Here is a 72,089-nt window from a genome sequence, read left to right as displayed (position 1 = left end):
TTTTGACCCATGTTTGTATGGGATAAGGTAAGAAAACTCTTTCCCCCTATTTTTTCCTAGTTTATGTGAAAACCTAGTGTAAAAATTGTGTAATTTGGATGTAATTAGATTGAATAGAGTTGTTTGAAAACGTGGCTTGGTTGGTGTTGAGTGAAGCTTGGACATTGGGGATTGAATTGGTCGGAGAGGGACTCAAGAGATTGGAACTGCCATCAATGAAGATATGGGTTTTAGTTTCGGATAATCACTATATAATGTTATGTAAAACCCTTGGTTAGTTGACTTTAAGATATTGATGAATTGGTGTTGTTGATAACAATGGCTTAGTATGAATATATGACATTGGATGATTGTTAAATGTTAAATGAAAATGGCTGAAGGTCTTGATTTAGTGAGTTTCTAATGCTTGATATGTGTGTGTGTGTGTGAGTGTGTGTGTCGAATGTGAATATTGGGATGGTATAATTGTTGATGGTATGTTTGCCAATTATTAAGAATGACACTTGTGATGGTCATTGGTTTAATTTGTTGAAAATAATATTGGTGAAGGCTAATTGCCTAAGTTGTTGGAAATGTACTTTGGTAATGGATGTGTGAACATGTATGTGAGTAATTATTGTTGATTATTGGAAAAATTGTGAGTTTGGTTGAAAAAAAGTTACAATTTAAGTGAAAAATTTAGTGTTTGATGAGTTATTGGGTGTAAAAGATGAATGTGTTTTAGGCTTTGGACTTGGTTGAGGCTATTGGGTAATGTTTTCAACAAGAAAAGGGTTTTTGAGTAGTGTGAATTTTGAGTATTACAGAAAATGTGTAATTTGAAAATTTTGGTCAACTTTGGAAGGTCATAAATTGGCGCTTAAAACTTGAAAATAAATGAAATTGATCTTGAATTAAAATTAGGAATGTCTACTTTAAGTCCATCAAAGAACGGAGGAAAAAACTATTTTTTGATAAAAAATTATGAAAGTTTGAAAATTGATTTTTAGAACTGAATTATACAGGTTTTGTAGCAAGGAGACCCGAACCTGGTTCCCTGTGTAGCACAAGCCATGCGTACACATCGTGTTGGGACCAAACCAGATTCCCTGCGTATGCACGATACCCAATTCTTGTGAGACCCGTTTCAAGTTTCGTGCGTAGGCGCAAGCCATGCATATGCATCATTCCCTATTTTTGCTGAAAATGCTGATTTGAATTGTTAATCCTTTTTCGGCGAGCTTGTAACCACCTGTAACCTTTGTATGGAGTCTGAGAACAATTTTTTTAAGCTTTGAATATATTGGGGTGAGTATAATGGATTGAACTAGGTAATTATTGGATGAAAAATTGTTAAATGTGTTATACATGTTGTGGGGATAGTCATTCGTCCCATCCACAGTGAGGACGGTGGCTTGGTCTTGCTCACGGATTGATAAATTATAATTTACTAAGTCGATTAAGATTTTGAATCATGATTGAATATGGTTATAACTATGATATGATAACTGAATTGGCAAGGACGTGCGTTTCATTCTGCTTGCATTATTGATGAGGCACCTATGCCTGACAAAGATGGTAGTTCATCCCGCTTGTTCAGTGTTGTGCTATGGATGTGGGGATGGTGGTTTTGTCCAATCCACATTCTCTCTGATTGCAAGGTAAGAAGGTACTTTCTTTTGAGAAAGATGGCACTCTCCGTTGTTTTATGTGGCATGTCCTATACCTCCAAGAGAAGGCAAGACGGGATTTTCCTTTGATTTATATGGTACCTTGATTATATTTCTCATGCGGATGCGGAACAGAGAAACAAAGTTCAAGTTAGCCACTGGATGTGTTGGGTTTAGCAACATAACCAACAAGTGAGCTTACGGCCAATAGGACATGCATGCATCATGTGCATTTGTTTGTAATATCTTGGGTGTGCATAATTGTTCTGGTTTGATTTTTGATATCCTATTAATTACTATTTATGCTATTTATGGTAATTACTCTCTAAGTGTGATTGCTTTGTATTGATCATTGTTTATGTTTAATTTCATTAATGAGACTTGGGACTAGAATTGATTATGACGACGGTTGAAAATGGATGAGACTTATGGTAGTTTAAATTACCCTTATTTTAGCAGGTTGACCTTGTATGGATTAATTAAGACCCTAGGCTTGAATTATTGTGAAGTTGGAGATCAAGATTGTTTAAAGGGTTCATATTTCCTTATGTAGTTTTTATTTGGAACTGTTACTCTATTGAGAACCTTCGGATTCTCACCCGTTATTGCTATTCTATTTTTCAGATATAGGATGCAACGCACCTCGCTGAGTGTGTGGAAGTTTCAGGTGACGAAGCGAAGAGATTTTCTTTTGGGGAGTTTTATTTTTATGTATAAATATTTTCTCTCCCTTTTGGAAGTATATTGGGTATGACTTTAATTTGTACTTAGATGCTTTTTATTGGAGAGATAGATGTATATTTTGTACTTTCTCTAATGATGTATATTTCTAACCGGCCTTTTCTTCGTGGGTCGAGACTAGTAACTATTATGTATATATATTATTATGTATGGTCACGTTGAATTCATGATATATTCTACTTTTGTATATAACGCTTGTCGCTTTAACGTGTTCGTGTATGATTAACGATTTTTTGTTGTTTATTTTCTTCACAGGCTCCTAGTTATGATATTATTCTTCTATAATTATGTATGTATATCTCTTCTAACTGTCATAGTACCTCACCACCATTGATTTACGACTTGAGCATAAAGCTCTATGTGGTAGGGTGTTACACTTTGAGTTTTTAGGTCTTTTCGTGTGTCGTGGTGTGAAGTAGGAAAGGAATCAACAAGACAATATTTCCTCATATCCAAGACGTTGCATTTTGTACCTAACAAAATGACATCCTTCACTTTGTTAGCACAGGGATTGATCTGTCCACATCTCTTTTCGTGGCACTTAATGGTCACGTGTGAGACTTAACGATATACATCAGTAGTAGACGTTAGGGGCAAGCGGACAAGGACTGTATTGGCTAACGACATCTAACGTTGGGGAGATTTGTGTATTTTAAATTTTTAGGGACTAAAGTATTCGTTCCAAAATTTTCCAAGGACTGAGTTGGGGTATTCCTCATAAATTTATAAAACTTTATTTTTAAAAATTAAATTTAACAAATATTATATTATGTTTATATCAAATAAATTATTTTTAAATAAATAACACCATGTAATATAAAAACATTAATTGAAGTAAAAATATAATTTTCATTTATAATTTAACCCGAAAATGTAAATTTAAAATTTAAAATACAATTTTGGGTTTAGTCGGGTTGACTCGAAGTATGATTCAAACCCAATTCAAAAACCACATCAGGTTAAAATGACAAATTTAAACTCGATAAAATATGTTTTGAGTTTAGATCCAATTTTAAACACCCTTAGTTTATATATTCCACCCAAACTTGAGCATTATTTAGGTTGTGGTTCAAAAAGGTGAGGTTTTATCGAGTTTAAGATTGAGTTAAAGTCTTAAAAATAGATCTAGTAAATATTTAGAATTGAGACTGAAAATTCTCGACTCATATATTTATAGGGGAGTACGTGATCCGGTCTGTCCCAAAGAATAACTTAGGTCCAAATAATTTTGGTAAATTTTGGCCTGATTTAAGAGTGATCTGATCATCTGAAAAAAAAATCCTATCCAGTCAAACTATTTAACTGCATTTTGGCTAGAGTTCGGTCATCTGTTCCTCTCCAATTGAGGGAGTAGAGACTAGAGAGTAATTAACCAGGATTTAAAAAATTCAAACGATCATCAAACCAATGAAATTAAAAATTTAAAGATTTAAAGGTTCAATCGAGATTCAATCAAAGATAAATAAAATATAATATAATATGAAGGTTGTAGTAGGCTTAGAGATGGGGGTTGAATCTATGCCTTTCTTTTAAGTTATTAAAATAACCCTTTAAAGCAAACTTTTAATTCTGATTCTATTTGAACTCAGCAGCGGAAGATTTATGAGACAATTTATTTTTGTCTCATGAATATCAGAAAACAGAATAGAGCAGGGAAGAGAGAAGTTGACATCATCATGTATCCTGGTTCAATTGCCTTGTGCAATGCAACCTATATTCAGTCTCCACCACAACAGTGGTGGAATTTCCACTGTAGTTAAAGTATTACATACACCAATTCCACAGGATTGACACAATCCTTTCACACTCAAGTTCTAACTTAACTTGACTTTGGCTATGCTAATACCTAACTCTTCCTCTTAGTGCTAACCCAACTAAGAAAGGGATACCTCATTGGTACAAGATACAAGACACTTAACCTAAAGAAATATGAAATAACTCGAGGCTTTTCTCTCAAGTGTATCACTCAGCCTTTTTCCACTCATTGGCTTTTACTTGAGATCTCTCATTATGCCTTTTCACTCAAGAAATTACAGAAAGATAAACATTAAAAAGTAAATTATAATCTGTAAAACATGAAGGAGATTGACTCATCAACAACTTCTTTGCTACGTGATAAACCAGATTTGCATGTCTCTAATTCAGTTCTTCATTTTTTACGGAATGCTTCTTTGAAAGAGAGTACTGTCCAATTAGATGAACTTCTTCAGAGAGTTTCTTCACAGAACAAAACCTCAATACGTTGGGTTATCTCTCCTTGCTTCTAAATGATAAAAAATCTTCTTTTATCTCCTTGCATGTTGTTGGGTTCCTCTTCCTAGGTTGACTTCTTGAGCTTTATGCTTCACCAACCTACTGACTCACTTTTTCTCATTAATCCTCATAATAGAAACTTTGGTTCTGACCTTCTCTTGTTAACCAAAAAACCACAGGAAAGTAGAAAATAGATATCCTCAATGGTAAGCTCAGATCTTGGCCATTGAGAAGCTACTTGGTCCCCAAGACATGCTTGTGGCCATAGATGCACATCAGTGGGAGCAGAGATCATCTTTCCCATGTATCTTAGAATGGATAGGCAGAACGTTAAAGATGAAGAGAAGAAGATATAATGCATGTATAAGGAAATGGGTTACCTTTTAGCTCTGTTTTAGCTTGATGTGGTTTGAAATGGTTGATTAGACTTCTGCCTTTCAAGCTTAATCTTTCTCTTTCTTTCTTCTTTAGTGAACATCTTAGGGAAGAAGCTCTCTCTTACTTCTCTGCTCTCTGACTGAGACAGAAAAAAGTGAACGTTGCTATGAAAGAAGCAACTTGGATGGATTTGCTTGCTAACGGGTTTGGATCAGATACCCATTAAGCAACCCGTTTAATTTCTTTGGCTTTGTTTCCTTTTGGGCTTTGTTTGTATTATCAGCCCACTAGTATGATTTCATTTGTTTTATATTGGGCTGCTATAACAATAATATTTGGCCTGCAACACTCAACCAAAAACAATTAAAATTAGTTAGATGATTTCCCAAAAATAATGTTTGTCATCATTAATTAATTTAGTTAATTTCTTAACTCAACAATCTCCCCCTTGATGACAAACATAATTAAAACAATGATCAAAGAAAAAAAAATTATTTAAGTTAAGAAACTTCCCTTTGAATGATGTTACTTGCTTTTATGTTGCTCCCCCTTTCTTTTTCAAATTTAGCTCCCCCTGGATTTATGCTCTTCTCTTCTTTCCTGTTTGTATTTACTTATAGAGAGCACTATAAAGAGCTACACAAAATTATTTTTACTAAGGGAGTTTATATAACCAACACTAAAAATCTAGCCCAATACTGAACATGTTATGTCAGCAATAAAATTAAAGCATCAAGATTAATCAAGGGCAAACCAACAACCTATAAAAGCAAGTTCCAATTGTCAAGTCAATACATTTCCTGCAGTAGCACAGTTGCAAATCAAAATTTATATGCTCAAAACTATCAGCAGCAATTAACCAAAATTCACAAAAAATTAGTAGCAGCAATAAATTCAGCATTCTGCAGTTATTACTCCCCCTTTTGTCATCAAAGGTAGAGCATAAGCAAGATCAAATAACAAACAGCACCATAAGTCCTGCAAGAAGGTGTTAGAGCACAGTCCAAAATATCAAATAAATTAAAAGTAAGTGCAGGAGTAGTTAGAGTATTACAGTCATCCAAGACAACAAAAACTAGTTCAAAAGTAACAAGAGAAATAGTTTTCATGAGACAAAAAGAGAGCAAGCAGCAGCAGTTTCATGAGACAAATCTAGGCATCTGAACCATTCCCCTCCGAATCAGCTTCCTCATCAGCATCAGTGGCAGGATCTTCATCTTGTTGAAGATTATCAATGAACTTCATAAAAACAGTCACTCTGTCCCTTGATTTCCAGAGAAAATTCTCATGCTTGCTTGCTAGCTTCCTTTGTTCCTTACTCATGGCAAGCATATGGTTAGATTGATAGACAAACTCCTGGACTACATCTTTGACAAAATTTATCAGAGCAGATTTTTGTCCAGTGGAGATGGAAGTGCCCTCGGGGGAAGGAGGAGGAGATTTCTCAGGAATGAACTCATCATCATCATCATCTAGAACCACTCTCTCAGATCGAGTAGGTCCTTTTTACTGTTTCACTGCACCACCTCCCTTTAGATATGAATGTCTATTTTTATAATCCTCATTGGACAAATCAACACCAAAATGCTCAAAAATACAAGTTAGAAACATGCCATAAGGAAGTGCTTTGTCTTTCTCATTTCTAACAGAGTCAAACATGTATCTAACCATCAAATAAGTAAATGAAATTTATGTTTTGGTGAGCATGGCATATAAAATAAGAGTGTCGGTGTAAGAAACCCTTTGATATGAACCACTTTGAAGAAGTATGATGTGGTTGACAATTTGGTGCAACTGAGCACGTTCATATCCTAGGACTTTGTGAGTGAGTGTAATACCATCAATCAAGAAAATATGTTCACAAATGTGAGCCAATGCATTATTGTAAGAAATACCAACTCCTTCATCCCACTTAACAGAAGTATAAACACAAGGCCCAACATCAGTATACTTCAATGAATCACTGATTGTTTCATTATTCAACACAATGTCTTGGCCTTTAACATAATAGTGAACAGTGCCCTCATGATATGTCATATTTGCATAAAACTCTTGGACAAACAGAGGATAAACAGGTTTTTGATGTTAAAGAGATTATTTCAGTCTAAAAATTCTAAATTTTCAATAAAAGGAAAACTTTTCTTTTTCAGGTTTGGCAAATCAGCAAGAAAAGAGGGACACAGGATACGATACCTAATAACACATTCATAAAAGTCATTATTCATGGTAGATCTAAATCTATGAGGGTTATAGTTGGAGTGGGATGTCATGAAATGAGATTTATGGGCAAAAGGATCAATGTCTGGTTCTCTAACAGATTTGAAAGGGAAACGATGTTTACCTCTTTGAGAACACAATGGAATAGACCTTGGCATAGGCTGAGTTAACTCAGGAACATGTTCTTCAGTAGCAGGGTGTTTGCCCTTAGATGAGCTAGGTTTCGAAGAACTGGGTTTTGAAGATGGTTCCTTTGGTGGTGGCGTCGGCTTGGCAGAGGCTGGAAATCTTGGTGTATTCTTAGTCCGTGCCATAGGATCATTTCGTAGAGGAGAGGTAGGAGGAGAAGGTGAAAGAGTGAAGGTTTGGTCTCTTGACCGAGTAAAGGGCCTAGGTTTTGCAGGAAGCTTTTGTATCTTTTCTCTAGAAGGCTTTTGTACAACAGTTTTCTTCCTCATTTGGGTGGTTTTTGGCTAAGAAGAGAGAGAAGTGATAAAGGTAGTGGAGGAAACCGAATAGTTTGAGGAGGAGTTATAGAGGGAGAGAAGGGATTATTGGTAACCGTACCAAAAAATTTTTCTAAAACCATGCAACTGCATCACCTTCTAATTTGACTTGAAATGACTTGACATCATAAAAGAAAGGAAGATTTGATTTTGTTCAACAAATTAAAAAAAAGAAATCAATTTGAAAATTTAAAACCCTTTTGGACTTAAACGAAAACAAAAAAGAAATCAAATAAAGTAAACAGGCCAACAAAGAAAATGAAACAAAACAAATGTAACATTTATATTGGGTCCAGAGGTGGTTTGGATTAAGGAAACAGATTGGACCTCTCATGTTCATATTTTTTAGGTTGGCCCATATATATCTGCAAGTGCATCAAGCTCAGAACACGCTGATTGAAGAGAACGTTCTTCACTTGTCCAGAATTGTCTCATACCTGTTTATGAGACAAAAGCTCCAACAAACACATCAGCAACTTTCAAATAATGAATCATAGCTTAAAATTCCTAGATTAGTCCTAAGCATGCAAAATTTGTCCTCAGCTAGTGGTTTAGTGAAAATATCAGCTAATTGTTCCTCTAATTTAACAAATTGAATGCTAATATCCCCATTTTGAACATGTTCTCTTATTGAGTGAAATTTCACTTCAATATGTTTAGTCCTAAAGTGCAAAACTGGATTTTTAGAAATATTAATGGCACTCATATTATCACACAACAAGGGAATATTTTTAGCATTTAATTTGTAATTGGCAAGCTGTATTTTTAACCATAAAAGATGAGAACAACAAGAAGAAGCAGCTATATACTCAGCCTCTGCAGTGGATAAAGCCCATGTTGGCTGCTTCTTACTTGACCATACATTCAAGGACTTTCCAAGGAAGCAACATAAGTCTAAAGTGCTCCTTCTATCAACTTTATCACCGGCAAAATCTGCATCACAATAACCAACTGCAGAAAAACCATCAATCTTAGAATACCAAAGACCAAAATTAGATGTGCCATGAACATATCTAATGATCCTCTTAACTGCAGAAAGATGAGACTCTTTTGGTTTAGATTGGAATCTTGAACACATTCCAACACTTTGCACAATATTGGGTCTAGAGGAAGTTAAGTACATGAGAGAACCAATCATTCCTCTATACCTAGTCTCATCTACATCTTTCTTAGTTTCTCCCTTATCTAATTTTGAATTAAGGTGCATAGGATTTCCCATGGGTTTGGCATTTTCCATACCAAATTTCTCAACTAGTTCCTTGGCATACTTCTCTTGATGAATGAAAATACCTTTTTCAGTTTGTTTAATCTGTAGCCCAAGGAAAAAATTAAGTTCACCCATCATACTCATGTCAAATTCACTTATCATGAGTTTTCCAAATTCAATACAAAGGGATTCATTGGCTGATCCAAAAATAATGTCATCAACATATATTTGGACTAGAATGAAAGAATCATTAGAGTTCTTGATAAATAGAGTAGTGTCTATGGTGCCTCTTTGAAAATCATTTTTCAAAAGAAAAGAGCTAAGTCTCTCATACCAAGCTCTAGGAGCTTGCCTCAAACCATAGAGAGCTTTTGATAATTTGAAAACATGGTTAGGAAGCTCTTTATTTTCAAAACCAGGTGGCTGTTCCACAAACACTTCTTTATCTATCACACCATTCAAAAATGCACATTTCATATTCATTTGATATAATTTAAAACCACAAAATGCAGCATAAGCTAAGAGAAGTCTTATGGCTTCCATTCGAGAAACAGGGGCAAAGGATTCATCAAATTCTATTCCTTCTTCTTGGTCATATCCTTGTGCCATTAGCCTTGCCTTGTTTCTTGCAATGCTACCATCCTCTCCTAGCTTATTCCGAAAAATCCTCTTAGTGTTTGTCACTTTCTTCCCATTCAGCCTTGGAACCAATGTCCACAGTTGATTCTTCTCAAATTCAATAAGTTCATCTTCCATTGCCTTTACCCAAGAAGGGTCACTAAGGGCTTCTTTGACATGCTGAGGCTCCATTTGAGAGAGAAGGGCAATGTTTGTTTCTTCATTGGCCTTTCTAGTTGACGACTGAGTTCTAACTCCATGAGAGACGTCTCCAATGACAAATTCCTTAGGATAATTCTTCAGGAATCTCCATTCATGAGGTCTAGTGGACTTGGAGGCAGATCCAGTTACCAAGGGGTTCTGGGTACCTATTAAGCAACCCGTTTGATTTCTTTGGCTTTATTTCCTTTTGGGCTTTGTTTGTATTATCAGCCCACCAGTATGATTTTATTTGTTTTATATTGGGCTGCTATAACAATAATATTTGGCCTGCAACACTCAACCAAAAACAATTAAAATTAGTTAGATAATTGCCCAAAAATAATGTTTATCATCATTAATTAATTTAGTTAATTTCTTAACTCAACATAATAATATATTTATATATAAAATATATAATTTTTATAAAAAAAATTATGATTTATTATTTTAAATTAAATAATTAACTAGTATTAAATCCGTGCACGCGATGCACGGGCTTATATTTTAATTTGACATGTTAAATCAAAAATAATATTTTATAATCATAAATTTTTTGAATTTAGTATAATACTATTATCGTTATTATATAATAAACATACTGAATATATTGTTTTATCTTTATTCAAAGTAAAGTGCAAATAGAACCGTTTGAAGTCTATAATATTCTTGAACCATAAGGAAAGAGACTTGAAAAAATAAGAACATATATAACTGTAACAATAGCATGTTAGTTTTACACTAAACTTTATATCAAAAGGCTAATGAAAATTTATCGACAACTTAGTATTTTACTAACCTCACATATGATGTTGTGTTCCTTGTTACACATTTTATTTCAAGTTTGAAGGTATAGTTATAAATAAATTAGTTATATCTACAGTAAATATTTGTACAAAAGTGTAATCATAACATGTTATTAAAATGAAAATACTATTTTTCTTACCTAAATATTATTAAAAACTTCTTTGAACACGAATTTGTTGTTGATGACTTTGGATTGCCGTCTTTATCCAGAATTAGAACCTTGAGGCCACTACGATTCTTGCTTGACAAAGAACGTAAAGTTGTCCATGGATGAATACTAATTTTGGCAAGCAAAGCCCTACATGTGATAATGATTGACCCTGACTCTTGTTGATGGTCATTGCAAAGCACACTGTTAATGAAAATTATCTCTGTTAGAACTTAAATGGCAATCATAAATCTGAAGGGATCAAGTTCATTCTTGAAATATACACTTTGTCATTAATATTTCTGCCAATCACTACCGTCATTCCAATTACGTTGTTATCAAGTCGTTAACTATTAACCTTGTCCCGTTGCATAAACTTAAAGTCTTGTATATGTTTCACAGTAGCACTACACCGACTCCTGGCTTCAAAGTAAACTTGTGGTTGGGTAGTCCCAAACATTTGATATCATTTAGAACTCTAATGTGAACTACTCTTATTGTACATCTTTATTCTCATCAGCTTGACATGTTGTGTCAGAACTTAAATACTCATTTTTTATTTCCGGAAAGATTGTCAAGATGAAATAGTTTACCTTCTCGACACTCTCAAGCATGGGTGTAAAAATTGTCCTACTCTGAAAATACCTATAATCTGTATATTTTGCAACAAATTTAGATATGCAAAGTCTACCAAATGAGAGAGAAAGTCACAGTAGTTATAATCAGTAGATTATTTGGTAACTTCTGACTCATCACTAACAGCAAAACCAATATTTTCATTTCCAACATCAAGTATCTAATTAGTAAATCTCTTCGTTTCACCATCATGTTGACCCGAATAAGATATTAGAAGCCTCATGTTCGTATGCATCTTAAGAACCTTACAGAACAATCACAGATGGGATGAGTTAATAGCTAATGACAATATATCGTGTCTACTTTCTTTCGGAATCACCGGAAGTGTCTGTCTGAAATCACCTCCTAAAACCACAACCTTACCACCAAATGGTTGACGTATCTTATATTAATCAGTAACTGACATAAGATCCCTAAACGTCCGATCAAGTGCTTCAAAGCACATTTTATTGAACATTGGAACTTCATCTCAAATTATTAAGCTATTTTGGATGAGCAGCTCAGCCTTCAAACTGCCATGCTTGATGTTGCAAGTATATTCATCAGTATTTATAATGGGTATTGGAAATCTAGAATGAGCCGTTCTACCACCAGGTAGGAGTAAAGATGCAATTCTACTGGATGCGACATTTAAAACAATCTTTCCTGTAGGCCAAAAAGCAGAAGAAAGTTCATTCCAAATAAATGTCTTACTACACCCACCATGCGCATAAACGAAGTAAAAACCACCAGAGTCTATAATGACGCATTGAGTATCTCATCAAATACTAACCTTTGTTCATGAGTTATCTTTTGTTCTGTATATAAGTTTGTATAAGTAAACTCATTTGTGTCATATGCTAACTCCTCCTCTATTAGCTTATTTTGAAAAAAGTGAACATCAGATAGCTCAGGATATGGCATTGATTGATAGTCTCTTAAAGATCTCGCATTGTTGTTGAGTATCTTCCCAATCTCAATAAGGCAGAAGTTTTTTAATTCGTCATCAGTCATGTCCTAGCAAAAGCACACGATGGTTTTATGAATATTTAATAAGTAATTCCAAAATAAAATTTATTAATATTATTAATAAAAATAAAAGTAATAAGAGAATACAATCTTGATATAAAAAAAAGACATAGTGAAATACCTTGATTTTTCAATACTTTCCTCCTCTCATATAGTATCCCTTCAGAAGATAATGTCCAAGTTGCATTTCAAACATGATATGGTTTGCTAATGCTATTAGATATCAGCAACATCACAAATAGTTTTCTCAATTGATGACCAAATGCAAGTTTAGCTATCTTATTAATAGGTGTAATGAATTTTCTATCGTCACACAATAGTTCCATGGAATAGCAAGCATCTTGGAAGTTAGAATATGTAATCCCATTAACTGTTCTAATTGACTCACATATTGTGTAATCTCTCTGAACAATTAACAAAATTCTCATATAGTAGATTTCACATGTACCATTAACTGTCCTAATACATGATATATCTGGTCGGTCTTCAATCTTTAACTTTCTTGAATTATTAATACTTCCAATCTCTTGCCAACTTGAGTTATATGTCATTGTGATGAAGAGGTCTAGATATCCATATTTCTTACAAATTACCATAGCATCTTGACAATTATTAAACATGTATCTCAAGCCACTAATGAAGGATTCGGGTAGCATCTTGAATTCCTTTGTATATATCACTCCTCAACTTATCTTAGTTGCTTCGATAGTAGGTCAGCCTTTTTGCTTCAATCATGGAAAAGTAATCAACCAAAAATTGTTGAAATAGTCTTCCACCATTGATAATAGTTGCATACTGGATCCTTCTTTCTTGTATTATTTGATCTGCTCTAGATATTAAATCTTGTAAGAGATAAGGTGAACGTTGTAAAATGACAGTTGTACATTTTCTCGCATACAACATATTGAGAACTCAATATTGGATTCTATTTTAGACTGATCTCTCCTTATACCACATCATAGCATCGCAATGCTGACAAAAAAATTTTAGATCACCAATGTCTATCACATGTAGTAATTACCAAGCTAGTAAATTATGTTTTACTTATATCTGCAACAAATATGTTATATAAAAATATACATTTCCTTCACCATGTGAAGTATAAAAATAATATCTACGAAAAATTATCGATGACTGCAATCTATTTAAAAAGACGAGATCATATAATACGGTTTTATTGTACCAAGATCAAGGTTTAAGTTTTATATGCACAGTAATCAAATAATAAGAATTACAATAAATCAATGTTCAAATACAAAAAATATAATATATAACCATATCTTTGTCAGAATTTTAAAAATTTGTACACTAATCGATAATTTTTTTAACAAAAAGCATAACAATAGTAAATAATAAAGTGTTAATATTGCTCTTTCTTAAATTATCTGTATTCTCAATAACATCGAATATAGCTAAATATTCAATTTACACAAAATTATTTACTACAATCGTATTTTTAGTGATATCCTCAATTTCTTCAACAATGATTTTATAATTTTCAACAATCATAAAATTATTTTTTTTATGATTTATTATTTTAAATTAAATAATTAATACCTACTAAAAATCGGACCAGTTTGACTGATTAGCATGGTTTTGAAAATTGAACCGGACCGGTTGGTTTAACCGGGTTAACCGAGAATCGGTCACCTAGCCTGTTCGGGTAAGCCTAGAAACCGCCCGGCAAAAAATTGGTGAAAAAACCTAACAGCATCTGATATGATAAAAATTGCTGATACCTTGTTTAAATTGTTTGCTGAGGTTATTGAGCGGGTTGGGTCTAGTAACATTGTGCATGTGGTTACTAATAATGCTGCAAATTATGTATCTGCTGGAAAACTCATTCATGAAAAGTATCCAAAGATTTTTTGGTCTCCTTGTGCTGCTCACTGCATAAATCTTATTTTGAAAGACATAGCAAGTATTTCTCACATAGCTGACCTTGCCTCTCGTGCTTCAAAAGTGACTGTGTTTGTTTACAATCATATGATTTTCTTGTTATGGCTTAGAAAAAGACCAAATTGGAAAGAAATTGTTCGACCAGGGGTTACACGTTTTGCTACTGTTTTCATTACTTTGAAAAGTATATATGATCATAAAGAAGACTTGCAAACATTGATGGTGGACAAATATTTCACTTCTCATGAATTGTCCAAGAGTGTCAATAGGAAGATAGTTAGCTCAATTATCTTGGACAGTAAGTTTTGGAAGAATTGTGTTACTATGGTGAAAATTGTTGGTCCTTTTATTAAGTTATTGAGGCTTGTTGATGCTGATGAGAAACCTTCTCTGGGATATGTGTATGAGGGCATGCAAAGAGCCAAAATTGCTATCAAGACAATGTTTAGAAATAGAAAAGTTGCATATACACCTTATACAAGTATCTTGAAAATTCGGTGGGATAAGCATTTGAAGCTTGACCTCCATGCAGCAGCTTACTTTTTGAATCCAGGTTTCTTCTATAGTGAGGGGTTTGTTGAGAAGGAAAATATCTTGAGGTTTTACTTGATTTATTTGATATTGACATCCTTTGTGATGACTCAGTTGCCGCAATGCAAGAGATATAATTGTATCGAGATCGAAAAGAAAGTTTTGGAAGGGAAAGTGCTTTGAAAGCGATAAAGAGACTGGAATCAGGGAAGTTATTATATTTCTATGTTCAATTTATTTTGAAGGTTTTTTAAATATTGAATGCGAATTGATGTTTGACTTTCATATCTTGGTAGTGAATAGTAAAGGCTACACGGTGGGAGTGCTCTTAATTTGTAAAAAATGGCAATTCGTCTTCTTCATGAAACATCTTTATCATCTGGATGTGAGAGGAATTGGAGCCTCTTTGAACAAATCTATTCAAAGAGGAGGAATCGATTAGAGCATCAAAGGCTAAGTGACATTGTTTATGTGATTTATAATCTACGCCTTCAATCTAGATTGCATCGCAAGAAGAAGAATTATGATCCAATTGACATTCAAAGCATTGACACAGTAGATTTTTGGATAATGGCGGATGAAGATGATCCTGAATTTACTAATGGAGACATTGAATGCATTGAAAATTTAATATACACGGATAATGCTATGCCTTCATATCCTAAAAGTGATTGAAATAGCAAAACTTATTTCATTTACTAAAGATATATGTCATAAAGTTATAAGTTTAATTTTTTTTTGGTTTTTTATTTTATTTTATTAGATGGAGGAGATGTGGAAGTTGATGTGGATATGTTTGATGTTGCTAATTCTTTAAATACAGCTTCTTTTAGTGGTATTTTTGAAAATGGTGACTTTGGATTACCTATTTATGATGGAGATATTGGAATACTTAATGATGATTATGATTTGTGATGAGTTGCACCTTTGATTAGTTGAAAACTTACTAGTAATTATTTCTTTTGAACGTAGAATATTATGTGTTTGTTATTATGTACTTTTTTTTTTTAGTTATAAACTTTAATATTTGAAATTGTTTGTGAACTTCTAATATTAAATTATGAATAATTTATTATATAAAATTTTAAATTTTATTAAATTAAAAATTATTAAATTTATATATTTAAAAATATTTTTAAGTATTTTAATAATTTTATTTAATATTTAATTAAATCGGTTAATTTTTAGTTAAACTAAATTATTAAACCAATAACATTGACCGATTTAGTTATCGCAATCTTGTCGATTAATTTTTAATCGGTTTACTGCAAACCAGATTTTAATTTGAACTGGACCGATGTAGTAGTCGGTTCCGATTAGCCATGTTCTAATCTAGGGTACGCCTTTCCCCCCTCGCTCTCTCTCTTCCTCCCAATCCCCAACCATTTCACCCTTCTTGTTTGGTTTCTCAGTGCTCACCGCCTTACCCACCCAGCCTCTACCATCATCTTCTATCTGCTTCTCGCTGCTCACCCAGCACCACCAGCGTCTGCTGTCTTCGCCGCCGCGAACTCCATCGCGGCTTCCATCTTCACTCGGTCCATGAACACCCCTAACTTACACCACGAGGACCACGACTCGCCTTTTGCCTTCTTCGATTCTGCCTGCTGCTCTTCTGCCCTGTGCTATCCGGTTCTGCCCTAATTTCCACCTTCTTCTAGGTTGTCTTTTTTTTTCTGCCCCATTTTGTTTTGCCCTTATCTCTTGAATGATTTAATTGCTGCTGCTGCTAGGTCCCAATTCCGTTTGATTATATCAATTTAATTCTTGCTAAATGATGATTGTGCTGAATTTGTGGTTAAATGGTTGCGTATGGCAATTACAATTTTTTTGTCTGTAATTTTTACAGTTATTTTGCTTCTGTTAGCTTATTTGGTTTAGTTGTTTGAGCTGGTAGCAGTGTTGTGCTAACTGTTGAGAATGTTTTTGCTCATCAGATGTTTGATGAAATGTGTCAGTATTGTTTATATAATTCTTGGCCAGTCACTTTGTGTCCTTGATTTGGATACCATATCGTTCACTTTCAATTAAACAGACCTATAAACAGCAATGGGTAATTTACATGGATTAATTCTGGAATCTTGATAGAAGGGCTGAGTACCAAGTTTGAGCTTAGAGTGAAACATTCATTTGTACCCAAGGGAATTGGTTTGGATAAAAAAATGCACAGTACTAGACTGCCCAATTTAGTTTACACTATACAATTCCTATACACCATATAGCCATATACTAAGCCTTTTAGCCTTCCAAGTTTCAATCCGCCTCACCCTCAGAATTGACGATCCCTTTCTAAATGTATGTGTGCATGTATATATTAAGTTGATCCATGTTATGAAGAAAATAAATACAAGTAGATTGCAGCTTTTATCTTATACATTTTTTGGCACATTTGAAACATATTTTCTCACTTTGTTGTTCAAATGGGGTAGCTTTCAATTTGAGCATTTTTGTGGTCATTTAAATTCAAATTCAACTTTAATAGAAATTTTTGGAACTGTGTTCTTAGTGTTGTTAGAATTAATTAGTTTCCATTGATGACCTTATATCTGATTATTTTTAATTTACTGTCAACTCAAATTTACTCACAGTTTTTATTTATTGGTGCATTGGTCTTTTCAAATAGGTAAGGTGTATTGAATAACATCTAGAATGTGAGAAGATTATTACTTACCTGTAAAACCTAACAGTATCTCGTCAGTTTCTTTGTTAAATAAACGAGAATAGGTGTATGAGCCATGAGAATTTGTTTGTTTATTTTAGTTTTTGCATTTTAGGACCACACATCATTATACTTGTCCATGTTGTGACTTGTGGCTTTGTGGTTCTTTTCATTCTCAGGATACATGGAGGATTCAGAGCAAAGAAAGAAAAGGTTGAAAGAAATGCGCATGCAGGCTGATCAAGCTGAAGTTTCTGGTGGTGTTGAAGGTTCTGGGATCCCAGGTCATCTCTCAAACCCCTTGATTGAAACTTCTTCGACTAGTCGCTCACAGGATAGATCATCCGCTGCACCAAGATTTGACTTTTATACAGATCCAATGAATGCATTCTCTTCTAACAGAATGAACAACCCCCGTATGCAGTCTGCACCAGATTATTTTCCTCTGGCCAATTTTGCCAGGTCTCCTGCAGTACAAGATCCAGGTAATGGTATGCCTGACTACGACTGTTTACTTAAAATGGTATTCCGTCCATTAACCAGAGATAATTTCAAGTGTTTAACCAACCTTCATTGTAACATTGTGCAACTAGTCGGCAATTGCACATTTTATGGTGTTATTCCATCCACAAGTTCTGCTTATGTTGCATAGCCAGTTCCAAGTTTGGAGGAAAGAGGAGGGTTGTGTTAGGCCTTCGACAGCCCACTCTATCGAACCTTTATGACATGGATCAAATGGGTTTATCATATGACATGTATTTCATCCCTTCCGACACCTTTTTCTTTAATAAAAAGTTATGATACCTTTTTAAACATTTAATTAAGTGAATTAGCTTTTCATCAAAATAGAGTTTACATTCATACAGTTCTTACTTTAGAATGTTATTTACATCAAGAAAGATGTGATATCCTACAAAAAAATGTGCCTGACACCCTAACAAGGAAAGTTGGTCTTTTTGGGATCTATAAATTAAATATAAAAAAGGGCAGTCTGGTGCATAAGCATCCCGTGTTAATGCAGGGTTAAATATGAAGTGAGATTAAATAACCCAACTTACTTCATTATTGGGGTGTTAGGCACATTTGTTTGTAGGATATACTGATATACCATTACTTACAGCATTTGCCTGCAATCTAAATTTAACTCAATGATTGCACCTAAATAACGACTCAGCCGTGAAGGAAGTTTAAGCCTCTCAGAGATTGATTTATTATTTTTCTTGATGTATATAAGTAGTTTGTCTGGTCATTTCTAATTATATAATTCTTAAATTCAAATTTGCAGCATTGCTCTTATTATTTGTTGTATTTATACTGTTAAAATCATTATTATGAGCTTACCTAATGATTCTTTTGTGCAGAATGATCACCATCTAGATTTAACTGTTTCTTTTCTCGAGTTACAATCTCATTCTTTGCAATTACAGGATCAACGAATCTGTATATGGCTGCCTCTGCCACTCAAGCATCACCAACACCCTATCGAAACCCAGGTTGGAGTGAACCAAGAGGCCATACTCATTATAACTTACCATTCCGTTCAGCAAATGGTAGTACTTATCCTAATCCTAGATTCGAACCACCAGGTGGTCCATCATATTTTGCTGGACAAGGCATAATTCCCCATCCGAGCCATAGTCTGAACCCTTCTCCAGGATACAGGAATAGTCCAACTCCCAATCGAGGGAGAGGCAGGGGCATTTGGCATAACACCCAAAGCCATGCTTCAGGACGTTGCAGGGAACAAGGACTAACTTCGCATGGTCACTGGTCCAACAAGGACAGAGCTTCCGGCCCAGAAGATTTTTATAAGAGGTCCATGGTTGAAGATCCATGGAAGCTTTTAAGCCCTGTAATATGGAGGACAACGACGATCTCTTCATATACACCAGGAAGTTCAAAACCTCGGATTTCGAACTCAGTAAGTGATAAAAGGGAAGGACCATCTGGCGCTGCTATCAAAACCGGGTCTGAGCCAAGTCTTGCTGAGTACTTGGCTGCTGCTTTCAATGAAGCTGCAGGAAATGCAGAAAATGTGTGATGGCAGCTGGGAGGTTCACGAAGGTCCCGTTGTCATATTACTACAATGGCAAATGGTGTATGAGGGCAGGAATGCACTTTGTCATGTTAAATATGTGAAATTTTCACGGGGGAGGATGTGTACCCGGCAAATGATGTTGCATGTCAGAGGTCACATGGGAGGTTTATGAAGGGTCTGTCATGTTGTTACTAAGAAACGGGGTCCAGTCAATGAAAAAAGCTTCAAAAGGTTTTGCATGGAGTAAGTGCCAAGGATTGCTGTTTGTGTTCATGTGCTATATATTCATGTTCTATACACCAAGCATCTTGCTAAACTTAGGAATGTACTATGGTTGCTGGCAAGTGCTGAACTTTTTTCACATTAAACTAAATTAATAGTTGATCTACAATTGGATACCATTGTTATTGTATACCAATTATCAAGCCTATTGATGATTTGGAAATGAAATATTTGCTAGTGACCGAAGCTGCAACTTTAGCTAAACTGCAACTTTATCGAGCGTAGAAATAATCTCATATAAGGAGTAAATTACTATACTCTCTCTTAGAAAGATCAATTTGATGATAATATAGTTTTTAAATGAATAACAGTTACTTAATGATGGATTTGGATTTTCTAAAGTTTGAATTTTATTTTAGAGAATAAAGTGATCTTTTACTATTTATTTCATAGATGGAACTAAGAAAAAATATGAAAAAAAATCATTCAAGGATTAGAGATCATATTTTGTCCTCTAAAATGAAAATTCAAAATTTAAAGGATCCAAATTTTTTAATGATACCTGAAAGATTAGTTTACTTGATGGATCTATTCTGAGTGAAAACTGTTCTATCAATAAAATAGTTGTTTAAAGATCAAAATGTTGGTTTATTCGAAACTAAACTGAAATTGAACATTATAGCTTTTCGACACAATTCGCAATATTTGAATACTTTTGACAATAAACTACATTTTTTTGTTTTTTATTTATTTATTTTATCATTCATCGGAAGATGAATTCAAGAGTTTGACTAAGGTATAAATGAAAAATGAGGAATTGATGTGAGTGTATGGAAATTGATGTGTTTACCTAATGAGGTATAAAAATACAATCACATTTAGTATTAAAGTTACAATACGATTGTAGTATAACACAAAATTGATGAGGGCTTGTTAACGACGTGACTGCTGTCTGCTGTTGATCCTCTCAATTGTTTTTTACCATTGTGTTTGTTAAGTATACTATTTTATCATTTAACATCTTTTTATACATATTTTTTTGTCTCGTTCAAAATGTATATAATAAGATATCACACTTTACACTAATAATACAAAAAAAAAAAACATTTAGAAGATCCAATCCCCCAAGTGGCAGATTTGAGTGTCGCATTGAAAATGACAAGTATCTGATGGTCATCATTCTTATTGGTGAAAGGAAGCTCTATCAGCTGCAGACGATTAGTCGTTGGTTTTTTATATTAGATATACTTCACATCATACTGAAAAATGCAATTGAAAACACAAGAGGTAAAAACCATGAATCATTAATTAAAAGAAGGGAATAATGATGATATTTTAAAAGATTATTGTAAAAGGGAAACTAGCATGAAACCTGGGTACTCGTCAGCTGTTCATTTATTATGTGCTTATGTCATAAATTATATTCTGTTTATGAATATTGAATACTGTTCATAATTCATTGAGCTGAACAATTACGTTGTTACTCATTCAATTATCAAAACCGTGAGCTGGAGCACTTTCGGAAGGGATATGTAACATGTATCAAACAATAATGTCCACCAATAAATCCATAATGGAAACTTTTGGTAATGACCTTGACCATGAACTAAATTAATTGAAAAACTTCATCTAAGAAACTAACCTTTACAACTCCCACAAAGTAAAGATAATTACTGTAATCTAAGTTCTATATGAGCTTAACTCATCCCGTGAAGGGTGTGTTTGGGAGTTTTAATTTTCGAGGGGAAGAGAGGGGAGGAAGGATCCTCCCCCTCCAAAATCAAAACTCAAAAACACACCCTAAGGTTTCTGCTCGGAACATATCACGTCCGAGAAAGTGTGTACGAGCTGGTCTGCTAAGCTTGAAGGCTCGTCGATCAGTGCATCGACAAAAGCACTAACCACTCTTCTCTCCTGCTGTGTAGCCTTGAGGCTGAACCATGTGAGAAACCTTATTCTGAAGAGTTCGTCAATGTGCCCTTGGTGTTCTAACCATTTGACTACCCTGACGGAATGCTCATAATCATGTTCCTTCAAACGGTTCCTCGGCATCAAAGCACAGAGTTGCCTCATTTCATTGGGTTTAGAAGGCGTTGGAGGTGAAACCGCAACTGAAGTTTTATGTGAAAATGGTACGACTGAGGGAGTCCGAGTTAGGAACTCCTCAAAGCTGCCCCTGATGTGAGAGTTGGCAGATTCTACTGGATGATTTTCAGCATTTGTCTTGATCATTCCCTGTGAAAATTTGTGCATACCTATCACTGGGGATCTCTGAGGTGACTGTGATGAATGGTTACCACCACACCTAATAACGTTCGGAAGAGGATTCACGGACTCACAAGGTGTAACCCATTTAGCTTCAGCAGCACCCAAAATCCCAATGCTGCTGAATAGAGAAGCCTTGCAGAAGTACTCAGTTGAAGGAAGGAGATTTTCTAATTTGAATCTTTTCTCAGGCCTTAAAACAATAAAGGTGGGTTGTTCAGGGTACTCTGTTGTTGACATTCGGTGCCAAAGCCTGCAGCCTAGAAAGTTTTTCAGAAGTTTATCATCATATTCAAGAACAAGAACCACGGATGTAGGAAGACACTCTTCAAAACGTATGGAGCATGCTGCCAAAATAAATTACAAGTACCCACATTAGTGCATGTCAGTTGAGAAAGGAAATTAGTTAATACAGGAAAAAAATGTGCATAACCAAATCGGCGTTGTTTCTACCAATGCTATTTTCTCACTATGAAATACAGGTGTAGTGCCTGTAGGGCAAATGAAAATTGAGGACTAAATTTAAGTCTATCTAAGAAGGTGTTTTCCCTTTACATTCCTATATCAGCTATAAGCATTAATTGAAAGAAAGTAAAATGTTTTGTTCCTCTCTACTTTCTCCAAATTTCGTTCCTCTCACTTTTGTAGCAGCTTTGTTAATCTTTTGGTGAGTGTTAACTGCTCTAATTCAAATAATGCAATTCTGGATCAGAAACTTCAAAAACAAATATCTATTTGCAATAGTATCGTCTATGACGCTACCAAGTCCAGTTCGACTTTACAGTCCTAAACGTAATCAAAATGAAAATAAAAATACCTTCTGGTTCTGTCTTGCAATTTTAAGTTCAATCAACCAACCTTTAAAGAAAAATTCAAAAAGAAAAAACTTACTTGGTGTGTCTTTCTTCTCCACATGACTATGGAAGATATTAGAAAACTTTAGATCAAAACATTCAATTGCATTGGAGCACAACTTCTGAACCTCAGCACCACAATAGAGCCTGCTCACAATACCGCGGGTCATGCTTGCACATACATTATCCAGAGGTCCCACTTCATTATCCAATAACTTGAGAGCAGTTTCAACAATCTTTTGTATTTCATTGTATATTTCTGTTCCAATAAGAATTCTGTGAGCCAACGTTATTCGCAAAGTGAGTATATCTACTCTTCTAGCTTCTTTGGCAACCAATAACTGTTTACGCCATGTGCTGCAAAATGCAAATGTTCATTCAATTAGTCAAAGGGCACTCCTAATGAAGAATTTCCTGTGTAGATTATTCATTATTCTTCCATTTCCTTTTATGGGACTGACCCGGGGGAGTGAGCAGTAGATAAAATGCATGTTTGCTAAATGAGCTAATATTTGGTTAGCAACTTGGTTCATGCTCAGTGATCTATGAAATCTTAGGCTGATTTGGTTTATAATTTTATTTCCTATTTAGTCTTAATTACTATAATCTTTGGGTGCAGTCCATTCCTGAACTAAACCTTGGTTAATGGGAAAAGCTTTCGACGGGACTTCCCTTATCTAGTAATGCCACTTTGTTTTCGATTTGTTTTTATATTTTCAAATTTCATGAAGGAGAAAGTAGAACAAGAAAACCCCGATTCACGTTTTCATTTTCCTGTTTCCAGTATTTCCTTATAGTTAAGACCGAAAATAAGGTGGTTTTTTCCCTTTTTCAATTGAAAGTAAAAAAGGAAAAAAAAAAACTGAAAACAAACAGTCCCATAAGTTCATATCCAACTAGCAGTCTACTCTATGTAGCAATAACTATTTTATGATTGGCCCCATGTACATGTCACATTCTAATGACTGTTCACATTCACACAGATATTTCAGAGTTCAGACTACACTTCTTGGTCATGGTTGGCACACACATCAAAATTCCAATTAACTATTTACATAGGTTTTTTTACCAAGCAAATGCTGCACAAGCAGCCTCAAACATCTGAAAGCAACCAATATGACACTTGCAGTAACACACCTTATGTGTGAGTTTTTTCGTTAACATGTCAACATAAGAGAAGTAACTAATGGGATTATGCATGTATGTAGATATAAGTGTATGGTATTTTTTATATATACTGTATAAAGAAACATAAGACTACTTACCTCATTAATTCATTAATTTTTCCGCAAGAAACACAAAAGAAGGCTCCTTCTAACTTTACACCAAAACTGCTCTTCAAAATTCCAGACAACTGATTACTCAAAGCACATCGTAAATGGCATGACATTCCACATGATTCCTCATTGGTGCAAGTCAACCACAAACTGGGGTCCTTGTTATCGTCATAGCAATGACAAATGCAGCAAGAACATCTCTTGCAAAAAGAATCTTCTGGATTCAAAGTAGCTTTACAAGCAACATTTTGACACAATAAGACTTTCAGTATTTCGTCTTTACTATCCTCAGGAGAATCATGATCCAAATCTTGAGATGCAGGTCCTTTTTTCCTTTTCGACGGAGAATGGGCAAGAGTATTTTGGGTTACATGCAACTTGGAATTCCTTGAAATAATCTTAAGAAGATACTCAATCATTTGATTTTTGGTATATCCCGTGTACTTCCTCTCTTTGCCTAATTCAGCACAAATTATTTCCAGAAGTTCCCTGCGTGTTAGGGATCGGAGCATACTCGGAGCATCTTTTGACTGGCGAGCAATCTCATGGACTAGCTTCTGTTTCTCTTGCAGATTCAGTGTGCTGCACTTTGCAGGATCAAGAAGAAAACCTGTATTGAAATATGAACAGAATTGTTAGTTGAATTTTGTTTAGTGCAAATAAATGAAGTTCAACATGGCTAAATGGAAATTGGCACATAAAATCGTGATGTCCAATGCTATCATCTAGCAAATTAAACACTCAATATTGACAATTCATCATGTGCTGAGAATATCTATAAACAACATGCATGACTTAAGAACAACTTTTGTTAAGAATACAGATTGCATATGACAAAATCGGAAATATTTACAAGTATGTGCTGCAGAGGCAGTCCAGAAAAGAAAAAGACCATACAACTACGTAATAACCTTAATTTGATAATAGAGAACAATGGCAACAATTGATGTTTAAAATTCCAATCCCCTCACTAAATGCTATCCTAATAAAACATAAGATTCTCATTAAATTAATCTCTAGGTCACTTTCATATAATTCAATCTTCATAAACAATGCATTGTTAGAAAACTCGAGTAAATCTAGTCATCTAGTTAAACAAGCTTATTATCTTTCGTAATTCCCACTCTTTTGCTCGTTACAAGCATGTTATAAAACTCATAATCTCTTTCCTTTAGAAGTGGAAAAGGTGCCATAAGACCAACCCTCCAATACTAGCAGAGTAGCAGCCGTTATAGCATACGACAATGATAAGAACCAATCCGATCTCCACTAAGTAGGGATTGCTTGTATGGATCAAACGAGATCGTTATGTCCTATCCTAAATCATGTCTAAGACAAGCAATTTAGATTGAAGTTTTTTATTTGATAATTTCACTCTCAGTCTTGCACACCGTTATGCCTACTCTTATCTATTCAACTATCCATCTTTTGAAATCTGAAGTACACTTTTTTACTAGGGTTGGCTTCTACACTCATTTCCTCACATGACCAAATTATTTAAGACCAGATTTCACACAATAGGAACCATGCACTCTTCCACACCACAAAAAAACAATACCTTATTAACAAAATGTTGGACTCAAAAGAGTGAAATTTTTGTCCACAACCCTATATCAGCCGCATTATCAGTTTCACAATTCGAATGACAAGTTTCAAAGTGTCACATATAATCTTTGATTGTAGATAAAGCCCACACCCATACAATAATGCTTGCAATAACCATAGCCACTTACAGGGATTTAACCACAATTAAGTGTCACACACAGACACACACACATATATAATTCTTTTCCAGATAAATATAAAACAAGAAAATTTTCTGATTACAACTTTCTCCTCCTTACTTTTTAGTAAAATTTTCATTTTTTTTGTGTGTGACGGAAACAGGTAAGTAAAAATCTAATAAACTAAAACAAAGCATTAAACCATTGCAAAAATAATAATAAATTACTGATAACACAGAAAAGTGAAAACCGAGAATGCATATAACAACGAAAACAGAGAAATTCAGATAACCTACATTGTGATCAGAACAACATCATCGACCAAATAAAGGGGAATACTAGAGAATGCAAAGCCAAAAAAAGAAAAAAGAAAAAAAAATACTTGATGTTGAAAAAGAAACAAAAGTAAACCCCAGGAAGAAAAAATGAAGAGAAAAAGGAGCTGAATAGGTAGTATTGGTACCCGTAAAATTATAAGTGTTGTTGTGTTCGGTCATGTTTGTCCAGAAACCAGAATGTGGAGGTTGTTTCATCCCACTATCTCAGTCTGAAGCGCTGCATTACGAATTTATCGCATGCTTGAGAGAGAGAGAGAGAGAGAGAGAGAGAGAGAGAGAGAGAGAGAGAGAGAGAGAGAGAGAGAGAGAGAGAGAGAGAGAGAGAAGAGCGTGAGAGAGAGAAGAGTGAGAGAGTGACGGAGTGCGTGTGTGTGTACACTAGCATGAAGGGTGAGCACTCGAGGCTCGAATGCAAAATTTTTGCATTAATAACTGATTCCTTATAGTGGATCACTAAAATTTAGGCCCACGCGTGGACCTTACAAATATTCTTATTTGTCTACCCCCACTCTATACAGGCCTATGACATTTTTAAAGGAAATAAATCACCATTTGCACCCATAAAAGATATAGACGATGATAAATGTATTCATATAAGAATAAAACGATAATTGTAATTACGGAAGATGGCTTTCGTGTGCCAAGAGTACCCAGATATTCGTTAAGTAATTGGTCCGTTAGTTTCTGAATCTACGTAGCAATAAAAACCTCCCAAATTTATTTATGTGTGTTGTTACTTTGACATGTGAGTGTTTCAGAGCCAGGTAATACAAAAATTTAAACCATAGTATCCCTTTCTTCTTCATCATTTTTTTCTCCAATTTGAACATTGTCCTAGAAATTGATAACATTACTTTTTGCGTTGATCCTAAAATACGAACTGTGGTAGAAGATAACCCTTTAACCCTGAGAGACGTCTCTGCGTAAATTTAACTTCGCTACAAGTAATGCAAGTTGCAGTAACGCTTCGAGTTCGAAGAAGAAGAAGGAAAAGAAGTTTGACGGGAGATGCTTCTGTGGGCTGGAGGTTGCGTTGATGGAGTCCAGAACGATGACGAATCCAAATAGATGGTTCATCCGATATCTCTGGAAGTTAATGGATATACATTTATTTTTTTGTGATGGTTCTCCCTTTTTGTTTTTTTAATTTTAATTGACATTGGGGTGGGTATATATGTCTTTTTTGTGACTTAAATAAACTAAACAAAGAAAAACAAAACAAATAAAACAAAGGAACTGCTTAAATAGAGGAACAGTCCCATTTAAGACTACTCTTAAACTCCTCCCAAGGTGAAGGAAGCTCCACATGAGAAAGTTGTAACTTCATCTCCATCTTTGCCGTAGTGTCTGCCACCGTGTTTGCTCTCATATTCAAACGAAAGTCAACATGACAATTTCAATGCATGATATCTCTTATTTTGAACACCAATGGATCAATAAATCCAAAACCATCTTGGTGATTAGTAACAAGATTAAACGCTTCCACACAATCCGTCTCACAAATAACATCTCGTTGACCCACATCCCAGACTAAGAGATATCCTCTCCAAATAGCAAACAATTCCCCTGGAAGAATACGGTTACTCTCAATCATTCCCAAACACCCCCTTTGCCAACTCCTATTACAATCTCTAATAACACAAGCAAAACCAACACTATCACCTGACCAGGATAACTAGCATCACAATTAATCTTGAAAGTACCAATAGATGGGAGATTCCAAAAACCATTTAGAGTAGAGGAAGGGACATACATCGTTATTCAAAAATATTCCTAAACTTCTTTTGTGTGGATATATATGTTGATGTTCCAGACAAGAGACTGCAAATATTTTGTGTAGGTGGATGAGATCGTAGAAGGTTGGGAGGGCCTGACAAAATCATTAGCTAAAAGAAATATGAAGCTTTCTCATGCGAGACAAGAAGATGGGTTGACAATTACTGCAGTTGGAGGGGAGAATCATGAGGTTTTATCGATGATGACAAGAAAAACTGAAAAAGTTAAGCTTGAAGTTAAGAGGAGCATATTGTTGCTTGCAACCATGGCCTTGGGAGTGATATTTTGTGTACCTTGTAATTTGTATTTAGTGATTAAAATATAGGAAGTTTGTATTTTGAGGTCGTTGTTGTCTATGAAAATGGTTTCTTGTTCTTCGAATGAATAGAGATTGAAAATAATACAACGGATAATGTGATTTATAAACATTTGACATAATTAGCCATGATGATTGATCATTTGACAGGTTAAACTATAAATCATTTTCATATATAACAAAATAGTTCTTTTATCAATTTGGCTGATGATCTAAATAAGCATTTTCATACATTCCTTAACCATATCATTGTGATTCAATAACAGATTTCAGTGCTAAACAAGAATAGCAACCTCAATGATAAGATCAAGATGTAAACAAGAATAGCAACCTCAATTGTAAAATGAAAATGTAAATCATAAACATTGTATTTCCATATGTTTAATAAGACTTTAGCTCCTGTGTCTAGTAAATCAAAATACCAAAAGGCAAGCATAAGAGTATAGTATCTCTCTTGATTACACGATAATACCAAAATAAGTAAACGAAATGCTAATGTAACCAAAACAAGATATCAATCTGCAACATAATTTTCATCAAGTAAATATCTATGGAACTGGGGTTAAGTTACTGCTCCCACTTGATATAGCATTACTTGGCCCATTGGATGCTGATAACCTAGCTGCAGCTGTTCTTCCAACAGCCTGAAATCTGTCTCTACCTCTAACACTTATTTTTCTACCTCTGGCACTTGTTCCTCTGCCTGTAACAGTTGCTGTTGTACTGGGTGTAGACATAAATTGCATGAAACGGGTGGTAGTCCTAGCACTAGCACCTTGAATTGTTTGGAGTGTGACTGTTGGTCTAGTTTTGGAGTTGTTTGTGGAAGGAGTTGTTAATGGAGGCTTGACAGAGGGCTGATGTGTTACATTGGAAGGTTCACTTGGAGGAGGTCTCTTGACATTTCTCCTTTTGTTGGGCATTTTGGTTGTTGGAGGGTTTGGTGAAGGTTGCGGTTGAGGATTTGAGGGATTTGGTTGAGGTTCCTAGATGTAGAAACAACAAATTCAGCGTTAAAAAAAAGACAATTAAATAATCTCCAACTGAAATACGCATCAAATGATTGGGCACTTACCAATTCAGCCTGTGGTGTTGCTGAACCATTCCCCTCACCAGTGGCTACAGCTTCATTATCTGCAGCTTCTAGGGTCTCCTCCCAATACATTTCAACCATTATATCATCTGCGTCATCCCCTGCGGCTACTTGCTCTTGAGGTGCAACACTCCCTCCAGCCATTGCTTCCTTTCTCTTAGGACAATTCCTTTTTTTGTGATTAGCCTGCAAACAAAATAGTTCATTTGATTTTGCATAAGCTTCCGATACAAGGTAGCTCACAAACTAAATTTAACATTAATTTAAGGTACCTAGAGATAGTATTTGCGGATAATAGTTCCATACTTTCTCTTCATTCTGTGAGGATCAGGGTTACCAGAAGGGCCATCATTCCTCTTGTCTCTCTTGGTAGTTGGTCTTTCAATAGGTTTTTTTGTGAATTGGTGGCAGAATAGATAGAGTGTCCAGCTTTTTCCAGAACTTTTGGCATGGAACTGGAAGCATTAAAGTCTGATAGGTTGCATTGTATGCACCCATAGTGTGCCAGTTATGAGAAAAGTCTTCAGGTCTTCTGCTCTGGTAAGCTAGGGCAGCATAGACATGTCTACAAGGGAGACCAGTTAACTGCCACACTCTACAACTGCATGTTCCTTTCTCCAAATCTAAACCAACCTTTACAGGAAAACATTAGGGGTGGCAACGGGGTGGGTAGGGCGGATTTTTGCTCTACCCGACCCCACCCCGCCCTACAATAACCCGCATAAAACCCGCCCCACTCCTATCCATGGGTAGTAAATGGTTGAACCCTAACCTGTAACACCCTACCATACAGAGTCTTATGCTTAAGTCATAAGTCAGAGATGGCAAGGTATTACGACCTCTAACTTAAAAATTTAGTACGTATAGTAGTATGAATGATTGATTATAACTAGAAGCCTTTGTAGAAAAAAGGGGTAAACAAAAATCGCATCTCGAAAGCGCAACACTCCGATCGATAACGTAACGAACAAGGATAACCAACGCGTGATTATATATATACAAAGGAGTGTCAAAAACAGGAATATCAAGACTCAAGATCCGGCTGCGAAGATAACCGGTCCGAGCATAGCAATATATACATATGATAGAAATAAGGAAAACCCCAAAGGAAACCCAAAGGGACACAAATACATAAAACCTATTCTCCAAAATCTCCCATAAGAGGAGTCATCACAGTTTGTATTATTTAATGGAGATAAAAGTATCTAAGCAAAACATATAAACCAAAACATAAACCCCAAGAACAAGGAATCTTCGCAAATCTAGAAGTCTCCAGCGTGCCTCAGCGGGAAACCGTACGTCCTGCATCTGAAAACCATAAAATCCGCATGGGTGAGAACCAGAGCTCCCCAGCATGGTAACAGCTTCCACATATATAATACATAATAATAGAGGAAAGCCGAAGGCAATCCTAGAACTTCCTCCAAATAATATCAAAGCTTATAAACAAACTAAACCATAAAGGGCATCTGACTAAAGATACTTCAGTCTAACTAATACTTCCCTTTCTAATTCCTTCAGACCTCCCAACCACCAGCAGGAGTATAATATAGCAAACACAGTTATATCAAGCAAGAAATATACAGTTAGGAACAAGTAAGGCATTTAGACAATTAGCAAGTAATATGCAGTCAAATAGGCAATCTCAAACAATTCATATAGTATGCATATGATGAATGCCTGTTCCTAGTGGCTGATGATATCATCTTGTCGGTTATAGCGCCAACCCGACAAGTCCTGGTCGCTAACCATTGGACTGTCCCTCTGTCACGCATCCCCAACTAGAGTTATACTCATCATAAACTTGATCATAATCATGATCTATATCCATCACCTTCACTGGTGAATATTTACGGGGGCGAGCTCATCCGGGTCTTTCACAGTGCCCGGCCACACTTATGACATAGGGTCAACAGAGTATCAAGTCTCAACCTGGAGCACGTGGTGGCTAGCCACTGCTACTACCCAGGGAAACTCGTATCTCAGATAGTGGAAGTGCAAATCACAATTATCAATAATTCAGCATAAACATGCATGAATTCTCATCCATGGATCAACATCCATATCAGCCATCCGGCTCACGGTTCAGTCCAGAACCAGCCAATATTCATATCATACACAGCCATTCCGGCTCACGGTTAAATCCATAACCAGCCATTCCATTAACAAATACGGCCTTTCGGCTCATGGCATAACAAGCACTTCCACCACCATCCTCCGCATCTCACATAATCATCAATGATCCTCATTGATTATTCATTTTCCCTTGCTTCACTCGCAAGTTACCACATCCACTAGCTCCTTCTCTCATAGCTAGGCATATCATAATGATTTAAGATATAAGTGGTGAGATCGGAGGCTTAGAAGTATGAAATTTGGCTTTTAAAACTCGAAAATCAATTTTGGGATGAAAACAAGTTCACGCGTACGCGCACTCCACGCGCACGCGTGGATGGCCTCAAAAACTTCATCGACGCGCAAGCGTCATGCAAGCTGATGCGTGGATTAAAAATTTGCCAATCGACGCGCACGCGTCAACCACGCGTACGCGTGGGTGTTCTCGTGCCCAGGCACAAAGCTGGCACAGTTCTGGCACAACTCTCTGGAAAATGGCTGGGCATTGGGTGCAGCACAATCGGCGCGCCCGCGCACATCACGTGCACGCGTGGATGGCGCTTTCTGGAAGAACGACGCGTACGCGCCAAGTGCGCCCACGTGCAAGGGGTCATTCTGCTAAAAATTTTCTAAGTTAAAAGCTGCAGAATTCACCAATTTAAACCCCAATCTTCCAACGGACATAACTTCCTCATTTTAAATCGTTTTTCGCCCGTTCTTCGAACGGCACGGACATTCCGGATCCAATTTCATTTCTAAAAAGGTTTGGTACAAAACAGAGATCTGTAGTCCAAGTTATGTCCCGCCAAAGTATGCCCAAAAACCATGTTTTTCATAAAAACCACAAAGTGCCATTTTCAAAACAAGCCATTTCCAACTCTTTTCAAAATCAATCAAAACATGCCATTTTCATCCCTTTCCTTTGAAATCAATCAAAATACATCAATTTCAACATCAAGCCTCCTCAACTCACACATTGACACTTTACCACAAATTACAAAATCACTATCTCATCATTTTAACCCACTTCACCCAAGTGGCTCGAACTCAAACATATTGACATATCATATACTCTTCCTCATGCCAATTCCAACAACACCAATCCCAATAAATCATTATTGTACACAATCAACATCATACTCACCATAAACATGGTTCAACCCACAATTCAACCATAACCAATCATCAAGCATATATCACAACATGCATATTTCTCATACATCATACCACCAAGGCATCATTAATCATCATCACATATATGACCACATCATATATCTCAATCATTCAACGACATCAACATTTCAATGCCTATCTTAGGGCCTCTAGTCTAAGTATTTCCTACCAAATTACATATTAGATACGGGAAACCGAAACCATACCTTAGCCGATTTTCCCAAGCTCCACCAGAGCACTTCCAAATCACTTATCCACAAGCTCTCAAGGCCTCAACACCTCCAAGAACAGATTTTTCACCACCAAACCCTTTCCAAGCTTTTCAAAATCACCAAATCAAGCTCCAATATTCACATATACACAACCTAAGCCGCAATCATCATACCCTTACACAACATCTCAATACCCAAACATCATAGAACAACAAAATTACACTAGGGTTGAGAATCTTACCACACCCAAGGTCCAAGGAGACAAGATTAACCTTCTCCTTCAAGAGAGTTGGGTCCTATAACATCAAAGAACCCAAAATATCAACATTTCACCCATGAAACTCGAAAATAAGGGCTGGAATTTTGAACAGCAACACGTGGCTTACCTCAAGATTGATTGTATGGGTTTTGTAGAGCTCTCCGCGGTGAACGTGTGGCCATAAACGGAGCGGCAATCGGAGCTCTAGATCAAAAGTTATGGTGGTTTGAAGATCAAGTGAGAGAAAGAACTTAAGAGAGAGTTCTTCCCTCCATGGCCTCCATTTTCAGCATGTGAGTGTGTGTTTAGTGAGGAGAGAGAATGCTGAAAACTAGGATTTTGGTCTAGTTATGTTGGGCCAAGGGCCCACTTTGGGTCCGGTTGGCCCGGTTTGGCCCGTTTGGTCCAATCTTGACCCGAATTCTATAAAATTGGTACCGAAATTCTCGTCTCAGTCTCCTCTATCATATTCAGCCTCAAAAATCACATTTTGGGCTTTCTAGAATAAATTCTCATTTATAGGCTAATTAGCCGTTAATTAACCGGGTTTTACATTCTACCCACCTAATTGGGAATTTTGCCCACAAAATTCAAATGCAATTACCTGAGAATAAATGCGGATAATCCGTTCGCATCTCCGACTCAAGTTCCCAAGTGTGTTCCTCAATACCGCCTCGACTCCAAGCCACTTTGACTAATGAAACCTCTTTTCCACGCAACTGTTTGATACTAGTATCATCAATTCTGACTGGAGCCACTGGAAGCGTCAAATCTTCCCTTAACTGAACCGACTCAGGTTCTAACACATGGCTAGCATCAGGGGTGTACTTCCGAAGCTGCGACACGTGAAACACGTCGTGCAGGTTCGAAAGATGAGGTGGTAGAGCCATCCGATACGCCACCGGTCCAACCCTCTCCAGGATTTGAAATGGACCAATGTATCGAGGATTCAACTTCTTTGCTTTAATCGCCCTACCTACTCCCGTGGTCGGAGTAACCTTAAGGAAGACATGGTCTCCTTCCTCAAATTCTAAGGGCTTTCGCCTCTGATCGGCGTAACTCTTTTGACGACTTTGCGCCGTAAGCATCCTATCTCGGATTTTCTTGACTTGTTCAGTAGTCTCAGCTATCATTTCCGGCCCTAACAAGCTTTTCTCTCCAGCTTCATACCAACATAGCGGAGATTGACATTTCCTCCCATACAAGGCTTCATACGGAGCCATTCCGATGCTCGCATGATAACTATTATTGTATGCAAACTCCACCAATGGCATATACCGATCCCAACTCGCCGGTTGGTCCAAAACACAAGCTCTCAACATATCCTCTAGTGTTTGGATCGTCCTCTCAGATTGACCATCTGTTTGAGGATGGTAAGCCGTGCTCAAGCTTAATCGGGTTCCAAAAGCTTTCTGAAATGCACCCCAAAACCTTGAAGTGAAACGAGGATCTCTATCAGAGATTATAGTAGCAGGTACACCATGAAGTCTCACAATCTCCTTTATGTATAACCGTGCTAGCTCCTCAAGGGTGTAAGTCATCCGAATGGGCAAAAAGTGAGCTGACTTCGTTAGTCGGTCCACAATCACCCAAATAGCATCGAAACCAGCCCTAGTCCTTGGCAATCCCGACACAAAGTCCATTGTAATACTTTCCCACTTCCATTGTGGAATCTCTAAAGGTTGCAACATCCCGGAAGGTCTTTGATGTTCAATCTTTACCTTTTGACAAGTTAAGCACTTTGATACATATTCCGCCACATCATTCTTCATACCCGGCCACCAGAACATTGCCTTTAAATCATGGTACATCTTAGTACTTCCCGGGTGAATGGAGAATCCGCTTTTGTGTGCCTCCTTTAGAATATCTTGTCTCAAAGTGCCAACATCCGGCACAATGATCCTACCTTTGAATCTCCATAACCCATCTTTTTCTTCCGACACTCTCCACCGTTTTCCTTACTCAATAGCCGGTAACACCTTCCATAACGCTTCATCATTTTGATGAGCCTTTAGGAGTTCGGACTTAAAATCACTTGAGATCTCTAATCGGCTCAAACACAAAGTTCCGGATACTTCTCGAGCACCAATTTTCAGACTCTCGAATCCCTTGAGCAACTTCTCCTCTTGAAGCATCATCCAAGCCGCATATAGCGACTTCCGACTTAACGCATCCGCCACTACGTTCGCCTTTCCCAGATGGTAATGCAACTCAAAGTCGTAGTCCTTCAACAATTCCATCCACCTTCTCTGCCTCATATTAAGCTCTTTCTGATCAAAGAGGTACTTCAAGCTCTTATGATCAGAGAAAACTTGGAACTTAACCCCATAGAGGTAATGCCTCCACACCTTCAAGGCAAACACAACCGCAGCGAGTTCCAAATCGTGCGTAGGGTAACTAACTTCATGAGGTCTCAACTGTCGTGAGGCATACGCCACCACATTATGATGCTGCATCAGCACGCACCCTAGACCCTTCAATGAGGCATCACAATACACCTCAAATGGCTCGTTCGGCTCAGGTAACACTAACACAGGTGCAGTGGTCAACTTTTTCTTCAATGTCTGAAAGCTCTCCTCGCACTCAGGAGTCCAAACAAACGGAGTGTCTTTGCGGGTTAACTTTGTCATTGGCAAGGCTATCTGTGAAAAGCCCTTGATAAACCTTCGGTAATAGCCAGCTAAACCCAGAAAACTCCTTATCTCCGTCACGGTGGTTGGTTGCTTCCAATCCATCACAGCCTCCACCTTAGTTGGATCTACGGCTATTCCCTTCTTACTCACCACATGGCCCAAAAACTTCACCTCACTCTTCCAAAACTCGCACTTAGACAGTTTTGCATAAAGTTTCTTTTCCTTTAGAATCTGCAACACGGTCCTCAAGTGTTCCGCATGCTCTTCTTCAGTCTTGGAGTAAATCAGTATGTCATCAATGAAGACAACAACGAATTTATCCAAAAACGGACGGAAAACTCTATTCATGTAGTCCATAAACACTGCAAGAGCGTTCGTCAACCTGAAAGACATTACAGTGTACTCGTAATGACCATAACGAGTCCTGAAAGCAGTCTTAGGGACATCCTCACCCCTCACCCTTATCTGGTGATAACCAGATCGCAAATCGATCTTGGAGAAAACTCCAGCTCCTTGTAACTGATCCATGAGATCATCAATTCTCGGCAATGGGTACTTATTCTTTATTGTAACATTGTTCAACTGCCTGTAATCCACACAGAGCCGCATACTCCCATCCTTCTTCTTCACCAGTAACACTGGAGCACCCCACAGAGAGACACTTGGTCGTATAAAATTCTTTCCCAACAATTCCTCTAACTGAGACTTTAGCTCGTTCATCTCTAAGGTGACATCCTATAAGGAGCACTTGAGATTGGTCCCGCCCCGGGCACCAATTCAATAGCAAACTCAACCTCTCGGTTAGGTGGAAATTCATCAATATCATCGGGAAACACTTCTGGAAACTCACACACAACCGGAATCTATTCCAACCTTTGATCATCACCCGAAACGCCCGCGGTTAACAACATGATACCCTGACATTCGGTTCCGGAACAGTTCACCATCATCGAATTCAAGTAATAATTATTCACCACGACCGGCCCTTCAGTTTCTTCCGGCATAAAGTACACCGACTTTGTAGAACAATCTAGCAGAACATGGTTCTTAGATAACCAGTCCAATCCCAAGATAAGATCAAGACCAATCATCGGTAAGCAGACTAAATTATGAACAAAATCACGCTGCTTGAACCTAAAGGAAACTTCCGGGCATCCTAGCCTAGTTACCATGGCTTCATGGGTAGCATTGTACACTCTTAGATCATAACCTAAAGTTACAATCTTCAGTCCTAACTCATGGGCTTTCTCAAATGCAATGAATGAATGTGATGCTCCCGAATCAAATAAAGCATTTAAAGTTTGTCCAGCCATTTCACAGTTACCTCGAATAATTGTCTCAGATCCCTCAGCTCCTACAGCTGAAGTGGTGAACACCCGACCAGTCTGTTGTGCCTTTCCAGCACCTTGTTTCTGCTTCTCCGGACAATTTGCGGCTTTATGCCCCGCCTTTCCACAAGTGTAGCACAAACCCCATCCGGCCTTGCATGGTGCTCCCGGATGGTGACTTCCACACCTAGTACAAGCTTGATCATTCTGAGGCTGCTTCCCATACCTTTTTCCTTGGGGGTTGTTGTTGTTGGGCCTCTTGAAAGAGCTTCCCCTCTTGAAAGACGAACCTCTAGGTGCAAAGCTCTTCCCTCGGTTCTGTAGGAATGATCCTTTGTGACTCCCTTTCTCAGCAGTTGCCCTTTTCACACACTCTTCAGCAACCCTACACTTGTTCACTAATTCGGAGAAAGTCCTAATCTCCATTGGTCCCATTGAACTGAAAATATCGCTCCGGAGTCCTCCTTCATATTTAACACACTTCCATTCTTCATATTCCACCGGAGTCCCTTGGCACATACGAGAGAACCTGAACAACTCCTCAAACTTGTCAGTATACTCTGATATGGACATAGTACCCTGCTTCAGCTGTAACAATTCAAGTTCCTTGGCCGTCCTAGCAGAAGTCGGAAAGTACTTCTTATAGAACTCCTCTTGGAAAACATTCCAAGTGATATAGTCATCACCCTGCTGCAAAAGACGTCAGATACCTTGCCACCAATGCGACGCTTCACCTGTGAGCATATAGGTAGCAAACTCGACACGCTGTCCTTCAGGTACTACTTGTGCTTGCAGTGCTCGCTCTATAGCCTGAAACCATGTATCAGCCTCAGTCGGACTAGTAGTTCCCTTGAACTTAGGTGGATTAACCTTCAAAAAGTTTGCTAGTGTCATCGGGCCCTGAACTCCACCTCCATCATTGCCATGGGTGTTCATCTGTTGACCAAGAGCCTCAGCAGTGGCTTGCATAGCAGCAGCCATGTTCTCTAACGCAGTCATAAAGTTTACCAGGTCATTAGGGTTATTCTCTGATGCACGAGCATTCGTACGACCTCTCGCACTACCTCTACCGCGTCCACGAGGCGCCATCTGGTTCCTATACATACCAAACAATCGATATTAAGTTGATCAGTCTCAATATCGGAAGTCTAGTACTTCAAAGTCCCAAATGCATGCTCATGAACGTTTATGCCAATTATATCAAGCAGATATACTAATAGCACATAACACACACACAGAGAATGCACAGAAGCATAGTCAGTCCATCCCTCAGGTTCTACAGGAACGAACTGCTCTGATACCATAATGTAACACCCTACCATACAGAGTCTTATGCTTAAGTCAAAAGTCAGAGATGGCAAGGTATTACGACCTCTAACTTAAAAATTCAGTACGTATAGTAGTATGAATGATTGATTATAACTATGAGCCTATGTAGAAAAAAAGGGTAAACAAAAATCGCATCTCGAAAGCGCAACACTCCGATCGATAACGTAACGAACAAGGATAACCAACGCGTGATTATATATATACAAATGAGTGTCAAAAACAGGAATATCAAGACTCAAGATCCGGCTGCGAAGATAACCGGTCCGAGCATAGCAATATATACATATGATAGAAATAAGGAAAACCCCAAAGGAAACCCAAAGGGACACAAATACATAAAACCTATTCTCCAAAATCTCCCATAAGAGGAGTCATCACAGTTTGTATTATTTAATGGAGATAAAAGTATCTAAGCAAAACATATAAACCAAAACATAAACCCCAAGAACAAGGAATCTTCGCAAATCTAGAAGTCTCCAGCGTGCCTCAGCGGGAAACCGTACGTCCTACATCTGAAAACCACAAAATCCGCATGGGTGAGAACCAGAGGTCCCCAGCATGGTAACAGCTTCCACATATATAATACATAATAATAGAGGAAAGCCGAAGGCAATCCTAGAACTTCCTCCAAATAATATCAAAGCTTATAAACAAACTAAACCATAAAGGGCATCTGACTAAAGATACTTCAGTCTAACTAATACTTCCCTTTCCAATTCCTTCAGACCTCCCAACCACCAGCAGGAGTATAATATAGCAAACACAGTTATATCAAGCAAGAAATATACAGTTAGGAACAAGTAAGGCATTTAGACAATTAGCAAGTAATATGCAGTCAAATAGGCAATCTCAAACAATTCATATAGTATGCATATGATGAATGCCTGTTCCTAGTGGCTGATGATATCATCTTGTCGGTTATAGAGCCAACCCGACAAGTCCTGGTCGCTAACCATTGGACTGTTCCTCTGTCACGCATCCCCAACTAGAGTTATACTCATCATAAACTTGATCATAATCATGATCTATATCCATCACCTTCACTGGTGAATATTTACGGGGGCGAGCTCATCCGGGTCTTTCACAGTGCCCGGCCACACTTATGACATAGGGTCAACAGAGTATCAAGTCTCAAACTGAGGCACGTGGTGGCTAGCCACTGCTACTACCCAGGGAAACTCGTATCTCAGATAGTGGAAGTGCAAATCACAATTATCATTAATTCAGCATAAACATGCATGAATTCTCATCCATGGATCAACATCCATATCAGCCATCTGGCTCACGGTTCAGTCCAGAACCAGCCAATATTCATATCATACACAGCCATTCCGGCTCACGGTTAAATCCATAACCAACCATTCCATTAACAAATACGGCCTTTCGGCTCATGGCATAACAAGCACTTCCACCACCATCCTCCGCATCTCACATAATCATCAATGATCCTCATTGATTATTCATTTTCCCTTGCTTCACTCGCAAGTTACCACATCCACTAGCTCCTTCTCTCATAGCTAGGCATATCATAATGATTTAAGATATAAGTGGTGAGATCGGAGGCTTAGAAGTATGAAATTTGGCTTTTAAAACTCGAAAATCAATTTTGGGATGAAAACAAGTCCACGCGCACGTGTGGATGGCCTCAAAAACTTCATCGACGCGCAAGCGTCATGCACGCTGATGCGCGGATTAAAAATTTGCCAATCGACGCGCACGCGTCAACCACGCGTACGCGTGGGTGTTCTCGTGCCCAGGCACAAAGCTGGCACAGTTCTGGCACAACTCTCTGGAAAATGGCTGGGCATTGGGTGCAGCACAATCGGCGCGCCCGCGCACATCACGAGCACGCATGGATGGCGCTTTCTGGAAGAACGACGCGTACGCGCCAAGTGCGCCCACGCGCAAGGGGTCATTCTGCTAAAAATTTTCTAAGTTAAAAGCTGCAGAATTCACCAATTTAAACCCCAATCTTCCAACGGACATAACTTCCTCATTTTAAATCGTTTTTCGCCCGTTCTTCGAACGGCACGGACATTCCGGATCCAATTTCATTTCTAAAAAGGTTTGGTACAAAACAGAGATCCGTAGTCCAAGTTATGTCCCGCCAAAGTATGCCCAAAAACCATGTTTTTCATAAAAACCACAAAGTGCCATTTTCAAAACAAGCCATTTCCAACTCTTTTCAAAATCAATCAAAACATGCCATTTTCATCCCTTTCCTTTGAAATCAATCAAAATACATCAATTTCAACATCAAGCCTCCTCAACTCACACATTGACACTTTACCACAAATTACAAAATCACTATCTCATCATTTTAACCCACTTCACCCAAGTGGCTCGAACTCAAACATATTGACATATCATATACTCTTCCTCATGCCAATTCCAACAACACCAATCCCAATAAATCATTATTGTACACAATCAACATCATACTCACCATAAACATGGTTCAACCCACAATTCAACCATAACCAATCATCAAGCATATATCACAACATGCATATTTCTCATACATCATACCACCAAGGCATCATTAATCATCATCACATATATGACCACATCATATATCTCAATCATTCAACGACATCAACATTTCAATGCCTATCTTAGGGCCTCTAGCCTAAGTATTTCCTACCACATTACATATTAGATACGGGAAACCGAAACCATACCTTAGCCGATTTTCCCAAGCTCCACCGGAGCACTTCCAAATCACTTATCCACAAGCTCTCAAGGCCTCAACACCTCCAAGAACAGATTTTTCACCACCAAACCCTTTCCAAGCTTTTCAAAATCACCAAATCAAGCTCCAATATTCACATATACACAACCTAAGCCGCAATCATCATACCCTTACACAACATCTCAATACCCAAACATCATAGAACAACAAAATTACACTAGGGTTGAGAATCTTACCACACCCAAGGTCCAAGGAGACAAGATTAACCTTCTCCTTCAAGAGAGTTGGGTCCTATAACATCAAAGAACCCAAAATCTCAACATTTCACCCATGAAACTCGAAAATAAGGGCTGGAATTTCGAACAGCAACAAGTGACTTACCTCAAGATTGATTGTATGGGTTTTGTAGAGCTCTCCGCGGTGAACGCGTGGCCGCAAACGGAGCGGCAATCGGAGCTCTAGATCAAAAGTTATGGTGGTTTGAAGATCAAGTGAGAGAAAGAACTTGAGAGAGAGTTCTTCCCTCCATGGCCTCCATTTTCAGCATGTGAGTGTGTGTTTAGTGAGGAGAGAGAATGCTGAAAACTAGGGTTTTGGTCTAGTTATGTTGGGCCAAGGGCCCACTTTAGGTTCGGTTGGCCCGGTTTGGCCCGTTTGGTCCAATCTTAGCCCGAATTCTATAAAATTGGTACCGAAATTCTCGTCTCAGTCTCCTCTATCATATTCAGCCTCAAAAATCACATTTTGGGCTTTCTAGAATAAATTCTCATTTATAGGCTAATTAGCCGTTAATTAACCGGGTTTTACATAACCCACCCCTGCGGGTACCCACCCCGCCCCTACCTGCCTCTATAATTATTAAAATCTAATAAATAAAATTAAATTTCAAAATTTATATAACCATCATCACATACATAACATAAATTAAAGTAAAATTTTAAATATGATACAATATTATCAATCATTTTAGTAATTATTTTACATATATTACACATATTATATATTAAAGTTATATATTATATATATACCGGGGCGGGTAGTACCTAAACCCGGCCCGGCCCGGCCCGCACAAGAACCCGCCTCGCTAAAAACTCGCCCCGAGCAGGTAGGGGCGGGGTGGGTACCCGCGAGTTCGGGTAGTCTTGCCATCTCTAGCAAACACTGCACTTCATAAACATTTTCAGCACCATCTCCTGTTAGAATAGGCCTCCATTTGTTGCTCTCCCTCTTTTCCCTCTCTAATTTGCTATGTTGTACTGGGGTTAACTTTCTATTATATCATATCAGCGCTTTCTTATTCTTTGCTATAATCCTCATGACGTAGCACCTGACCTCTTCCAACATTGTGATGATCAGTTTTTCCCTAAATTTATCAATCTTTGCGTTAAACACTTCATAGTTATTGTTTATGTAGTTGTCCATCTTAGGGTACTCAATAAAATGGGCTCTACTCCACTGTTTTGGTGCAAGTTTGTCTAAGTATTCCCAAACTTGGACATTGATTTTCTTCAGTTTTTCCATAGTAAAATTGAAATCTTGGGTGGCGGTTGCCTTTGCACATGCCCATATACACATCCTCATTTGCTTGTCATTCCACTTCTTTCTAAAATTTTGCCATATATGTATGGCACAAAATTTGTGGTTGGCTTCGTACATTTCTTGCATAGCAGTCCCTGATTATACAAGTACAAATTATACATACAATTATTTTAATTTATATCAATTCACATTAGTAAACTAAATTCAGAACATTTAGTAACTAATTATGCAACTAAAATAATTTAGAACACAATTAGATAATAATATTCAAAGGAGAAAAATGATGGCTAGATAAGATAAGTACTTCCAATAAAGGTAAATATACTTGGTGGCATGCATGCATCTTATCTTCATACATAACCTTGTGTTTTTGTTTATGAAAGAAAGAAATGAATCCTTTCTCATTAGTGGAGGATGTACGTCGTGATTTAATGGTCTTAGATAAGAAAAATAATTTAAAAAATTCATAAGCCAAATTTTTTATAAGGAAAACAACATCAATTCTGAATTGTTCACTTCATAAATCAATTAGATATAACAAGTTTTAGCAGAGAAAGTCACTAAAGATGGGAGTAAATCAATTTTGAACATAATGGCATTCTAAAAATATGTTCACAATAACAACACACAAATTCAGCAGCATAAGTGGATAATTATAAAACCAAACCTAACTTATTCACCATCATATAAAATTTAGCATCATAATTCACTAATTATGCAGTCCAACCAATTCAGAACACAATTAAATAATAAGTTTCAGCGGCATAATTAAGTAACTAAACCAATTCAGACCACAAGTACATAATAAAATTCAGACCACAAGTATATAATAAAATTCAACTGCATAATTAAGTAACTAAACCAATTCAGACCACAAGTAGATACTAAAATTCAGCAGCTTAATTCACTAACTAAAATTCTACACACAACAATAATACTAAAATTCAGCAACATATGTGGATGATTATGCAACCAAACCAAACTTGTTCACCATCATATAAAGTTCATCAGTTTTAGTCACTAACTATGCAGTCCAACCAATTCAGAACACAATTAGATAATAAAATTCAGCAGCATAATTAAGTAACTAAACCAATTCAGACCACAAGTAGGAGTGATAAAAACCTTTTGTATATTCGACATGAAGTTAAACTCGTTTGCTCTGAAATTTCGAATATCCTCTTCTAGTATCTCTAAAAATCATTTTCAACTATTTTTGTTCTCAGATTCTACAATTGCATAGGCAATGGGGTATATGTGGTTATTAGTGTCCTGCCCTATGGCTGTAAGCAACTGACCCCCGTAATACCCTCTAAGAAAAATCCTATCTAACCCTATCAGTGGTCTGCATCTTGAACTGAATCCCTTTTTACAGGCGTCAAAACATACATAAATCTGAAGAAATAGAGGGTTTGAATCAGGCTATAGATTCGTGTGGAGTTTCACGGTGGACCCTGGGTTTGAACAGGCTATGGATTCATCAACAACCCATTCACCATTAGCTGACTTACAATGATTGTCTCTACTGTATGTGTGCTCATTGACAAAAGTCTTCACCTAATAACTCAGAGGAAAGGACCACTTAGCACAGTATATTTGCCAAGGACAACCCTCATCATAGCATATTGCCTTGCTTCTGGTTGAGTCACAATGAGGAAAGAATATGCTTCTTCCGAGGTTGATGTTAAACTTTCGGACTGCCTTTCTGAATTGATTAGGTGTTTCAAACTCCATTCCCAACTCAAACTGGATTTGCCTAACAGGAGCATCAGTATTGCATTGAGAAAAAACTGGAGGCTGATCTGCATCTTCATCACTTGCTATGCTCCTCAGTTCTTTTGACTCATAACAGTGATATCCAACATTTTTATCAGAGTAGTCCTCGTCATCAACAGGGATATAAAAGGATGGAGGCTTCTCAAGATTAGGGTTGGGTATGAATAATTGTCCGGTGGGGTGAGTCCTCTTTGCTGATTTTCTCTTGTTCACTTTAGGCCTTACCTCAGCCTACTCATTTAGATTGGATTGGTTATTTTGGGGAGTACTATTCGTATCAGATGGTGGAATTGAATCTGATTCAGGGTTTGATTGTGAGAGTAGGAGAGTAGGTTCCTATATGGTTGTGGAATGTATTGGATTAATTTTTCAACTGCTTGGCCTTCGTTCTCACTAGATCCTATACCAAAAAATTGTGTCGGAGATGTTGAAATAGCATTATACCTTGGCTGGTGGTCATGCTCATTGGGGTGCTATGAAGGTTGGGACTGATTGGATGGTGGCTCATCTGGTTGCACAGGTGGTATGGGAGGCCGAGATCCCTGCTTTGGTGATTGGGTTGGTTGAGTTGGTTATTGAGGTCTTTCTTGGGCCACATTGCAACTGTCCTCATCCTGGGACTGAACTTAAACATGCTTACTTGCTTCATGGGCCTCCTTCTTATTTTGGGCCTGACCCTTGTTATGGGCCTCCATGAAAGTCTGTACATAACCCACTATTTCAGCATCATCATCATCCTCGACAACTACAAGTCTTCTTTTCAGAGTCTTTTTCGGAGTTAGAATCTTCTTAGCACAGGTTTTTAACCTCATCTTTGTAGGAGTGATTTTCTCTTCAACTATAACAGGAATATCTACTGGGTGCTCTGTATATAGCCCAATCCTATTACCATTCTTCACAACTGTCTCATATATTTTAACTATGTCCATATCAGCTCTTAACCTTTTCATTCCATTATCAAGCTCTTTATGCAGTTTTAGCAATGAAAATTAATGATAGACGTATATCCAATGTCCTTCAGCAAACCACTAATGAAAAATCTATTTAGGGTATCGACATTAACACTCTCAATCTCTATTACTTCCCCACCAACATATAACATCTTCCCACATGGACCTCTCTCAAACCTTCCTCTATGATTAATAGAAAGAGTTATATGAATGGTGGCCATCCCTGCAAGAAAGACGATGAAAGATCATTTTATGTAACTGCATAAAATTCAAGTTTTAAAGCATAAATGTTGACACTGCAGATGAAAAATTGAATTTTCAGGAAAGGTTAGGCAAACATAAATTCCAAAAAAGATAAGCAAAGGTAAATTCCATTTCATAGGTTCACATATATACAAGAACGATAATATAAATAAAAAATCAAACAAAGAAAATACATCTTGCAATGGACAAGACCAACAATCGAATCCCACCCCGTATAGAAAATTTGTTCTGTTCTTAGACGCCAATATTAACAATCAATTTTTGTGCAACGACATACCTCTATTCTCCGTGAAGCAAAGACAGCAAAATGCATTCAACGATGCTTTACTCTATACAATCGCTTTGATTAGATGGGGGAATTATTTGTCACGGCATGGAGGTGCGTCGATTGTCTTTTCCAACTTTGGGCGGTGGTGGCGGCAACAATTGAGCTCTGCTAGGGCACACAGTAGTGTGAAGAGCTTTTTTGGTTGATTTCTTTACCAAAAAAATGTTAGAATACACGTAGATAGGTTTGGGAGGTTTTTGTTGCCACATAGGTTTGGAAACTAACGGACTGATTGCGTAACCAATGTCTAGGTACTCTTGGCATACAGAGGCCATCTTCAGTGGTTACAATCGTCGTTTCATTCTTATATAGGTACATTTGTCAGCGTTTGTATCTTTCATGGGTACAATTGGTAATTTATTTTTTTAAAGGAGTAAATTTGAGTTAGTAGTTAAATTCATTTCTAAAAACTTATTCATTATTTAAATTGGTTCCCAAAATATTAAAGTAGTCATATTAAGTTTTAAAAGATAAAACGTAATTTAAATTGATCTTTTTGTTAGTCAGATAGATGATGATGTGTCACGTTAAGTGTCATGTAGCATAATGACAAGATGGATTAATGTTATGTTATCACAAGATGATTAATTGACATGTCAGGCAGTGACATGTGACATACCACGTGTGTCACGTATTATCTAATATATCATAAATTTATTTAAAGTCAAATTAGTCCTTGAAAATATACACGTAAGTTATTTTCTTTCCTAAAATTTTAAAAATTGATCAAATTAATCTTTATGTAAATTTCTTTTATTTTTTATATTTTTTAACAAAAAATTTCTACAACCAAGTGTTTTAAGTAACCAAGTCCAACCAAGTCATTTAATCTAAGTTTTATTCACGCGCTAGAGAAAAAAGAAATCTTAACTAACTGATTTTTAACATTTTCTTTGTAACTTCAGTCCAGATTTTTTTTATCTTTTTCTTTGTATTCTTAGCTTCGTGATTTCATTCTGTATTTTTTGCTCTTCTTCTCTGCGTTATCAGATTTTTTGCTTTACTTCTCTGTGCTCTCAAATCTTTTTCTCTACTTCTCTATGTTCTTATTTTTTATCGTTCTTTTGATGTGTTTCTGAAATAAAACATCGAGAAAAAACAATGTATGATGCAAGTTTGAGTGTGTTGAATGAGGACGAATTGGATGATGCAACTTCGAATACATTAAATCACGGCGAGTTGGATGATTTTTTTCAATCGAATGTAGTTAATGAGGTTTGATTGAAAGAATAAATCAGTGTTGATGATTAAGGATTTAAATTTGATTGAAATATATGAGTTTTGAATTGTTTTGAATTTGATTGTGAAAATAATGTTTATATTACGTTTAATTAGAGTTTCGGTGTTTTCCAGAGATAAAGAATGGCGTTATTAATTTGGTGTTTTCTATATTAAATTTCTATACTAAATGGAATCAGTAATTGTGTGTTTACTTTTATGTGATTTTCATTTAGCAATGAGTTGATGAAATTCTTTGATTTTAAATATGAATAATCTCACTGTTATAATGTTGTATTGACTAGTTTTTTGTGTTATTGCAGTTTGATGTTGATGAGCAATTTGTGCTAAAAATTGGGATGACTTTCAACACACTTGAAGAAGCTGAAAGATTTTACAAAAATTATGCTAAAGTTACAGATTTTACTACCAAAATAAGAAACACAAATAGGAAGGGAAATGAAATAAAAAATAAATTAATTACATGTAATAGAAAAGGAAAATAGAAATCCAACATATCTCCTACTGAAAAGACAAATTCATTAGCTGGATTGAATTGTCATGTAAAAATTTATATACATATAATGAAGGAGACTGGTGTTTGGGTTATTTTAAATCATATACATGCTTGTTGTCCAAATCAAGCAGAGATGCTTAAATAACAAAGGTAGCTAAATATGTTTGACCATCACATAATTGAGAATAATGATAAAACTGGTATTAGGCCAAGTAAGACATATCACTTATTTGTTGCAGCAGCCAGGTCATTGTGAACTAAGATTTATTGAAAAAGACATTAAATATTACATGACAAGGGAAGTTTGTAATGTATCAAAACAAGATAATGCCAAAGAATTTAGGACATACTTATTTTGAATGAAAGAGAAAAATCAAAACTTTTTTATGAGCTTGAACTTGAGGCTAGTGAATCAATTAAAAATGATTTTTGGGCTGATGCAAGAAGTCGGATTGCTTTTGAGTATTTTAGTAATGTTTCATTTGATACCACTTATAATACAAACAGATACCTTGTTGTGCTAGTGTGAAATTTTTTTTGTGTCAATTATAAACAGTTGTTGTATTTTTAGAAATATATATCTGATTTTTGTTGTTGTGTTGTTGAGTTCAAGTATAATTTGATTTTTGGTTCTTTTGTTGGTGTAAATCACCATGGTCATTCTACATTTCTTGGATGTGTTCTGATAAAAAAAATAAGGATATTCAATCATTCAAATGGTTATTTGAATGTTGACTTTGTTGCACTCGAGAAAAGGCTCCAAAAGATATTCTTACCAATCAATGTGCATCAATGCAAATGGTTATTGAGATTTGCATGCCAATTACAATCCATAGGTGGTGTATTTGGCATATTATAAAAAAAAATTTCACAGAAATTAAATGGGTACAAGAAACATGAAAAAATTCAACAAGAGATGAGTTATATTATTTGGAACTTTTTTATAAAAGATGCATTTGATAGAAATCGAAATAATTTTGTTATGAAGTATGGTATTGTAAACAATAAGTGGCTGTCAGATAACAATGACTTTATTAGATATTTCGGTGTTATTGAATTGTAATAACATTAATAAATTATATACATTTTCAGTGTTGTGCTGTCTGATTTACTGTTTTGATATTTTTCAGAGCTTTTTGAAGATCGATCTTTATGGATGCCAATATATCTATATCCTCAATTTTGGTCTGGAATAAGAAGTACACAAAAGAATGTGAATATGCATATTTTTTTAACAAGTTTATTAGGCGCAACAACTTATTGATTCAATTTGTGAAACAATACGATGATTGCCAAGGAAGTAAAGAACAAAAAGAGAGAATCCGATGTTGCAGATTTTTATACTATGATACCTTGTACAACAAAGTCACCAGTAAAAGCTTAATTTAAGCACGTGTATACTCATGCAAAGTTTAGGAAAGTTTAAGTGCAATTTAGAAGAAATGTGAATTGTATTACAAGATCAACAGAATCCGCTCTAGGTTTTATGACATATAAAGTTTTAGAACCAGTTTCAAACTCCAAATTCAACAAGTTTGTGGTTATATACGATGCAATATCATGTGAAGTAAAATGTCAATGCTTATTATTCGAGTAAAGAGGCATTTTGTGCCATCATTGTTTGAGTGCATTAAGTTTTGAGCACGTAGATAAAGTGGCACCAAGATATATATTGGAACATTGGAGTAAGAATGTAAAGAGGAGGCACACACATAACAAGAGCAATCATGATAAGCCTTTATTATAGATAAGAAGTAGAAGATTTGATGATTTGGTGTTTCAGTCACACATACAATATAAGTAAATTCACATAAGAATCGATGGAGCTAACTGTAATTTTACTGCTCGCTTATGATAACGTGATGATCAAGATGCAAGAACATAAATCCAAAAGTAAAGAAAAATGCTTTTTATCATATGAAGATGCTTCTTTGGATCAGATTAATGACTTTCAAAGCCCGCCACGCGTGAGAACAAGAGGACGCCCCAAAAATAGATTGGGATCAAATACCAAAAAATAAATTGCAAATGCATCAAATAAAAAAAAAAGCAAGCCATTAGTAAGGTAAAATTGATGTGCTTTAATTAGATAAAATTTAGGTTTTGCATGCAAATACTTGTGGTAATATATGCTTTAACTTTTGCAGTTGAACCTTTTAGATGGTGAATTAATGACGCAGCCAAATTCAAGACTTTATTACAAACAAATTATGAATTATCAATTCAGAGATTCAATGCAATAAGATAGAATTTTCACTTTTAATTTGAATGACAATCAGTGTTTTTCGTTTAATATAATGAAATTGATGTTTGCTTTTTGAGTTTGTTGTGTTAATGAATATTGAATTTTAGGTGTTATTATGTTTATTGAATATTGAATTTTAGTTTTTTTACAATTGTCTTGTGATAAGTAGTTTTGGATTTCAATATCAACAATTTTTGGCAAATACTTTCTATAGTAGTGTTGTGGTAAAGAGTTTTGTGTTAATATTAACTAATTTTAGTGTTACACCATATTAAATAATTTAATATTTATCATTTTTTTAATCAAATTACATCCAAGAAGTGTAAAATTTTCTAATATCCATGGACCTACTATTTTTCAACATATTTATAAAGAAATAGTATCTATAAAATTCAAAAAGATAAGTATTTTTTAATATATTTACAAAGAAATAGTATCCACAAAATTCAAAAAGACAAGTACAATATTCATCTTATTTGCTTTCTATATCCCTTGATGAAAATTTACAGAAAGGGCTTGTAATTGCAGCAGATAGCTTGGAGAATCTTATAGCTTCACATTCTTCAATGGCTTCATGCTTCAATTTATTTGTTTCATCAAAGAAAATCCATAAAGCATATTCTTGTCTGAAATTATCAACTTCATCCTACAATCGAAAGAAAATTATTAATCCAATTTTTTCAATTTAGAATTAGATAATCAACTATCTTTAAATTACATACATTTTTCTAATTTTTTCATATGTATTTCCTTTTTTATTTTTGCAGGACCAATGATCTCCAGGCATTTCATGACATATAATCCGTGGTTATAGCTAATAAGCAAAGATTAAATAACTTAGTAAAATATGTTGAATAGCACTGTAAGAGATAAAAGATAATGAAATATATTAAACAACACGATTTAGATATTAAACATGCATACTCTGTTCACTGGCTAGCGAATAAGATATATGGTACATATATGCCCTCTTCATTGTCCACCAAAGGCGATGCTCCCGTAAACACCCTCATTTGTGTTATGATCAAGCTTTGAAAAACACAGAAATAAAAATAAAAGAAAGTCTAAGACTAGAGACCTGACTAGAGAATCGATAAAGTAAAAAACTTACAACAAATTTATTATGGTTTAATTTGTCTTCAGCGGAACATGATTTATGAATTGGGTCAATAACAATGAATATTTTCTTTTGAACATCATCAATCCATAGTCACAAGTGGTCTCCATAACAAACTGGGACAAATAGCTATAGTTGGGGCACATAAAACAATATTTTATTCAAGATGACACCGAAATTCTTTTAAAAGTTTTATAAAAGAAAACTTACAAATATGTTTTTGAAAATTGATTGATGTTGAAGGCCTTTTTGTTTTTTAATCAATATATTGACAATTATGCTTCATCAACATTCTATTCTGAAAAATGTGTATAGCACCGAAATCAGTTCTAAATAGCAGAAAAATAATATCCAAAAAGCACCTATGAAATGGTAATAAACCTTACCACCATATTGATGCAAATTTTACAAACCACAAACTACCGGCAAGTATATTGGATCGTATCAAGTAATAAACTCACGACGAGTGAGTGTCGATCCCACGAGGATTAATGGACTAAGCCAGCAATGGTTGACTAATTCTTCTAGTTAGACAAGTAAATTTAAGAGTTTTGAATATCAAATAGCATAAAAGGTAGTGAATTAAAGAATGCAAACTATAAACATGTGAAAAAATAATATGAGAAGAGAGTTAAAGTTTTGGAGATGTTTAAATTTCCAGATTAACAATCATTGTCAACTAGCTTAATCATGCAAAGACTTAGTTCATGGCAAACCCTAGGTGACTGAATTCCAATTCCTTGGCAATTCAATCTCTTCTAAGCCAACTAACCATCAATTTCTTGATCAATCAATTGTGCTAAAAGGTTATATTCAAATTCTGATTTATCAGTCACACAATCCCTAAGAACCCAAAAATAATCTGATTATATGTCACGTATCACATTAAATCCAGATAATTGAAGAATTGTGAGAAAAGGGGTTTCAAGTTTTAATTCCAATGATTTAACTTTTTCAAAATTCAAAGAATTCAATTTAGATTAGTGTTATTTTACAATATACTCTAATTCATAGGATAAAGAACGAAACTAATTCTTAAACAGAAATCAATGCATTAACAAAGAGTAGAAGAACAAATAGTATTAATCCATCAAAGTAAACAGAGCTCCTAACCTTAACAATGGAGGTTTAATGGCTCATGGTGCAGAGATAATCATCATGTGTAAAAGTATGTAAAACTAAAAAGTACGAAAGTCCGAGAAGAATACTCTCGCAGGGCAAACCTTTTTCCCTTTTATATCAAATCCTAGATTTATAAAAATAAAACTCTTTAACCCTAATAATATATTTTCTATTTCTATTAGATTTAAAAAATCAAATAATAGCTTCGTTGCTGATTGAGTGGGGACATGGGGAATACAACCAAGTTTGCTACCGGTGCTAAACGCCGGTGATGTGGCATTTAGCGCCACCCATCCAAAAGTCCTTGCATGTGAATCCAAGGGCTCGACACTAAACGTCAGGTTATGGCGTTTAATGCCACCTTGGCTGAATAGAATGGGAGCTTTTGGGGCTCCAGTGCTAAACATTGGTGATGTGGCATTTAGCGCCACCTTAGTAGAAGTGAATAGTGAGCTTCTTCTTCAAGAATTCTTCCACGCCTTTCACCCAAATGCTATCTGTAAATTACATAATGTAACAATGACTCAAAGTAGCATCTACTAGGGTGTAAATCACTCAAATCTTCTAGGACATCAACAAATTACCATATAAATCATATAGAAAATCTTTGAATGATGCTCATGCATCACAACACTAAACTTAAAGATTTGCTTGTCCTCAAGCAACATGAACAATAGAGAACTGAAGTGGGTTCGATTAAAAGTTGCATTCCCATTGAAATTCTTGTCTGTCTTATGAGTGGGGTTTAGCAACACTGTAATCATGAATGTTTCTTTACTTTTCACTGCTCCTCAAAAACTTGGAACTACTAATATCTTAACAGAACTAAAACTCGGATGATGTTATGAAACCTTTACTCCCATTAAGTCTTGATTGATATTTGAATGTACTCCTTTATGTTCCTTTTACTTTTATACCTCATGAAGATAAGTTTGCTCAAAAGGTTACTTGCCTCTGCCTTTTCATTCTTGACAAAGAATTTTTCAACATATTTAAAAAATTGTTTGACATCTTTATCCTCAGTAATTAAGCCCGAAAGACCTCAGAAAATGAACGTTTCATGATCATAAAGCTCATTCAATTGGATCTCTCCCATTTCTTTATTTTAACCTCATTGGAATTTTCTAAAGTGGAAACGGATTTCTCCTCTCGAAGAGCTATATCCAAATCCACACAACCAAAGATAATCTCAATGGTATCCTTCCAAACCTTTAAGTTTGAACCATTCAATATAGGAATACTGCTAATTTATGCTGAAATATTGGTAGCTGAAGCCATAATTTCTGGATTAGAACAAAAAAAATATGCAGTAAACATTAGTTAAATAATAGAAAAAAAATTCATATTGAGATATCTATAACAACATTAACTTTCAATTTTTGGAGAAAAAAATTAACTATAAATGATACTCTCATTGCAGTAATTAAATATTTCAAAAATTTCTGTCACACATTAAGTCTTTCTTTGGACTGATTGAATGCACATATGAAAACTTAAACTTCGCAACTTATTTATTATGGCTTATATTTTCTATTAATTGGCTAAATAATAACCTTCTTTTGGGTTGATTATTGACCACATAATTAATAGAAAATAAACAAGAGTGTATAATGCTTATTATTTGGTCAAACAATAAACTTCTTTTGGGCCGATTATTATTCGCATAAATAATGAACATTATTTTCTATTACTCAAATATTATTCATGTGTACACATAACTCGGCCAAATATAAATTCCCTTTTGGGCCGATTAATATTCGCATAAGTTACATAAATAATAATCCTTATATCTCTAAAGAGATCATTAATTAATTTTATACCAAATTAATGAGACAAACTTAAAACAAAACAATCATAATTTAATAATATTCCATCAATATTTCTGAATAAATCATCAATATTTATTTATGAAAACAATTTTATGAGCATTGTCTTAAAAAAAAGATAACTAAAACACGGTGTATCCATCGTAAGTGCACAGCGATGTATATAGCCAAATAATAACATGATAATATCTATGAATAAATTGTAATTTTGGCATTTGTCCTGTAGTGTGAATATAAATGACTATTGTATCCCCAAACTCAAAGAAAAAAATGGTAAGAGGCAGCTGCTATGGGATAGAGATGCAGATTATTACCTGTGCTTGGATGTTTAGTTTTGTAGGAGAGAAAAACTTCAAATCAACTTATCTTATCACTACATTTTTTTTTAAAAAAATCTATTTCAACATCAAATATAGATACTACGATTATAATTTCTTTTTTAAGTTTTTCTTTAAAAAATTAAAATTTGTGAATTTTAATTAAATTGAAATAAAAAAAAGTTGAGAACCTTATTTTTTATCTGACGTACTGAATATTAAATTTAAGTATTCATATATATAACTATATTTTCTATAAAAAAATGAATATGCTCATTTTTATTTTAATAATTTCATTTTAAAAAATTCAAATATACAATATAAAAAGTTATGTGTGAAATGACATTATCAAAAATAGAAAAAACTATTATTATTTATTTTCTTATGCATTATTTAGATAAAAATATTATTACATGTACTAAAAATTAGCTATCAAATTAACCATTGTATATTTATATATATTGATTCATATATTTTTTCACTAAATAATTAGTTACAAGAGGAAACAACCAAAGAAGAAAAAAGACTCTATGATTAAGTATGATGACTAAGTAAAAAAAAAAAAAAAAGGTTTTGAAAGAGCTCTACCAACATAAATTTATTGCTTACTTGTAAAAAGAAAATTAAAAAAATCCAACATCTATGTTAATATTAATATTTTTATAAAAATAGCAAGATTAACATAGAAGTGCCAAAATAGTTTTATATATAAAATATCAAGTAATGTAATTTAAATATCATATTTTTTTCTTTAAATGCTAAGATTGATGAACATGGTTAAAATAGTTAAATTCTATAAGTTTTTGTGTGCTAAAATATCTAAATTAAGAATAATACTTCATTGAAATTATCATAAAAAAATTTATATTAAAAAGTAACAAACTATCTCTAATAAAATACAAAATAAAATATTTTTTGTTTTAAAATTTTTAAATAATTTAATTCTTTAATAATATTATTTTTTTTAAATCACGATTAATTTATACTTTATTTTACAACAGATTATTTTTTTGAAATAAAATTTTTAATTTTTAATTTGTATTATAATAGTTGATTTATATTTATTTATATTATTTATTAATTTCATTGTATAGACTAGAGAATTAAGGAAGGAACAAATATTTCAAAAACACAAACTATAAAATTATGGAACAAAGGGAATTACTCTTATTTTTGCAAGTTATGTAAGTGAAATTATAGTGAAAGATATTTTAATCATAAATTTCAATAAAAAAATATTTCCATTCGTATATAAATAAAATAAAAAGTAAAAATAATACAAATTGAAATCTATTTTTTTTTATTTTAAATAAAATTTATTTGTAAAATTATGTTTATTATAAATCTATAACTTTAAACTACACATTTTGATTTTAAAACAATTCATCTAATATATAACTTTTTAAGGTAGTACATGAATTTAAACTTAAAGAATTTGAAATAACAAATAATTATAATAAAACAAAGTAAGAATGTAAGACTCAAAACTTTTGAAAAATCTTATTACAAACTAATTTTAAATTTATTTATTTATTAAAGATTTTATTTCCAAAAATTATTTTTTTAAAAATAATTAAATTAGATTTTGATAATTAAAATAGAAATTTTACTTAATTTTATTACTATTGAATAATTTTTTATATTTATAAAGAAAATTAGCAGTTGTAAAAGAATAAGAATTTTATATAATTTAATTTAAATAATTGAAGATTTTGAAATTCAATACTTTAATTTTTATAAATAAAAAAAATTAATTATATTATCTTATATTTTAAATTCGAATACTCGATTGAGAATTAATTAGCAAATTGGTAATTAAATAATATCTTTAAAGTAATTTTTGGGAATAAATTAGATTATAATTAATTATAATATCCTCAAATTTTATTAAAATAATCCAAACCCCAATTTACCAAAATATCTCTAATTTTAAATTGCCCCTAAATTAAACCCTAACTCTAAAAATTAAACACAAAATCCTAAATTTTTAATCAAAAACCCTAATTCTCAATTTATAACCCTAATCCTTTTCTCCCTCACATAACACACACAACAGCAAACACAAGAAGAAAGAAAGGAATGGGAGAAGAGGGAGCAACGTGATCAAAGAGAGGAGGGGGAAGGAGACATGCACCTTGTCGTCATTGCAGAGCCTTCATCATCGTGTCTGTTGTCATCTTCGCAGAGCCACGTCGCCGCCGTCATCATGTGTTACAGCCGCGTCGCCGTTGAAGAAGAAGAGAACGAGGGATCCGTGAAGCAAATGCTAGCTCGCCACAGCCACTGTGCATCGCGCCGTACCACGCCACGTCACAGTCGGGAACAGAGTCGCAAGGAGAGAGGGCTCGTGAGTGAGGGAGAAGGTTGCGGGCCTGGAGACCGCCACACCTAGTCACATCTGTGAAGGCCATCGCCGCCGCTGTTGTAATTGCACCGCCGTTGTCCTCATCGTGGAGTCAGAGTTGCCGTCACCCATGGAGAAGATCCGAAGAAGAGAGTGGGAGAACGTGTGCTGGGGAGGGAGACCGCCGCACCTTCGTCGCTGTTCTTCGCCGCCTCTGCCGCCGGAAACCGCCACTGAAGTCCTTTTCCCTTGGCAAGCGTTATCGTCTCTGAAACTTTTGAAATCAATTTTCCGTCAGAGCCTGTTAGAGTAACTGAGATGATGGTGACGTAGGGCCGAGTTGTGGTTCTTGCATGCTGAGTTTAGTAGTCATGCATGTGACATCAAGCTGCCGCATCGTCAACGGAGCCGCCGCCATTCCATTTTCTCGGCTATTCGTAAGTTTGATAAGATGTTTCCTGTTCCAAATTCTTTTAGTCATTGTTTTGTTATGTGTTTCTAAGGTCCTTGCAATATTAATGCTTTAGGTTTGAGTTTTGGTTCTTACGTGCCGTGCTTAGAGTTGTTGTAGTTGCGGCTGTCATGGATTGCACGCTAAGAGAAAAGGTTTCCATGATGCGTTTGGGTTACGGGTTCGCTTATTGAGGTAGGGGCTTTTTTAGAAAAAATTAAACTTTATAATTTGGAATTGTTATAAATGGATATTGATATGAGAATGTACCTTTAGTGATTATATAAGTCTTATGTATTGTTTGGTTGTCTTGGATGGATATGAATTTTTGTTTGACTGAATTATTGTTTGGTTTTATCAAACGGACAGTTATTAAAGTAATTCTTTAAAGTTTTGAAAATGAGTTTGAATCAGTTTTCTTGAAATAGGAAAATAATATGCTCATTTGGAATCAGCTTGATTTTGAACTGATTTGATTTTGGACCCGTTGGAAAGGGTTGAGGATTGGTTTGGTTAGGACCCGATAAGGGTGACAAAGTTTAAGTTTTAAGGGAGATGCTACCGGAATTTCTATGAAATTCAAAACTTTAATTGAAATGACATTTATAAAATTACAAATTTAGCAATTTTATTATTTTGCTTGAATTATTTAAGAAAATGATGAATTATGTTTTGAATTGAATTATTGAAAAAAGAATTATGATTGAGCTTTATTTCTTAAGAAAAGACTTATATTTGAGGGGGTTGATTTAAATATGAGAAGGGTTACATTTTTTTTAATTTGATTAAAGAATCACGTTTAGAGTTTTTTTAGTGGATTTAAAGGAAATTGGACTTTGATTGAGTAACTCCGTTTGTGACCTTTTAGAAGAAGCTAGCGAATTTGGTTTTAAAAGTGAACTTGAAGGTGGTTCTAATTTGAATGGACTGGTTTTGTTCTAAGCGAGTCAGTTTTGCAAATTGTTTGGGACTTTTGAATTCTTGTGATTTGATTTTGATTCAAATTAAGAAAACAATAATTTTTAAGGATCTTTAATGAATTTAAGAAATTGAAATTTGGTAGATTTTTCCTCAAAATCTTGAGACTTTGTGACGGTAATTAATTAATAATTCCTAATTTAAAATAGTTAAGCAGATGGTTTAAGAATGAAATGATTTTTGAGGTTGGTTTGGGAAAATTAGATTGTATAAAAAAGAATGTTATAGAGAGAAAGGATTTTGGTTTCAAATTAAAGTGATTTGAGCAAAAAGTGATATATGGTATGAAGGATGATTTACTTGATGTGGATTGTTGAGAAAGTGCAAAAATGATTATGAAGGAATTGGAAGGATAATGAAAATGAGCTTAAATTTGATTGTAATATGCCTCCGGGTAAGATGCAACGGTGTTATTCACTTACTCCGGGTAAGAGACGAGAATACCAGGTAAGATGCAGTGGTGTTATCCACTTGCTCCGGTTGAGAGTTCGAAACTCCAGGTAAGATTCAAGGTTGAAATTTCATCGCCGGTTGCTCCGGGTTGAGAACTGTAACACCACTTGGGTAAGAGGTAGGGTGAAGTTGTCCCCTACTCCGGGTACGCGGGTAAGATGCAAGGGTTGTGGCGTTGTCTCACTTGCTCTGTGTTTGGTGTTCTGTCCAGGGTTAGCTATGGAATATGTCGGATTTGCCTTTATAACCAACAGATGAGACTTATCAACCATAGGGCAGGCATTCAACATGTGCATCTTGATGACAAGTCATCTTAGCCTAGTTTCACTAGTCTCTTTCTTTTGTTTTCACTTGAATTATGCACTTTCTTGTGGCCTAAGCAAGCTAATTTGGGTAGAATTTTCATGCTTCCTTTGATTGAATCAACCGTAGATAAATTCATGCTTTTTCATGAGATTTGATGCCATAATGGTTGCATATTAGGATAGAATGAATATCTCATGATTTTGAGCATAGCTTTGATGTGTTTGGTTGGTTAATGATAGGTGAAGAAAGCTTGGAGAAAGGTTGAAGTAAGAAGGAATGGCTAGAAGCAAAGAGAGGACAATGAAACAAGTGAAATTGAACCAGGAAGCATAAAGTTGGACTTGAAGTTAGCCCTCAAACTTTTGCACAAACTTTTGGGTGAAAAGTTAGCCTCAAAGTTAGCCCCCTAACTTGGATGCTAACGTGAGAATTTGAAAACCACCCCAGGGCTACTTAACGTTGGCATGAAAAATTTGTCCCAGGGCTACTCAACGTTTGCGCCAACGTTAGCCCCCTAACTTGGAGGCTAACGTTGGCATGAAAAAATTGGCCATGGGTTCCTCACGTTTGCGCCAACGTTAGCCCCCTAACTTTTGGGCTAACGTTGGCACATGAAGTTGTAAGGCTAGGGGCAAAAGTTTGCGCCAACGTTAGCCCCCTAACTTTTGGGCTAACGTTGGCGCCATTGGGGCATTAGGAAGGGCCAACGTTGGAGCTAAAGTTAGACCCCTAACTTTGGCACCAACGTTGGCATCAGTAAATTTGGCTATCTGATATGAAAAGTTTGAGCAAAAGTTAGACCCCTAACTTTGGCTCAAACTTTTACTCCAACTTCTACAAAAATCCAATCCGGTTCAATTGGTTCACTTCGGTTCCTCTCCAAACTCCAAGAGCAATCAACCAAGGCCTCTTTCAACCCAATTCCACCAAGAGCAAAAGCCCAACTCAAGGCTTGAAGATCATTTGAAGAAAGTGTATAAATAGGCTAGAATTCAAGTTATTCGGGGAGCTTCCTTTTCTTAGTTTTCATAGAGCTTTCCTTTTAGTTTTGGATATTGAGTGAATTTTAGTTTCTTAGTTTCGGGGAAGGAGAATTCCATTCTCTTCCTCTTAATTTTAGTGCTTTCAATTTCAATTACTTTGTCTTGGATCTTGGGTTGGAGAATTGAAGGAATTCTGTTTCAATCTCATCCTTGGATTTCTCTGTTTCTTTACTGCTTACTTGAATTTAATTTTCCGTTAATTGCTCTTCATCTAATTTCTTTGCAATTTACATTTCCCTTGCAATTGTTCTTGTTGGATCTAAGAAGGCATTGAGATCTAGACTTGGTTTTCTAGTCTCTGGGTCCTGAGATCTAAATTCCAACTTTACATTATGTTTAATGCTTTCCATGCTCATTTACTTTTCTGTTTAAGATCCGGTTTGATCTAAATCATTCTCTACTTGTCTGCTTGTTGCAATTTTACTTTTCCTTGTTTAATTTCTGCAAATCCAACTCCCAATTCCCTTTACAATTCAAGCCATTTACATTTCCAGCACTTTAAGATTTTGCAATTTACATTTCTTGCAATCTAAGTTTCTGCCATTTAATTTCTTGTTATTTAAGATTCAGCAATTTATTTCCTGTTCTCTTTACTTTCAATGCAATTTAATTTCTGCAAATGACCAATCAATCAACCAAATCTTGATTCGCTTGACTAAATCAACCACTAAACTAAAATTGCTCAATCCTTCAATCCCTGTGGGATCGACCTCACTCCCGTGAGTTTTTATTACTTGATGCGACCCGGTGCACTTGCCGGTTAGATTTGTGTGTTTTGGGAGAAATTCATTTTTCCACCAAAATATCTCATCAAGTTTTTGGCGCCGTTGCCGGGGATTGATTAGATTGACAATGATTAAGTGAGGTGGTAATTTAGATCAAGCACTTTTTCTTAATTTTTGATTAACCCACTAACTGTTTGATTTTTTGCTTAAACTAACTAAAACTTCAATTTAGCAGTAGATTGAAGTATCACTGGTTTGTGCATTTCTCATGTTATGCTTGTATGTCAGGCACAAGAAGAAACACACTAAATTTTCATGAACAAGATGAAAGAACTCTAGGAGGTTAAGGAGAGCTGAAAGAGGGAAAAATATTGTTGGAGAAGAGGAATCAGACGAAGAATTTCAAGAGATGGAGGAACATTCAACTAATCCACCAGGTGGAGCAGACAACAACAATGACAACCCACCCCAGAGGAGAGTTTTGGCCTCCTATACCTTTGCCAATCCTAGACATTGTGGAAGCAGCATCTTGGCTCCAAATGTCAATGCAAACAATTTTGAACTTAAGCCACAACTCATCACTTTGGTTCAGAACAATTGCTCTTTTGGTGGAGGATCACTTGAAGACCCGCACCAACACTTATCCACCTTCTTGAGGATATGCAACACTGTCAAAACTAATGGTGTGCCTCCTGACAGTTACAAACTGATGCTATTCCCATTCTCTCTCAGGGACAAGGCTACTCAATGGTTGGAGTCATTTCCAAGGGACAGCATCAACAACTGGGATGATTTGGTAACCAAGTTCCTTGCCAAGTTTTATCCACCCCAGAGAATTATAAGGTTGAAGGCTGAGGTACAAACATTCACACAAATGGAGGCTGAACCTATTTATGAGGCATGGGAGAGGTACAAAGCTCTAGTCAGAAAATGCCCCCCTGCCATGTTTAATGAATGGGAGAAGCTGCAAAACTTCTATGAAGGCTTAACATTGAAATCCCAGGAAGCTTTGGATCATTCGGCTGGAGGTTCCTTGCAACTCATGAAAACTGCAGAGGAGGCTCAAGAACTTATTGATATGGTGGCTAACAACCAATATTTCTTTGCTCATCAAAGAAGCCGCCAACCATCACAAAGAAGAGGAGTAATGGAGCTAGAAGGAGTGGATTCAATCCTGGCTCAAAACAAATTAATGCAGCAGCAAATTCAACAATAATTTGAGCAAATGACCAAGAGGATTGATAGCCTCCAAGTTGCAGCAGTTAACACTAACCAACCATCAACCACATGGGGGCAAAATGAAGAAACTCAAGAGGAACAACAGCAGGAACAAGTCCAGTACATGCATTCAAGTCTAAATGAATTCTATGGTGATACTTACAACCCCTCATGGAAGAATCACCGCAACCTCAGATGGGGAGACACTCACAACCAAAACCAACAACCATGGCAGAGGAACTCAAACCAAAACAATCCAAGAAACAATCAAAATTTCAACCAGCAGCAAACAAACCAAAATACTTATAGAAAACCTCAAAACAACTACCCCAATCTCAACCAGTACCAACCCACTAACCAACCTACCAACCAAAATGCTTATCATCCACCACCCACAGCTCATAACCCACCACAAGCACCACCTGAACCCCAAAGACTCACTAACTTGGAGACCTTGATAGAAAAAATGATGAAACACCAGGAAATAACAAACAAAAATCATGAGGCTTCCATAAAGAGCCTAGAAAGGCAGATCGGGCAAATCTCCAAGCAAATTTTTGTTGAGAGACCTTCAAGCTCACTGCCTAGTGACACAATCCCTAATCCCAAGGAGGAATGCAAGGCAATACAATTAAGGAGTGGGAGAACATTGATGAGCAACAGTGACACTACAAAGAAGCAAGCAGAGAGCATTAAAGAACCAACAGAGGACAAAAAGCAAATGAAGGCAGATGAAGCACTGGATCAAGAGGAGATGACAAACAAAAACACTGAAAAACTTAAAGAGAAGGGCAACCACCAAAGTCAACAGCAAGTAGGGAAAAGCAGCACAACTCCACTGCCTTATCCCCAGAGGTTCAACAAGGAAGTTAAGGACCAGCATTTCCATAAATTCCTTGAGACCTTCAAAAAGCTGGAAATCAATATCCCTCTAGCTGAAGCACTTGAGCAAATGCCTTTGTATGCCAAGTTCTTGAAGGAGCTTATCAATAAGAAAAGAAGTTGGCTTGAGAGAGAAACCGTATTACTCACCGAGGAATGCAGTGCTGTGATCCAACGGGGTATTCCACCAAAACTCAAGGATCCGGGGGGCTTTGTAGTATCGTGCACCATTGGAAAAACAATTCTCAACAAAGCTCTCTGTGACCTTGGTGCCAGCATCAATTTAATGCCTCTTTCAATGATGAGAAAGCTTGATATAGAAGAGCTTAAACCCACCAGGATGTCATTAGTTATGGCTGACAGATCCATCAAGACACCCAATGGAATTGTGGAGAATCTGTTGGTGAAGGTTGGGGAATTTATCTTCCCAGCAGATTTTGTGATTTTGGATACTGAAGAGGAAGGAAGTGACTCAATCATTTTGGGAAGGCCATTTTTACACACAGCAAGAGCCATCATTGATGTAGAAAAAGGGGAAATGATCTTCAGGGTCCATAATGAACAAATGATCATAAATGTTTTCAAATCAATGCAAAACATTCCTGAGCAAGAAGACTACGTAAAAGTGGATATGATAGAGAGTTTGGTGGAAGAAATGCTGGAAGAAAATTCTCAGGAGCAAGAAGGAAATCAAGGTGCAATAGAAGAACAAGTAGCTGAGACCTTCATTGAGCGAGAGGAGAAACAGGACAAGAAGGAAGAAGTACGGAAACAAGAACTGAAACCACTACCTCCCCATCTCAAATATGCATTTCTAGGTACATCAGAGAATTTCCCAGTGATCATTAATTCATCCCTAACAAAGAAGGAAGAGGGAGAGCTTCTTAATGTACTCAAAGCTCACAAAGATGCTTTAGGATGGACCATTGATGACCTGAAAGGAATCAGCCCTGCAGTATGTATGCATAAAATCCTCTTGGAAGACAATTCCAAACCAGTAGTTCAACCTCAAAGAAGGCTAAATCCTACAATGAAGGAAGTTGTCCAAAAAGAAGTAATGAAGTTGTGGAATGCAGGGATAATTTTCCCAATATCTGACAGCCCATGGGTGAGCCCGGTTCAGGTTGTACCAAAGAAAGGAGGAATGACGGTCATCACCAATGAAAAGAATGAGTTGATCCCTACTAGAACAGTGACTGGATGGAGGATGTGCATAGACTATAGAAGATTGAATGATGCCACCAGAAAGGACCATTTCCCTCTTCCATTCATTGATCAGATGTTGGAACGGTTGGCCGGTCATGCCTATTATTGCTTTTTGGATGGATATTCTGGGTATAATCAAATAGTGGTAGACCCCAAGGACCAAGAGAAGACTGCCTTTACATGCCCATTTGGAGTCTTTGCATACCGAAGGATGCCCTTTGGGCTTTGCAACGCCCCTGCCACATTTCAAAGGTGTATGCTATCCATTTTTTCTGATATGGTTGAAAAATTTTTAGAGGTCTTCATGGATGACTTCTCTGTTTTTGGTGATAATTTCAATGCTTGCCTGAACCATTTAACCCTTTTCTTGAAACGATGCCAAGAAACTAATTTAGTTTTAAACTGGGAAAAATGCCATTTCATGGTACCCGAAGGGATTGTCCTTGGCCATAAAGTTTCAAGAAAAGGGATAGAGGTTGATAAGGCAAAGGTTGAGATAATAGAAAAACTCCCTGCACCAATTAATGTGAAATCTGTTAGAAGTTTCTTGGGACATGCCGGATTTTATAGAAGGTTTATCAAGGACTTTTCAAAAATAGCCAAACCTTTAAGTAATCTGTTAATGCTTGATAATCCTTTTGTGTTTGATGAAGACTGCCAGCATGCCTTTGAAACCTTAAAACATAAACTCACAACAGCACCAATCATCACACCTCCAGATTGGGAATTACCTTTTGAACTCATGTGTGATGCAAGTGACCTTGCAATTGGTGCTGTACTTGGGCAAAAGAAAGGAAATCTGCATCATGTTATATATTATGCAAGTAAAGTGTTAAATGATGCCCAAAGAAATTACACCACAACAGAGAAGGAGTTGCTAGCTGTAGTTTATGCATTTGATAAGTTTAGATCATACTTGATAGGATCCAAAGTTGTGGTTTATACTGATCATGCTGCACTTAAGTATTTGATGTCAAAGCAGGATGCTAAACCGAGACTCATCAGGTGGATATTGCTCCTACAAGAGTTTGACATTGAGATAAGAGATAGAAAGGGCACTGAAAACAAGGTTGCTGATCATTTGTCAAGGCTACCACATGAAACAACTCAAAAGGCTTCTCAGCCCGTGAATGAAAGCTTCCCAGATGAGCACCTCCTGCAGATCCAGCAAACACCTTGGTTTGCTGACATAGCTAACTACAAAGTTGGAGGGAAGATACCTCAAGAGTTCTCTAAGCAACAAATGAAGAGGTTAATCAATGAAGCAAGGAAATTTTCATGGGATGAACCCTTCCTGTTCAAGAGATGCTCTGATGGAGTAATCAGAAGGTGTGTTCCCGAGAGTTAAATAAGGGACATCTTGTGGCATTGTCACGGTTCAGCTTATGGTGGACACTTTGGCCCAGAAAAAACAGCCGCAAAAGTACTGCAGAGTGGCTTCTATTGGCCAACCATCTTCAAGGATGCCAGAGAATATGTTCATCAATGTAATGAATGTCAGAGAACATGAGGATTAACAAGAAGGAATGAGATGCCTCAGAACTTCATCTTGGAATTAGAATTGTTCGACCTATGGGGAATTGACTTCATGGGACCCTTTCCCCCTTCCTATTCTTTCAGATACATCTTGGTAGCAGTGGAGTACGTCTCAAAGTGGGTGGAGGCCATAGCCACAACTACCTGTGACGCACAAATTGTCCTCCAATTCCTAAAAAAACACATTTTTACAAGATATGGAGTACCCAAGGGGCTTGTTAGTGATGGTGGGGGTCACTTTTGCAACAAACAGATGGAAAAACTCCTCCACAAATATGGAGTAGTCCATAAGGTAGCCACACCATACCACCCTCAGACTAACGGCCAAGCTGAATTGGCAAATAGGGAATTGAAGAAGATCCTAGAGAAAACAGTGGGAATCACAAGAAAAGATTGGGCTAGAAAGCTAGAGGATGCATTATGGGCATATAGGACAGCTTTTAAAACTCCTATTGGCAAGTCACCCTTTCAGCTTTTGTATGGCAAATCCTGCCATCTCCCTGTAGAGCTTGAACACAGAGCTTTTTGGGCCACTAAACTCCTCAACCTTGATTCCCATGCTGCAGGAGAGAAAAGGCTGTTACAACTAAATGAGTTAGATGAATTCAGGCTAGACGCTTATGAAAGTGCCAAGATATACAAGGAGAGAGCTAAGAGGTGGCATGACAAGAAGATCACAAAGAAGGAATTCAAGCCAGGACAGCAAGTGCTCCTGTACAATTCAAGGCTTAAACTTTTTCCTGGCAAACTAAGGTCTAAGTGGACTGGGCCATACTTGGTGACAAAGGTTTTTTCCTATGGGAGTATTGAACTGCTTGATGAGGCAACAAAGAATCAATTCACAGTAAATGGTCACAGAGCAAAGTTGTATTTGGGAGGACAATGGGATAAGGAAAAAGAGGTCCAGAACCTACAGCCCTCTTGAAAAGAATGGAAAGATGTCAAGCTAATGACAATAAAAGAGCGCTTGTTGGGAGGCAACCCAACCTGAGGTAGTTTTCTTTTCATAACTTTTTCAATAGAAATGTTGAATAATTGATATGTATTGCAAGGAACCAAGTTTGGTGTTGCACACCAAAAACAATTTAAGGGAGAATGTAGGATTCTAAGTTTGGTGTTCCACCAAAACTTCATTCAGAAACACATTCTAACTTCCTGCACATTGCTAGTCTCAAGCAATCAAGCAAATTATTCAACCATATAATTGCTTTTTAGTCCTAACTCTATAACCTGTAGCAAGAACATAAAAGTCTGCCCAGAGTCAAAATGTTGAATCAGAGGAAGTAGCAAGGAATTTGGCATCATGACTCGAAAAGGGGAACAACAGAAGGACGAACAAAAGAACTGCAAACCAATAGGTTGTATATACACTTAACCTTTGCTGTTGAGAAATGTTTTGAGTGTGTTCTGTTAAAGTGTTCTTTGAGTTCAAACAGAGTCAATTTTCTTTTAAAATAAGTAAGCTAGTTTAAGTTTGTGCTTGTGTGTTTACTTCCACTTGACTAAAAGCATGTTTTGTCCCCTGCATCTTTAAATCAATAAAAGAAATGTTTGAATGTGAAGTAAGATAGTCTCTGTTAGATAGAAGTAGAATAATAGTAAGTGGTGGTATGTGTGTGATTGTATAATAGCTCACTTGTAGTAAATAAAGAGCTAGGATATCTTCTTCCAAGTATAGAGTGACCTACTATCTATGGATCTCAATTAAATAAAGATCCTTGGTAAGAAAGAAAAACAAAAAGAAAGAAAGAAAAGAGATAGCCAAAAAGTGGCAGAGAAAAGAAAAGGAAACAAAAAGAAACAAAGCTGGACACCAATAGCTTGAACTTTAAAATATATGCCTGTGGTGTCTTTGTACTAGGATCTGCTTGGATTAGTAAGCTCTTTGGAGTGCTTCAACACTTGGTGACTTGGATTAACTAATCCGGGATCATCAGCTGAAAGTCCACTATCAAGAGCAACCTAACTACAAGGCATTTAGTAACCCAAAGAGGTGCTGGCATCAATGTTTAAAAGGGAATGTGAGCCAAGTGTCTATGGTGAATAATGTGTCAAGAATACAGAAAAGAAAATGAACTTGCTACACATGACACTCAAATAAAGCTTTTGAAAAAATTTATAGCCAAGGATAAAGGAATAATGAGAGGTCATAGCGGTATGTTACTTGAGGCTTGAAGGAGACTTTCTAGGCCTAAGAGTCAATAAGAAGTGAGTGTTTGCATATCCACACAAAACCCCATGAACTACCAATAATATTCTACTAGCATGAACATCTTCTTCCATTTCATTCTTTCTTCTTAATACTTCATTTCTTGCTTGGGGACAAGCAAGCTTTAAGTTTGGTGTTGTGATGACAAGTCATCTTAGCCTAGTTTCACTAGTCTCTTTCTTTTGTTTTCACTTGAATTATGCACTTTCTTGAGGCCTAAGCAAGCTAATTTGGGTAGAATTTTCATGCTTCCTTTGATTGAATCAACCATAGATAAATTCATGCTTTTTCATGAGATTTGATGCCATAATGGTTGCATATTAGGATAGAATGAATATCTCATGATTTTGAGCATAGCTTTGATGTGTTTGGTTGGTTAATGATAGGTGAAGAAAGCTTGGAGAAAGGTTGAAGTAAGAAGGAATGGCTAGAAGCAAAGAGAGGACAATGAAACAAGTGAAATTGAACCAGGAAGCATAAAGTTGGACTTGAAGTTAGCCCTCAAACTTTTGCACAAACTTTTGGGTGAAAAGTTAGCCTCAAAGTTAGCCCCCTAACTTGGAGGCTAACGTGAGAATTTGAAAACCACCCCAGGGCTACTTAACGTTGGCATGAAAAATTTGTCCCAGGGCTACTCAACGTTTGCGCCAACGTTAGCCCCCTAACTTGGAGGCTAACGTTGGCACATGAAGTTGTAAGGCTAGGGGCAAAAGTTTGCGCCAACGTTAGCCCCCTAACTTTTGGGCTAACGTTGGCGCCATTGGTGCATTAGGAAGGGCCAACGTTGGAGCTAAAGTTAGACCCCTAACTTTGGCACCAACGTTGGCATCAGTAAATTTGGCTATCTGATATGAAAAGTTTGAGCAAAAGTTAGACCCCTAACTTTGGCTCAAACTTTTACTCCAACTTCTACAAAAATCCAATCCGGTTCAATTGGTTCACTTCGGTTCCTCTCCAAACTCCAAGAGCAATCAACCAAGGCCTCTTTCAACCCAATTCCACCAAGAGCAAAAGCCCAACTCAAGGCTTGAAGATCATTTGAAGAAAGTGTATAAATAGGCTAGAATTCAAGTTATTCGGGGAGCTTCCTTTTCTTAGTTTTCATAGAGCTTTCCTTTTAGTTTTGGATATTGAGTGAATTTTAGTTTCTTAGTTTCGGGGAAGGAGAATTCCATTCTCTTCCTCTTAATTTTAGTGCTTTCAATTTCAATTACTTTGTCTTGGATCTTGGGTTGGAGAATTGAAGGAATTCTGTTTCAATCTCATCCTTGGATTTCTCTGTTTCTTTACTGCTTACTTGAATTTAATTTTCCGTTAATTGCTCTTCATCTAATTTCTTTGCAATTTACATTTCCCTTGCAATTGTTCTTGTTGGATCTAGGAAGGCATTGAGATCTAGACTTGGTTTTCTAGTCTCTGGGTCCTGAGATCTAAATTCCAACTTTATATTCTGTTTAATGCTTTCCATGCTCATTTACTTTTCTGTTTAAGATCCGGTTTGATCTAAATCATTCTCTACTTCTCTGCTTGTTGCAATTTTACTTTTCCTTGTTTAATTTCTGCAAATCCAACTCCCAATTCCCTTTACAATTCAAGCCATTTACATTTCCAGCACTTTAAGATTTTGCAATTTACATTTCTTGCAATCTAAGTTTCTGCCATTTAATTTCTTGTTATTTAAGATTCAGCAATTTATTTCCTGTTCTCTTTACTTTCAATGCAATTTAATTTCTGCAAATGACCAATCAATCAACCAAATCTTGATTCGCTTGACTAAATCAACCACTAAACTAAAATTGCTCAATCCTTCAATCCCTGTGGGATCGACCTCACTCCCGTGAGTTTTTATTACTTGATGCGACCCGGTGCACTTGCCGGTTAGATTTGTGTGTTTTGGGAGAAATTTATTTTTCCACCAAAATATCTCATCACATCTATGTGACATTGTTTGGGTGTGCATATTGTAATTGGTTTGCCTATGTGAATAATTATGTTTACCTGCTAATTGCTCTACTTGATGTAACTGCTTGATTGTGTTTGAACCTTCTTACTTGTGTTTGTGACTGAAATTGAGTGGATTGTGATGAATTGGACATTGATTAAATTGTTTGGGTCGAGGGTCATGTTTGGTTTGTGTTTCTGGTTTAATAAAGTATGAAAAACTAAACTGGTTCAACATAGACTTAATGAACATATGCTTGGAACAGCTTGGTCATTCATACTATCTAGGAAAAACTTTTAAAAAGGTTTTGCAATTTTGAAGAATTAACAAATTTTTCTTTTAAAAAGATTTTGGATTTTTGAATATAAATCTTTGGTTTTGAAAAGATATATAAGGCGGCTATTAATCACTGTACTTTAAAAAGTTTTATTTTTACATATCTTATTATAACAATTCTCTAACCCTATAGTGAGAACCAGCGAGGAAGATGTTCTCACTCCCCTACAGGTCTTTTTCTTTTTTAGGATATAGACGACAAAGTTCGGAAAAGCTTATTACTTTTCTGTTTACACGATATTTGTATTGTTTTAGTATTTGTGTGTGTGTGTGTGTGTGCAGACTACCGCCACATCTAACAGCAACCTAACCTGCATATGCATGCGGACTACCACCGCATCTAACTTCATATTTACTTTATTGTTCTTGCATCTGCACTTATTATTCTGACATCTCTCTACTCTTCTACCCCTTCTTCCCCCTTCCCTCCTTGATCCACTTCGGGACATCTGGTATCAGAGCCTGATGGGGAAGTAGGAATATTATTATTATCATTAAACTATCTCTGAAATTCATGGATCTGGGAATTTAGTTTATTGTTCATGTTCTTATTTACTGTTCATGTTCTTATTTTTTCATATAACTTAAACAATACTTTAAATCTGGAAGTACAGGCTGTTTAATCTTATCACTTAAAGGGACTGCAGCAGTAAGACCCTTGAGATTGGGCAGTAAGGCTAATTTGACGATGTTCCTGAAGGTGATAAGATCCGAACGTAAGAACTCCTGGTGGCTATGGATTTAAGGGATAAAAAAGAGTTAAAAACCCCAGATTAAAAAATTTGAGTGATAATTTAGTGATAATAAATATGTTCTTTCTGAACCAAAGGAGGGCAATGATATCAGATTTTATGAAAATATGTCTAAACTCTTCCGCTCTCTTTCTAGACGCTTTTCCTTTTCTTCTCCGTCTTCCTCCTCCACCTCTGCAATCCATTCTTCCTCCAATTCCCTTACCGAGAAAGTAGCTCGTCTTGAGGAACTTTCTCCCAAACACAATATCTTTGAGGAAGAAGTCTGCTTCGAAGATATCAATCAAGTCATTGACAATTGGGAAATACCCAAAATCCCTCCGGATGAATTATATGTCCCTGAGGAGAACAAAAGAAAATCAGACTATATCATCAAAATAGTTGAAAACAACATTCCTCTAGGACCAGATTCCGGTGAGGAATTCCATCATTTGACCAAGCAATCCGTCAGAGAACATGCCCGTCACTACAGATATCTCCACATAGTGTGTGTCCAAGTTGCCGTCAAGCCTCTCATCCGAGAAGGCTTGAATGCCTCCATCTTCATGTGTCTTAGAGATATTAGACACAATGACTTTCAAGACTCCTTAATCGGAACAGTTGAAACAAGTCTAGGACACGGTCCGGTCTACTTCAATTGTTTCCCAAACAAAACTGTCAGTTTGTTAGACATTAACATTCTTGACTCTCTTTTCCTAAACATTCGAATTCATTGTCTCAACATGAAGGAAGGATCCATTCCAACCCCTTTAATCTATAAGATTCAATACAAGGTTATGAACACTTGTAACTCTAGAGTCCTTCTTAAATTCCAAGATCGTAAGACCACTTTGTTTGTCACCGACATGACAAGGGCCAACGTCACGATCCCAAGGCTCATAAGGTGGGATGAGATTGACCTCCCCAGTCATGGTCAATTGACCGAGCCATCCCAATGCAACCTAGACAAGCACCTCTCTTGCGAGAAATAAAATAGGACGAATCAGGGAAAGTAGAGATTTTTTTTGACAGACGAAACTCCTTTTCTTCCAGATCTGAAGCAGGAACATCCAATGATTTTGCTTCAACAAGAAGATCTTTCTCCGTGACTTCTCAATCTCAGTTTTCAAAAATTTCAAAACCAGTACATTCTGAAATCAATATTTCAGGATTACAAAATAATTCAAACATTTCTCAAGCAGCTTATCAAACCGATGGTAAGTATTCAGATGATGATGTTGAAATAGAATCTTCCATTCTATCTCCAACATACTCAACTATGAATGATGCCCAATACTCTTCTATGAATAATGCCCAATGAGTAGCATAGAATTTGTTATAAATAGAGAAGCTTTACGTAAAAACCTTAAATCTGAGGAATATGACCTCCACAGAGAATGGTATTTATGTA

The 72,089-nt window shown here is 36.1% G+C and overlaps 3 protein-coding genes across 3 annotated transcripts; 2 read left to right on the top strand and 1 right to left on the bottom strand.

The window, feature by feature from the left end:
• The first annotated feature begins 14,085 nt into the window (after window positions 1-14,085).
• On the top strand, window positions 14,086-14,979 carry LOC112701545 (uncharacterized). Its single transcript, XM_025752291.1, has one exon. The coding sequence runs from the start codon at window positions 14,086-14,088 to the stop codon at window positions 14,977-14,979; it is 894 nt and encodes a 297-aa protein (XP_025608076.1).
• A 1,047-nt stretch (window positions 14,980-16,026) lies between these two features.
• On the top strand, window positions 16,027-19,979 carry LOC112703271 (protein SICKLE). Its single transcript, XM_025754654.3, has 3 exons — window positions 16,027-16,457; window positions 17,635-17,940; window positions 18,883-19,979. The coding sequence occupies exons 2-3, from the start codon at window positions 17,640-17,642 to the stop codon at window positions 19,494-19,496; spliced, it is 915 nt and encodes a 304-aa protein (XP_025610439.1). The 5' UTR covers window positions 16,027-16,457; window positions 17,635-17,639; the 3' UTR covers window positions 19,497-19,979.
• A 1,195-nt stretch (window positions 19,980-21,174) lies between these two features.
• On the bottom strand, window positions 21,175-26,581 carry LOC112703270 (VIN3-like protein 2). The gene is made up of 4 exons (XM_025754651.3): window positions 26,299-26,581; window positions 24,100-24,721; window positions 22,872-23,191; window positions 21,175-22,327 (listed from the first exon to the last, which is right to left on the bottom strand). The coding sequence occupies exons 1-4, from the start codon at window positions 26,366-26,368 to the stop codon at window positions 21,516-21,518; spliced, it is 1,824 nt and encodes a 607-aa protein (XP_025610436.1). The 5' UTR covers window positions 26,369-26,581; the 3' UTR covers window positions 21,175-21,515.
• Between the last annotated feature and the right edge of the window lie 45,508 nt (window positions 26,582-72,089).

The sequence above is a fragment of the Arachis hypogaea genome, chromosome 7, assembly GCF_003086295.3.
Source record: "Arachis hypogaea cultivar Tifrunner chromosome 7, arahy.Tifrunner.gnm2.J5K5, whole genome shotgun sequence".
NCBI classification, from domain to species: domain Eukaryota; kingdom Viridiplantae; phylum Streptophyta; class Magnoliopsida; order Fabales; family Fabaceae; genus Arachis; species Arachis hypogaea.
This window is presented reverse-complemented; position numbering and strand designations above follow the sequence as displayed.

What these genes read in the sequence shown, in the direction of transcription:
- LOC112703271 (XM_025754654.3), top strand. Translation starts at nt 17,640, where the DNA reads ATGGAGGATTCAGAGCAAAGAAAGAAAAGGTTGAAAGAAATGCGCATG. An exon ending in TCCTGCAGTACAAGATCCAG is followed by an intron (nt 17,941 to 18,882) that starts GTAATGGTATGC and finishes TTGCAATTACAG; the next exon opens with GATCAACGAATCTGTATATG.
- LOC112703270 (XM_025754651.3), bottom strand. Translation starts at nt 26,368, where the DNA reads ATGAAACAACCTCCACATTCTGGTTTCTGGACAAACATGACCGAACAC. An exon ending in AAAATTAATGAATTAATGAG is followed by an intron (nt 23,192 to 24,099) that starts GTAAGTAGTCTT and finishes TGCATTTTGCAG; the next exon opens with CACATGGCGTAAACAGTTAT. An exon ending in GGAGAAGAAAGACACACCAA is followed by an intron (nt 22,328 to 22,871) that starts GTAAGTTTTTTC and finishes TTATTTTGGCAG; the next exon opens with CATGCTCCATACGTTTTGAA.
- LOC112701545 (XM_025752291.1), top strand. Translation starts at nt 14,086, where the DNA reads ATGATAAAAATTGCTGATACCTTGTTTAAATTGTTTGCTGAGGTTATT.